General features: G+C 44.9%; 2 protein-coding genes across 5 annotated transcripts; both read right to left on the reverse strand.

Annotated features, from left to right (window-relative positions):
• Positions 1–20,880: 20,880 nt before the first annotated feature.
• On the reverse strand, positions 20,881–21,756 carry Mif (macrophage migration inhibitory factor). The gene is made up of 3 exons (XM_069994777.1): positions 21,540–21,756; positions 21,170–21,342; positions 20,881–21,066 (listed from the first exon to the last, which is right to left on the reverse strand). The coding sequence occupies exons 1-3, from the start codon at positions 21,645–21,647 to the stop codon at positions 21,000–21,002; spliced, it is 348 nt and encodes a 115-aa protein (XP_069850878.1). The 5' UTR covers positions 21,648–21,756; the 3' UTR covers positions 20,881–20,999.
• Positions 21,757–34,190: 12,434 nt separating this feature from the next.
• On the reverse strand, positions 34,191–55,422 carry Slc2a11 (solute carrier family 2 member 11). Of its 4 annotated transcripts, XM_069994449.1 has the most exons (13): positions 55,179–55,422; positions 54,797–54,859; positions 50,993–51,091; positions 48,748–48,908; positions 43,657–43,781; positions 41,976–42,105; positions 41,266–41,414; positions 39,027–39,214; positions 38,804–38,914; positions 37,832–37,933; positions 37,679–37,754; positions 37,329–37,456; positions 34,191–37,113 (listed from the first exon to the last, which is right to left on the reverse strand). In XM_069994449.1, the coding sequence occupies exons 1-13, from the start codon at positions 55,197–55,199 to the stop codon at positions 36,913–36,915; spliced, it is 1,554 nt and encodes a 517-aa protein (XP_069850550.1). In that variant the 5' UTR covers positions 55,200–55,422; the 3' UTR covers positions 34,191–36,912. The 4 variants fall into 4 exon arrangements, with proteins under 4 accessions (XP_069850550.1, XP_069850551.1, XP_069850553.1 ...); XM_069994450.1 differs by lacking the exon at positions 54,797–54,859; XM_069994452.1 differs by lacking the exons at positions 50,993–51,091; positions 54,797–54,859; positions 55,179–55,422 and adding an exon at positions 47,153–47,200 and having other exon boundaries at positions 43,657–43,777; positions 48,748–48,903.
• Positions 55,423–60,948: the final 5,526 nt, after the last annotated feature.

Consider the following 60,948-nt stretch of genomic DNA (forward strand, 5'->3'; position numbering starts at 1 on the left):
CCACTGGCTACACTGGACATTGATGAAAATGAACCATGCAACTGGTGGGTAGAGATGAGAGGGAGGGAATGGGAGAAAAATGAGGTAACAGATGATACTATGCAGAAGGACGGAAATGTACTTATTACCTGATGTATGTAAAGGTAACCCCGCTGTAATCACCTCTAAAACACCAATAAAGTAATTTAAAAAAAGAAAGATCCCTAAACTGGGCACTGGTGGCTCACATCAGCTACTCAGGAGGCTGAGATCTAAGACTCATCGTTCAAAGTCAGCTTGGGCAGGAAAGTCCATGAGACTCTTATTTCCAATTAACTACCAGAAAACTGGAAGTGGTGCTGTGGCCAAAGAGGTAGAGCACTTGCTCAGAGTTCAAGCCCCATAACAACAACAAAAAAAGGATCCCTAGAGCAAAACTTCAGGATTATAGAGATAAATCTCTTGAATGCTTCCCCATGAGACATTTGCAAACCTATTCATTGTATCAATGTTGGCAACTCCCCCCCAAAATCTACTCAGGAGGCTGAGATCTGAGGATCAAGGTTCAAAGCCATCCTGGACAGGAAAGTGTGAGACTTCTAGCTCCCATTAACCATCAAAAACAAAAAAAAAAAAACAATAACAAAACAAAAACAGAAGTAAACCTTTGGCTAGAATGCCAGTCTTAAATGAAAAGCCAAGGGAAAACTCCAGGCCCTGCATTTAAGCCTACTACCAGGTGTGCATACACACACACACACACACACACACACACACACACACACACACACCAAGCAAATAATGGGCTGGGAATGTGTAGTGTTAGAGTGGTAGCATGCATGCTAATGCATGAAGCCCTGGGTTCGGTTCCTCAGCACTGTATAAACAGAAAAAGCCAGAAGTAGTACCGTGGTTCAAGTGGGAGAGTGTTAGCCTTGAGCAAAAAAAGCTCAAGGACAGTGCCCAGGCCCAGAATTCAGTTCCCAGGATTGGCAAAAAAGAAAAAAGAAATTTTAAAAAACAGGCTTTTTTCTTGTGGGCCTTCCAAAATGGCTTAACAACTGCAAAGAGGCGACCTGGATGTGGAAAGTCACATGCATTTAACCCTCTTTGAAATTCCTGGTTTTAACTTTGATGATTTGGCTCTATAAAAATATAGGGGTCATTTTCTTTTATTTTATTCAGTTCCATTCTTGTGACCATTTTTTTTCTTTCCTTCCTTCTTTCTTTTCTTCCTTTCTTTCTCTTTTACCAGTCCTGGGGCTTGAATTCAATGCCTAAGGGCTCAGGAGCTCTTTTGCACAAGGCTAGCACTCTACTAATTGAGTCACAAGCTCCACTTCCAGCTTTTTTGGTGGTTAATTGAAGAGTCTTATGGACTTTCCTGCGTGGGCTGGCTTTGAACTGTGATTCTCATATCTCAGCCTCCTAAATAGGATTACAGGTATGAGCTATCTGCTCCTTGTCATTTTCTAAATCTGTAACACAGAGTGGGCCCTTAATCAAGTGTTGGTCCTGGTATTGGCTCTTAGGGGTTTGGGCTGGCCCTGGTAACAATTCCGAACACATCAATATCTTGTACATCAATAGCCTGTTCAATATGCTATTACCCAATGCAGAGTGAGTTTGAATTAAGCATCTGCATAGAAGCATCTGAGAGCCATGGAAGCACAAATCGTCAAGAATTGTAAACCCACATTGTCTTTCTTTTACCATTTATTTATTTATTTAATCATTTAATTTTTGGGTTTGAATTTAGTACCTCACACTTGCTGGGCAGGCATTCTGCTACTTGAGCCAGTACCCTAGTCTTATGTATTCAGATTCCCAAGTTTTTTCCTCAGCAGATCCTGAAGTGCAGATGCCCGAGGGCCTCATTTCTATTTGGCCCAAATGGGAGATGCATCAGTGTTACACATTCCTCTTCAGTGTGTAACAGTCTGTACAGTGTATTGTTCTTTTACAGTATACACTGAATACATAACGCTAGCAAAAGGTCATATTGTCTATATTAAATGTACAAAGGGGTCCCATTGTAATATTCCATACATACATATAAATTACTTTGGTGAAATTCATCCCCCAACTTAGGCCTCTTGCCTGGGCCCTTGGCTTAATAGCATTTTAGCAGTCTTCACCCCCAGGATGGAAACCTCTACAGGTGAAATCCTGCAGAGCCTGGGCCCCAACCCACTCAGGCCCCGCCCCTGCAGGCCCCGCCCTCATTTCCTGTGGCTGGAGGTTGGTCCGGTAGGCGGGGTTTGCTGTGGATCCGCTGACTCTGGGACTTCGCCATCCCGGCCCGGGTCTTGTGGCCGCCCACCTGGCTGCGCGCAAAGCATGCTGGGGGCAGTCTAGCGCACCCGTTGCTTTGGCAACTAGTAGTGTGAGGAATCCGCGCGTGCTGGTCGGTTAGGGGGGTGGTGGCCGGCTGCCATTGCGCACCTTGCTCCATCATTGCCAGGCTGCTTCTTGGGGCTTGAGAAAACGACGGGGAAGGGGAGAGGATGGGACAGCCGATTGTTTAGGAGCGATTGTTTTGAGGCAAAGGCAGAAAGCTAGAGAAGGAAACTCCAGAGGGCTCACTCCTTACCTCCCCGGGTGTTAAGCGGGGAGCTGGAGTCAGGGGGTGACCAGTGGCCAGTGCCAAGTGTTAGGAACAGCAGGATCCCAGAAAATGGTCAAGAAGGATGGACTCAAAAAAGTGGAGGAGGGCGGGTGGAAAGGAAGAGATAGAAACGAAGAGAGGGAGCCTCCCAGCAAAGCTGTGTCTGCAGTCCCGTTCTCCAACCCAGTATAGATCATAATGAACTCTAATGTTGGAAAGGTTCTTTTTTTTTTTTTTTTTTTTTCATGATCAAGATGGGGTGGGGAAGGAAAGGACCGAAAAATAAGGACAGGACGAGAGTAGGAAAAGAAACAAAAGCTGCTCAGATCCAAATCAGGCCTGGCCCTGGAGCAGGGAGGATCTGGAAAGGTTTGCTTACTCTTGTGGTTGGAAGTTTGAGCAGAACTTTTCTGGTACCTGAAGCTCCCTCTTAACCACGCTGAAAATTACCCCTGCCTGTGGGTTGAGGAAGGGAAGGAGACAGATGGCCAGTGGAAGATGGGGACCCAGACTAGAGCTAGACAGTGATTTTAAGAGAAGTCTGGGTCCTTCACTAAGATATACCTCAGTCGCATTTTAGGGCTTCTGGGGGTGGTACACAGAAAGTAAGACCTGAGGGCTTTATATAGGATCTTACCCTTTAATCCTTGCTAACAGGAAATCTATTGGATCTACTAACAGGGATCTACTTCTTGGATTTGAGACACACACCCCTGACATCTTTATGTTCACGCTTTATTCATCCTTCACCAGAGCACTTCAGGGTTTAAGCCCATGTTTCTGTGGTTTGCTCTCTACAGAACCTGCCATGACATTAGGTGAATGCTCCTGTCAGGAACACCCCGATGGGAAGCTCCCAACATTTCCTAAGTCTACTTCATTATCTGTAAAATCTGAATTCTTTCCCTTCCCCGGTTGGTAGGAGAAGACCTATTGAGATATTGAAAGTGTCTTGGTCCCTAAATTCAAAGAAAAGGCCAGTCCATGTGGCTTTGGGAACAAAGTAGGGGGGAGTGAAGGGACTAGGGACAGCTTGTGGCCACAGCCTCCTGCTGCCACATTTTCCTCACTCTCCAATGGAAGAATGTTGTTGGCTTGATGGACTTACCAATCTGTTTACCCTTTTTCTCCCTGCCCTTGCCTTATATCCAGGATCTGGATTTGGAAGTTGGGTCTGTCACTTACTAGCTGAGTGATCTTGGGCAAGTCATTTTAGCTCTTCTCTGCATAAGGAGAGTTGAAAATGTCTGAACGAAGACATTTTTCCAGGGGGAAGGACCCACTGTGGGGGGGATGGGGAAGGAAATTGGGGAATCTGAGGCAGTTATTTTGTCACCAACTGGAATGGCCTTGGAACAAAGCATGGCAGTTGTTTGGATCTCATCCCTCATGTCCATGCTGTGTCATCTTCAACACTGTCATCCTTTCAGCTTTAGCATTGGCCTTGGCCTCAGTTTCCTCATGTGTGACTTGAGGATGAATGATTTCCATAGGCATCGTTGAGTACAGGAAACAAGCTATTAGTTAGGTCATGTTAATAGTTTAAGTGCATTAAGTGGAGTGTTCATGTGGAAAGCACCATGTGGGCATGGTGCAAGAACAGAGCCATAGAGATAATTGGAAACTCCACCAGTAGCTAATAATGAGGCTTACTAATAACCCCTGGAGGGGGCACTGAATCTTGAATAAAGAGTTGGTTAAAAAACAAGGCTGAGTAGAAAACCAGAGTATTGTCATCAATAAGAAATTTTTATTTAGATCTAGAAACCCTAAATATTAAAAAGCTGAGACCAAAAACTCTACAAAAAAATTGTGACATTTAAATAAACTGCCAAACATACATTCACTTTTAAAATAGTGGTATTTTTGAGCTGTAGACTCTCCGATTACTTTTTGCTGTGCCAGTTGTTTTGTTGTATTTCCTATAGAGAATAGAAAACTAATTTGGTCTTTTCCTTGGCAGTAGGCAAGTCCCTGAAGCCTTTTTATGCAACAAGAAAACTACAATAACTTTAAGCAAGTAACTTCAAAGCACATAAATGATTCACTAAATCTATACAAAATCATCCCCTAGTTTTAGCCAGAGTACCCACAGCCAGACCAACAGGAGATAAGTAACACAGGAATTTGCAATGGAAAGAGACAGTAGGCCTCAACTTATAAAACTTTCTTAACATCTGCAACTTTCCCAGAAGCCCATGGGAAAAGCCTTGCTAGAAGCCCTTCCCAAGGTACACATGGACCTGAAGTAAAAATGGACCCTAGACTCCATTTATCTTTGCTGTAAATCCACTAATGCTTTGGATTATTGTGACTGTACAAGGCATTGGAGTAGCCACAGCAGAGTTCAAGGGAAGGTAGCAAAAGCTTCTGAACAATCCCAGTGAGCTAATTTACTCTTAAATTTTGGTTTACTTACTATTGACTCATAAACTCTCTCCTGACCTACTCTACCTTAATTCCCAACACACACACTAAGTAAGCAGAAAGGTTCTAGGATTTGTATCCAAAGAAACCTCCTATGAACAAGAACACCTTGGCCCTGAGCAATGTTCTTTCCTGCTAGGCATGACCAGCCTTTATGTACATGCAGTGTTAAGCTGAACTTTAAACCACATGCATGGTTTTTAAGGGGCAAAGGATGGGAACCAGAAAAAGAAATTTGGATTCTAGGCATACCTTGGGAACCCCATGTGAACTCTGAGGGGCCCTTTGTCTGCTCACCCCTGTGCTGTCTCTGCAATATAGGACTGTTTAAGGGAGCTGTTGAAAACTTGTACTTAAGATATCTAAGAGTGTTAAAAATCTGTCAGCAGAAAAATAAAAATGGAAGATTAAAAAAAAAAAAAAAGAATTGGAAGAAAAGAGAAGCAGGAGGAGAGGGCTTAGCTCCTGGGCCTGCTGCTGTGCTGGAGACTGGGCCTGTCCTTCAGTTTTTATACACGTGGCCTTTTGAGAGGCCTTATACTTTATCTCTCTAGGCCTCAGCTTCTGCTTTAAAGCAAGGCTGCTAATTCCTACCTCACAGAGGTTTTGTGAAGATAACACCAGGTAAATGTCTGGGGACATGGCTTGGGAAACTGGGAAAGGCCACTTAGTCTGGACCTTAGTTGACCCTTTTGGCCCCAGGGCAAACAGTCAGCAGAGAAAGTGGCAGGGGGTCTTAGAGACTGGACCACGCTGGGAGGAGCAAAGTCTCTGATTGGGCAGCGGGCTACAAAGCCAAAGTTTAATCTCTAGGTCCACAGACAGCCTGTGAGGAGGAAACCCTGTGGATGGTACTAACTCTTCTGTTCTTCACTGCCCTCCATTGCCGTCACTATCAGAACACATTCTATCTCATTGTAGAGTGAGCCTGTCAGAGTGGTTTCCTGATGATAGTTCAGGATTTGTATCCAGAAGAGAAAATAGGTGTCAGGGATTCTAGGGATGGGCCTACAGAAGTCAGGAGAGAGTAGAATAGCTGATTGCAGCACGAAGGATAAGGAGAGTGGAGCCACGTGGGCACAGCAGCATTCCAGGCAAGTCACATGGCCTCATGGTTCCCCAGACAACTGTTGAATAGCAGCTTTGTAGGAATTCACCAGGGACTAAGTTGATGGAAAGAGACCTTTGCAAACTGGCCCCCTTTTCTGTTTTCATCTGTAAGTGGAGAAAGGGTACCACTAGGCAAATCACAAGGCCAGGTGGCCCAGATCCCTAAGAGACAAAGGAGTTAAGTTGAACCTACACACTTCTTCCAAACTTGAGTCAGCCATATTATGCTGATTGGTTGAACAGAGTTAAAGGGTATTGGAGAAGATGGCAAGTGAAAAGGTTCCTGGGGGAAGGATTAACTATTCCTCAGGCACTAAGCTATCCATACTATTCCTACTATTCCTCTCTACACTATCCCTCATTTGGGAACCCCGTGGGCAGTTTAGCTGTCTCCTCATCATTTAAATCTCAAGATCACAAACTCCCAACTAAGAATTCTCTCCCCACTTGGTATTCCATCCTAAATTAGGTCTAACTTCAAGGTCCAAATTTGGTTTAGAGTTCCACAAATATATAAATTGACAAAAAATACCCAAAAAACATAGAAAAATATCTTCCCTCATAAGTTCCTAGAACAAAATTCAAGTAAAAAAAATCCATTGCCCCTTTAGGTTAAAGTATGAAAAGAAAACTCACTAAGTTATTTCTCCATTTTTATTAGCGTATATTAATTGTACAAAATAGTGGGTTTCACTGTGGCATTTTCATACATGTACTTTGCTCATGTTCATCCCCTCCCTTCTCCTGCTGGTCCCCTTCTTCCCAAATGTTTCCCTTCTAAATTTCATATCTTAAGAAGAAATATAGATTCTACATGTGAAAAATGAAAGTTTTAATATTGAAAGAATTAGAACCCCAAGGTATTCAAAAAGATCCAGGAGATCTGGCAAAGGCAAGTGTTAACTTCTTCTCCAAGGCTTTGTGTTTGCATATGCAAAGGGATGGATAGGTCAACCCTGTCTAACATGTCATCATTTTAATGAGCCAAGTCCCATGCTTCACTTTTAGAAGATCTAGAATCACTTCGATGAGCTAGATGAAATGCTCTTATCCCAGCGATGGGCCACGTGGAAATCCCTTGAATAACCTGAAGCTGCTGGATGTTCCCCTATCCAGCTCCGAGCCCCATGTTGACACCTTATTCTGCTACCTCAAATTGCCCCCACAAGAATGCCTGACAGCTCAGCTAATGATGGAGAGTGGACAGTGAAAAGAATCATAACTCATACTTCCCCCCACATCATGTTGGCCCACTGGAAGGTTAATATTAGTCCTTCAGCCATGTAAGGTAAGAAGAGGCCAGGACAACTCCCACTGTATTCCTTCTCCTGTCTGAGTGCCCTGTACCACTCCTGCCATCTCACAGATAGGACCTATTTGTGTAACCTCCTAATAAGTTTGGAATCTCATACTTTCCATTTCCCTCTGCACACCCAGTGCACCAGATTTCTTCAATCTTAAGAAATTCTTCAGCCCACAATGTACATTGGCTTGCTAGAGCCTCCAGTCTACTAGATCCCCAAGTGTTGGCCAGGAAGCAGGAACTCTAGCTTGGGTGGTTTGCCTGATTGGTTGGTCTCATCTTGGGATGTTCCCGGCTCCTGGTAGCATTGTTTCTGTAACATAATTCTTAGTAGTTGAGGAAATGTCTCCACTGGGGCTTCCTCATACTGCTTTGGCTCCAGCAGTGTTTCCAGAATGACTGGTCTGACCCTAGTGTTTGTGCTGGCTCTGGGCATTGGTCCAGTACCTTTTCTTTTTCTCAAGGAGAGCTAGCTATAGCCATGTTTTTGTTTCCAGTGTCTTCTTCACCTTCTTGTTTGTTGGCCCAAATGTTGGCTTTTTCTGACAGATTTCTCTAGATTTTGTTTCAGGGTTGTCTGAAGGTGATCAAAAGTAAACTCATCCAATTCTGTTTATACTCATAAGCCACACCCTATACCCCCCACCACCCAAAGAAGCAGCCATTGGCCACTCCCAGCTACTAGCTCCTGTTTCCTGCCATACTCAGTTGTCCTAAAGAAAGGTTCCTTTGGCCCCTTTTACTGAGACACAATGAATACATTTTTAAAATAGGCCAGGTAGGGTCCCTGTAACTGCTGTTCTAAAAACACACTCCAAGTGTTCCTAGCATTTGGTGTTGCTCTTCCATCTTTGGATTTGCTCGAATTTCTCCATAGTCTCAAGAGCCACTCAGGCTTATGGGATGGTTTCTGATTTTTCACTGTCGAGTGGCCACCAGTTCAAGAGTGTTCTGGGTCACCTGGCTTGCTATGGGATGACCTTACTTCTTCCCCAAAACCTTTGTCTCTTCTCACATTAAGGAGCTTTCCAATCTCTTGAGTTGGCCTATCTGGACTACCTGATGATCCATTCCAAGGCCTGGCCTACCACCTGCCACCTCATTTTTCTCTTAAGGACACCTCTTCAATGGCTAGATTCTTTTCCTCATTTCCCACTACTTCTCTCTTGAGAGTAAGATTCTCAGAATAGTTTTCCAAACCATTCCAGTTCCTTTTGGATCTCCTGGTTCATGTGGTTCCTGGGACAAGCCCTAGATGGTCCCTGCTAACATGATGTTGTGCATTGATATCATTGAGTTGTTCTCTATTTCAACTCAAGAAAATAGCATATTCTCTGAAGAGCCCCGATTCCTTTTAGCGATGCTGTCCAGTGAAAAACTATTGCCCTTCTGCTGGCACAACCATGGCTTTTAATCTCTTGGCTCCACAGTCAGAATTTAGGAAACTCACATACCTACAGCAGAACTGCTCCATAGGCAGGAAATCAACTTGGAGGGTCAAACTGAGAATGTTCTTTGAGGGATCTGGAGAGATCTCCACAGCCCCTGTTCTAGGAAAAAGCTTTGGGGACAGTTCATCCATTCATCTCCCTTTAGTAGGACAAGATTCAGCGGCCTCATCATTTACTCTAGCCTCTTGTCTTTGCCCTTGAAAGTGCTGATGTCAGGCTTGGTTGAGAACATGGAAAGGCAGCAAGCCTGGCTTGCCCATCTTCTCCTGGCCTGTAACCTTCTCTTTTATCCTCTGTGCTGTCCCTTTGGGGTCAAGGCTCATGTTCCCATTGCTCATTAAATCTTAGCATTCAGGAATTACTTAAAAGCCTTAACTATTAAAGAAGCTGGCTCTGAGCTTGTACCTTGAGGTCAGCCTCCCATATGGATTCTGCTTACACTAGCACAATGAAACCTTCTTCTGGAGCCACTAGTTAAAAGTCAACCCACAGCACCAAAAAAAAACACTGTGAAGAGCTGCCACAGCAGGACCAGCATGGTCTCCATGAGGTTCCCATGTACTTACATGACATCCCCCAAACCTCAGACTTCCCCTGCACTACTCATCTGGGCTCAATGCTCAATACCAGGGAATAATATATTGAAGGGGAAGCACCCCTTTTTCAATTTCAATTTTGGGTCTCTTTACAAAGTTGTAGGGTCATGGCACATGTCAGCAGACAGAAAGCACACCACAAAGAAGTCCAGCAAGGCCAAACCAGGTTTGGCTGCAGAGAGATCTTTGAGGGGCTTCTTAGTCCCAGAAGCAACACTGTGGCAGGAACTGCACACATCTGGGGGTAGCCTGATAAAGGGCAGGGAAGTAAGGACAGCATTTGCAAGCCAGGAAAAGTCTTAGAGGAATGAGGGAGGTAGGCAATAACTTGAAATGGGCTGCTTATGATGACATTCCCCCTTTGCTTTGTTGGTGCATGCCTTTTTTTACTGTGAAATGCAAGACACACAAAAGTGCATACAATTTAACAAATATAAAACAAACACTTGAAGGAGTAGAGGAGGAAGAAGAGAAGGAGGAGGAGGGGAGGGGGAGGAGGAGAAGAAGGAGGAGAAGGAGAATAAGGAGTGGGAGGAGGAGGAGGAAAAGGAAGAAAGAAGAGAAGAAAGAGGAGGAAGAGGAGGGAGGAGGGGGAGAAGGAGGAAGAGGAGAAGGAGAAGAAGAAGAAAGGAGAAGACAGTACAGTTTACTGTGAGCTCCCAGATGCCAGTCTCCATCAAAGCCTTTTCCTTTTCCAGTGGCAATGCTGTCCTGATCATGAAGGGGATCATTTCCTGGCTTTTGGCAGCTTTATCACCTATGCATAGATGTCAATATTATAGTTTGGAATTGCCTGTTTTAGAAATTTAAATGAGTGGGCTCATATTACCTATCTATGTCTTGGGGCTTAGGTATTATGCTTGTAACATTTACCATTGTGATATCTGTTCCAGTAGTTTATTCCTTTCACTATTAGGTTGTGGACCATGAACATACCATAATTTATCTGTCCATCCTGTTCTTGTCAAATATTTGGATTGTTTCCTGAAACAAGTTCTTCTAGGATTAGGGTAGTGGGCATTCATCATAGCTGATATAATGGGTGGTTATGGTATATTTTGTGGTAGTTTTCATTAAAGGTTCCTGATTTCTACTGAGGTTGAACACTTTTCCGTGTGAATATTGTTTTGTAAAGTGACTTCTAAAGCCTTTTGCTCATTTTTTATTGGAGTTTCTTTGCTAGTCAGCTTTCTGTTGCTGTGACAAAATACCTAAGATAATCAACTTATAATGAGGAAAGGTTCATTTTGACTCACAGTTTCAGAGGTTTCAGCCCATGGTTACTCGGTTCCATTGTTTTGAGCCTGTGCCAAGGTAGGACGTATTGTGGAAGAGAAGGGGAAAAAAGGAGGAAGGAAAAGCGTTTGCATTATATCTGTCAAGGGCATGCTCCTTCCATTAAGCTCCACTGCCTAAATTTTTGGTCTACCCCTTCTCAACTGCCACAGGCTAGAAAACAAGACTTTGGCACCCAGCTTTTGGGGGACATTTAAGATCCAAACCATAACAGTTACTTATTAGCGACTTGTTGGAACTTATATGTTCTGGATGTGGTCTGTTTGTCAATGAGTTACAAAAACTGTAACAGGTCTTTTTATTCTTATGGAGTCTTAGAAAAGGGCAAATGTGTCAACTATTGTTGATATCTAAGAAATCATCATGATGGTATTCTCCTATATGATCTTTCTAACAGCTTTTTTTTCTTTATAGCTTTAATCCATGTAGAAATAATTTTGTGTGGGTATGACATAGGAATCCAGTTCAATTTCTCTTCCCCATGGTAGCCACTGCCAGTCCCCTTACTTGAGTGATGATTTCTTTTCACATAAATTTCAACATTGTCCAAATCATTTATTGTACACACACACACACACACACACACACACACACACACACACACACACACACACACATCAAGATCTCTTTCTGGGCCTTTCTTTCTATTAGTCTTTTTCCACCCATGTGCCAATTCTACTTTGCCTCAGTTGTGTGGCTTTATAATACATCTTGACATTGAAAAGTTCTCAGCGCTTGGTCATTGGAACCTCATATAATTGTAAGAACTAGATGGTCCCATTTCCATGAAAAAATGTTTTGGGATTTTGATTGGGACTGTGTTGAATCCTAAACTAGACTGAAGAGAAATATCATCACAATGTTGCCTCTTACTCATGGGTATAATTGCTCTCCTCATTATTCAGTTCTTCAATGACCTTCAGAGTGTCAGTGTCCTCTGTAGAGTTTTATACATCTTGGATTTATTTCTAGGTACAGGGAAGTCCAGTTTCCATTATTGATTTCCTTATCCATATATTCTCGATATATGCATGAAGTTATAGTCTATATGGTTTCTGTAAGTTCATATTTTACTCTGAGAAATGTCTACTTCTGCATCAATACTCTATGCAAGTATTTACATGTACTTTGTCTTGCTTCTGGTTCTTCTACATATGTTTAAACGTGTAACACTGTTGGAAGCTCACAGCCATTATGTCCTCTTTTGGCCTTCCTTATCTACTTATGTTCACTAGCATTCTTAACATCAATACAGAGATGATTGTACTCAAAATTTTGATGTTGGCAATGGATGGATTCTAAAAGGTACCTGTTCTTCTCATTTCCTTGGTTGTGGTTTGTGTTCTGATTGTTAGAAATTCACTAAAGAATCACCTCCACCATATCACGATGGATTCACCCTTTCCTGGAAACTTCAAATTTGCTAGGCAGCTGCTCTATCTCTTGAGCCACTGCTGCAGCCTAGCCCTAAGCCAATCTTAGCACACAGTTCTCATTCATGTTTTGCCATTAGAAGGAGAGTCCTGTAGCTGGGTGAGGACCAAAGGCTTAGTCACTCATCAAAACATCAGTGCTTTGTTTCTTCTTGAGAAAACAAAGGCAGGAGAGCAGGTCAGGGTCAGTGGAGGATCTCTATCTGTAAACAGTCTAAAAGGAGAGGATAGAGGGAACTGCTTCTACCTCTTGTCTGGCTGCTTCCATTTGCTTTTTCTCTTCAGTCTGGAACTCATAACCCTATGCTTGAGAACAATATCTCCTGGGCATAACCTGAGTCCCATCAACCCCACACTATAGCAAATTCATTCACATTCTTCTCCAAAGCTGTGTGTCCACTAGAAGTCTGTTTGAGTCACTGTATTCAATGGGTCTGCCTCTTGGTGGGAATCAATCATAATAGAATGCCAATAATAGAATGCCAATAATATTTCACAGTGAAATAGTCCGAGAGTCATATCCAAATCCACAACTCCTGAAGGTAGGGCAGAAAATGCATATTTAGCAGGGGGAAAAATCATAATCAGGGAGAGATGATCTTGTGCATGCCCAAAATGACATGTTTCTTCATACTTCCCATGTTGTGGAAATGAGGTTTTAGCTCTTTTCTGGGGGGAGATTTGAAAGCACAGTTCACCCTTCAGACTCTGATGCATGCTCCTTCCTGTAACTTGTGGAACATCATTCTGGAAAACAACTGTTAGGAGGTTTGTTAGAACATTAGCCTTACTATGGGCCTCAGGGTACTGAATGGGAGAGTCTATTTGTATCTCGCCTTTCAGGCTGTTCATCTGCTAACACTTTCTGCCCTGTTCCCTCCAGATCCAATGTTGGAGTTAATCTGCATTTTCAGTAGAAGAAGGAGAGTAGTTGAAAGGAATAAAACCCCAAGGCTCATTTCACTTCTCTGAACAAGAAGGAAATGAGCTGATTGTAAAATCAAACATATCTTCTCAACTAAAAGAAATTTTTTTTAAAAAAGGAGTCATTATCGATAGAATGAAGGATTCTGCTGGACAAATACTAGACGGCTCCAACAGAATTCAATGCAAGTCTATTCAGGCTGGAGTCTGACTTTGCATTGTTTTTTAATTTTTAATATTTTATTTTTGGATGGCCTGGCTTACCATCCAGAAGGCTGAAGACCTCTAGATGTTTATAGCAGGTTTGAAGATCATCTGGGGCTATGAAAGAGCAGCTGTAGATGGCAGCTCCTCTGGTGGCTGAAATGGTTGGAATGTGTCCCAGCGCTTTTTTTTTTTCTTGCCAATGGCATTTAATGTGTCGAGGAACAGATTCATCCACATGAAAGGAGAAATATGTGATGTCCCTGTGCCTTTGTCGGTTCACTGGTGAACACAGTTGACCAAGTCCTTCTAGGAAAATGGGACCAGACAGTGGACATTTGGCAGGCATGAAGTAGGCCAAATGTGAAACTGAGGGGAGCAGAAAGCAGTGGGAGGGAGAGCCCTAGTTGGGATGAGGATGAGGCCTGAAAAAGAAGGCTCCCAAAAAGGGGTATCGGGAATACTCACCCAGCTTCTCAAGTCTTCTGTGGCACCAAGAGGAAGGAACAGTCCTGCAAACAACCTCCTCCACCTATTACAAGACTGTGATTAAGGAATAAAGTCAAGAGCTCAAAAGTAGACCCAAGTACAAGAGGAAGATTAATTTGAGATAAAAGTGGTACTTTCTCTGTGCATGATTTAACACATGCTAAGGGATGTAGGTAGCATCTGTCTATACTAAATAACAGAATCATATTTTCAAGAGGAATACCAGGAGCACAAGTGTAAATGTATAAGCAAAATCAGCTAAATACTAGAGCAAATGATAGAGGAGACTTTGGTCATTGTAGGGTGGGAAAGGCCTACATGACACAAATCATGATGACTGCTTTGAATGTCATGTCCGGATCATATGAAAAAGTCCTTCACTTCATAGGAGGAAGGCAAATGAAAGACCTTTTGGCTTGAGAGAAAAGCATTTCCCATCAGACAGTTAAATGACAAAAATGGGATTTGGAGCATCTTCTATGTCTTGTCTAGTGGGGTGGTGCCATAGACCTCTACCTCTGAGAGGGGAATCTAGTCCTATTTTGAGCAAACAGTTCTACCTCTGGAAATTTTCTTCAGTAGAACTCAACAGAGTAAAGAACAGAAGGCAGAAAACAGCTGAAATACCCTGGAGTTGGTTAAATGAAAAGGCCTGGGGTTGGTTAAATGAAATCATGGCCTATCCTATGTGAGAATATTAGAAAATCTTCAGATACCAAGTAAGCAAAAAGAACAAAGTGCGAGACATACATAGAATATGCTGCTATTTGTTGGCAGGAGGTATGATCTATGACTAGGGAAGCATGTTATAAATACTGCTTGTGTTTGCATGAAATATCTTTAGAGGGATTGGAGGGGAGTCACCCTGTGGAGGGAGATGGTACCAGAGAGACTTCTCTCTGAGGCCCCTTGGCCAGTTTTGAATTTAAGCCACACAAATACATCACCTATTAATATAGAAGGATTAAATATGCAACAGTAGGTCACTGGGAGTTACAGGGATAAGACTTCCTTGGTAGCTTTCCCATTTGGAATCTGGCTGTTGTAGGGGGCTAGATGGTAAGTGCAGGCTCCATGGTCATTAAATGATGGAGACTCAGACTCCAGGACTGAAGGGACAGGCCTCAAACACAGAGGCAAAGTGTGCTTGGCTCTACAAGGAGGAGCAAGCTAAGCAAATGGTAGGTGGGTTTGTGTTATACCCCATCTTGGTTCTAGAATTCACACATAGCAGTTTGCAGGGCTGGGACTTGGCTTTGCTATTTTGAAATGGGAACAGAGGGCATAGGGGCTGATACTTAGCTTCCCACCGGGGTAAGGAGTTAAAGAAGATTCCGGTGATACAGAAATTGGAAAACACACGAGCAATAGGGGCCAATTAACCTCTCCCAGACGGCTAGAAAACTGTTTAGATCAAGAGGGTCAGCCCTGATCTATTTATATCTACTGCTTTAAAGGCAATAGGGTAGCTGGGTCACCAGAACTGCCAGCTCCTGAATGATGGACACTTCAGCATGGGTGGATACATTTGAATCACATCACCACAGGGAACCTTTGCATCCTCCAGCCTCCCCTCTCCCCAACCTCCCCAACCTCCCAGTACCTTCCATGTGGAGCCATCTAAGAAGATACCACACTCTATCTCATCTCTGGGCTGACACATGAAGGCTGGCATAGCAGGAAAAACAGCTCTTCAAAGGAGTGAGAGATTTCACAATTTATCAAGACCTGAGTACAGGCACAGGCCACCTGCTTTCTCCCCACGGTCCCACAGTGTTCCTGGAATAATTATACCTCTGAGGCTGTATGATGTTCCATCATGCCTCTGTCATTGAGTGAATATGTAGGAAGGACATATGGTGAATCCCTTCATTTCACAGATGGGGAAAACTGAGGCTCAGAGGAGCAAACAGAGCAGAGACTTGACTCTGATCGCACTGAGACCAGATTTCCAGAGAAATGGTGTGGTGATTGAGGAGAGTTTCGGCACTGAGGAGCAGAGGTCTCTGCAATGAAGGTGTGCCTGGTTGGTAAGGGGATGTACTAGGAGGTATTTCAGGGAGGCCTAGGGGAGAGTCTACACTGATGGACTCTCCAGAATGACAAGTCTAGAAGCTCACGAGGCCAGCAGCCCACAGATTATAGAACTGAATGCAGCCCCTCTGGAGGTCCAGGGGCTGCTGGAGACACAGGAAGAGAAATAACAGAGACTGGGCAGATTAGAGGGATTTGTAAGTTTCCTCTTGCACCAGAAGGGCATGCATGGGGGTGACCCTGGGTAACTTCATGGGATGGCTATGGACAGGTAGGAAAGAGACAGTCCACGCAGAAGGAACAGCGCCTGCAGAGCCAGGCACAAAACCTGTTACAGTTAGCTATCTGTGTATGGCCAACAGTGGCTGTAAGGATAGTCTGGAACATTTTGTAGGCCAGGGGTCTTCATCAGATGACATGGCAACACCAGAGTGATAATAGGACATTGGCATTACTTGCCCCATCCCCACCTGTCCAACCTTGAGGTTTGGGGTAATCATTGAAAATGACCATCTGCTGACATTTGGAAGACTAACTCATAGGCCTTGGGCAGTCACAGGCATTCAAAGAAGGACAGTTATTCAGAAGGCAGTGGAATTCATGCTTTGGAGAAAGTAGGGTAGGACAAATAGTGACTTGGATAGAAGAGAGGATGACTTTCAGGTGACATGGAGGAGTGGTAATGGGCAGGGCCAAAGAATATAGGTCTCTGATCCTTCTTTTCCTTGCATTCCAAGAAGCCACCATCGAAAGATCTCATCACCAGCCTACAGGGTTTCAAACTTTCACCAGTTTGTGGATAGTAGCTCTCCTGACTCGAGCCCCCTCTAGCCCTTCTACTTCTACACACCACATGTCCAGCCTGCCTCCTCTGCCTCCCAGAGACACCAACTTTATCTAGGGATAGCCTCCATCGCTCATGTGAGGCCCTGAAGTGAGGGTCCTAACTGGGGAAATGGAACAAGGGTACAGCTGTGCCCAGGAGCTATGCAGTCAACTTGGTAGCAGACCCAGGGCACCCCAGGGCTCAGTGTCTTCATCTGTGAAATGAGCGAGTTGGACTAGAACACTAGGTAGAGACCTGGGCCTGTTTGCTCTCTGTGGTGCAGGTTCTGAGAGTAAAAATAGGACAGAAAGGAAAAGTTTTGCCTTGAGTCCCATGAAGCCAGGTTGGGGCCATGTAGGGCAGAGCAGGGTTCTGAGCTTGGAACTGGGGACTTGGACAAAGCTGTCTCAGACTTGAGAGGGTGGGGCTAGGAGAGCTGAAAGGATGTGACAAAGGCCAAGGCTGAAGGACAGCCTGCTCCACAGCAGGTGCTCAGATCCAATGTGGTCCCAGCCCCCATCCGTGCTGAAATGAGTGGGACTTCAGCTGCAGCAGGTGCCACGCACAGAGACAGAATAGGGTTCTTTGCCCTTTTATTTCTGAGGACAGAGCCTGAGAGTTGCTGGAGAGACTTAGTGGGGCTGTGGTAAGCTAAGGAGTGTCTTGTTTGGTGGAACCTTTATGGAAGGAATCTACCACACAGCAGCAAGAGACCTTATCCTTCCAGATTCCCTTGAGCTTTGATTCTCCTTCCTGTTCCTAAACATCACCCTAAACATCCTCACTACTCTTCTAGTCCAAGACTGAGCTGGGTTGAGGGTGAGATGTCTTGGGAGCTGAGCAGCAACAGATTTATAAACTATCAAGGGAGGGCACCAATGCAAGATGGAAAGGAAGAAAAGGAAGGGAAGGTATGGAACCACATTGGAAAAATTCCTGTGGGCACTGGGCTGGGTGGTTCTGAAGTTGCCCATGACTTGTCATACTTGGTCTAGATACCTAAAATGTCCTGTCAGGTGTTCACCAGTGCCAGATAAGTAATCTGCAAAGTCACCAGGCATAGTTTAGGTTTTTGGCAATCGTTCCCAGGAAGGAGCCTGTGTTGCCTACTCAGGGCCCTAGGCCTTTCCGGCAGCTTCTCTGTACCCACGAGGCATCCCTGTAACTACTTGATGACTCAAGAAAAGGTCTGTTTCTCACTTCCAGTCAGAATTAAAAGAGGCTTCTGGGCCCATGCAGCACCCGTCCTGCACTTCTTCCAAAAGGTCAATATTAAGACTTGCTTTGACTTACTTAGTGAGGGCAAATTCTGCCCAAAGGCAACAGCCAGGCCTCTATAATGTAGGTACTGAAGAAGCCCAGTAGTCCTACCAGTCCCATACTCCCTAAAAAAGGAGCCTGAGTTTGAGGGATCCTTACTACACTGGACCTAGACAGTGATTTTGTTGACAATTCATTTTCCTAGCAGGGTGAACCAGACCCCTGAAAAATTTTCAGAGCCACTTAACTATAAAATGTGACTACTATCAGCCTGGTGTACTATCAGGGAACTGTTATGATGAGGATTTAGCTCACTGAAAACAGAATGGATAAAGTATGACATAAATATAAATGGAGTATTATCCAGCCATAAAGAATCAAATTGTAGCTGGGCACTGGTGGCTCACGCCTGTAATCCTAGCTATGCAGGAGGCTGAGATCTGAGGATTGTGGTTCAGAGCCAGCCTTGGCAGGAATGTCTGTGAGACTATCTCCAATAAACCACCAGAAAACAGGAAGTGGCGCTGTGGCTCTAGTGGTACAGCGCTAGCCTTGAGCTGAAGAGCTGAGGGTCAGCACCCAGGCCCAGAGTTCAAAACCCACGACCTACTAAAAAAAAATCAAATTGTGTCATATGCAGGAGAATGGATGGAAGAATATGTTAAGTAAAATAATCAAGACATAGGAAGACAAATATATTTTTCTCATATTTAAAAATAAACATGAAAGTAGGAAGCACAGTGAAAAAGAGAAATAGGATAAATATGACTGAAGTATGTAGTACACAGGCATGAAAATATCATAGTGAGCCTCATTTTAGGCATTCATTTTTTTAAAAGTTAAAGAAACTGAAACATACTTCAGAACATATGTGCATACTGGGAACTGAACCCAGGGCCTTGACTATTCCAGGCAAACATGATCTCTACCTTTTTTTTTTTTTGGTTGTAGGGCTTAAACTTGGGAGACCTGGGTGCTGTCCCTGAGTTTTTTGCTAAAGGACAGCACTTTACTACTTTGAGCCACAGCACCACTTGCGGTTTTCTGGAGATGAGTCTCAGACTTTCCTGCCCAGGCTGGCTTTGAACTACAATCTTCAGATCAGTCTCCTGAGTAGCTAGGATTACAGACATTAGTCACCAGCACCAGCTTTCTCTGTTGGTTTTTAATTACAGCGTGAGCCACCAATGATTGGCCTTTTTTTGTGTGCATCTGTATCTGGGGCTTGAATTCAAGTCTTGGTCACTGTCCCTGAGCTTTTGTGTTCAAGGATTGTGTTCAACCTCTTGAACCACAGCTCCACTTCTGGCTTTTTGTGGCTAATTAGACATAAGCGTATCAGACTTTCTGTCCAGGCTGTCTAGGCCAAAATCCTCAGATCTCAGCCTCCTGAATAGCTAGGATTACAGAAATTAGTCACTAGCACCCAGCTTTTCCCTTAAGTTTTTTTTTAAGACAAAAAATATTTGTTGTCAGGCTGGCTTCAAACTCCCGTGTCTTCCTTACAATTTTTTTTTTTAAATTGTGAGAATACCATACAGAGGAGTTACAATTACATAGGCAAGATAACGAAGGAGTAAATTTCTTTTTTTGGGTCCGGTCATGAGGCCTGAACTCTGGGCCTGGGCGCTGTCCCTCAGCTCTTCAGCTCAAGGCTAGCACTCGACCACTTGAGCCACAGCGCCACTTCCAGCTTTTTTCTTTTTGCTTATGTGGTGCTGAGGAATTGAACCCAGGGCCTCAGGCATGCAAGGTAAGCGCTCTACCACTGAGCCACCTTCCCAGCCCCCAAACAAGTACATTTCTTATCAAGCATTATTGGCTCCTCTTTGTTTCCCCTTCCCATATTCCCCCATCCCCCACCACCTGATCCTCCCCCTTACAATTTTTTTTTTTCCTGCCTATCAAGGGGCCTGAACTCCGCCTAGGAGCTGTCCTCAGCTCTTCAGCTCAAGGCTAGCGCCACTTCTGGCTTTTCTGCTTATGTGGTACTGAGGAATTGAACCCAGGGCCTCATGCATGCAAGGCAAGCACTCTACCACTGAGCCACCTTCTTAGCCCCTTCCTTACAATTTTTTAAAGTTTTCTTGGCTTGTGTGCCAGTCTTGTGGCTCGCACTCAGGGCCTGGGAGCTGTCACTGAGCTGCTTTTGCTCAAGGTTAACATTTTACCATTTGAACGAAAGCTCCACTGCTGGTACTTTCTGGTGGTTTATTGGAGTTAAAAGTCTAACAGACTTTCCTGTCCCAGATAACTAAACAGTGATCCCCAGATCTCAGCCTGAATAGGTAGGATTTCAAGTGTAGACCACTGGTGCCAGCCTTAAACTGCTCTTTTGGAATCAAAAGTTTCTTACGTTATCTAGATTGCTATTTTGGTTATTTTTTTTCTCGTTGCTATGTAGTCCAACAGTATTTGCTTACTGTTACATACAAAAAAGTGATAAATTACTATTTTCATATTGCTCTATCAATGAAAGAAACTGAAGCATTGCCCTAAAAAAGATTCAAGAAAACGATCTCTCTCTCTCTTTATGCTATCCTTAGCCCATCTGGAACATGGAGAAAAAGCGAGTTCACAACTGGCTAATGGATCTACTCTCTAAGCCAAACAGTTTGATCCCAGTTCTTTCTTCTACCCACCTCAGAGCAATGAAGGGAACTGCCCTACAACAGACAACACGACTCTGGATACCTGCCAAGAGCACTGAACCTGTCCCTGAGGGCAGAGCCAAAAACGGGGTGACTCAGATTCGTGTGATTCCAGGGTCTGTGGCTCCAGGCAGTAGACCAACCTCTCCAGGCCCAACACTGGGCGTCACCCAACCCTACCAGACCTGACACCCCTTCCAGGCCCGAGCTCCGCGGGGGTGTGTGGGGGGGGGGTGTCAATGTCCCCGGCAGGCACCAATTCCTCCGCAAATCAAGGAAGCCAATACAGTTGTGGTCTCTAAACCATTTATTTCTCCTCACCCGGAAGGAGGAGGGTGGTGAGCACTTTACACTGAGAGCTGCAGGGGCCGGGGTGAGGCTGTGCTAGCGAAATCATGCTGGTGCTTCTCAGGCAAAGGTGGCCCCATTCCAGCCCACGTTGGCCGCGTTCATGTCGTAGTAGTTGATGTAGATCCTAAGAGAGATGGGAGATGGGCTCAGTCAACAACCTCACCATCTCCGGGGAGCGGCTCGCGGGCCGGTCCGCGTTCCCACCCGCGGCCGCTTCCCCAACGCACCTGTCCGGGCTGATGCGCAGACGCTCGGCCAGCAGTCCGCAAAGCAGCTTGCTGTAAGTGCGGTTCTGCGCGCCGCCGATCTTGCCGATGCTGTGCAAACTGCAGAGCGCGCAGGGCTCGCTGGAGCCGCCGAAGGCCATGAGCTGGTCCGGTACCACGTGCACGGCGATGTACTGCGGGGTGGGGGGGGGCAGGGGCGGAGGGTCTGAGCAGCCGGCCGGCCGGGCTCGGCTGCGCCCCAGGCATCTATTTTCCGCACTTGAGCCACCATCCTGTGCCCCCCACCACCCCCATCCCCACCCCCAGCCCAGCAGCCCCGGCTGACCATCTCTCCGCGAACGCACCCTGGCCAAGCACCCTCCCCGCAAACCTGCGCCGGCTTGCCCGTGGCCTGCGCCAGCTGCTGGGTGAGCTCGGAGAGGAGCCCGTCCGGCACCGAGGCGCGGGGCACGTTGGTGCTCACGACGAACATCGGCATGATGGCGGGAAGGGCAGCGGAACGGCGGTGCGAGCACTAGAAGACGCTCCCCACGCCGAAACCCGGGTACATGAGCTACGTGACCCAGGCCCCGCACCGCCCCGAATGCGGCCCCGCCTCCCGTGACGCTGCCGCCGGCGGAGGTCCCGCCCCAGGCCCGGGGGCCCCGCCCCTCGCGCGCCGTCACCGCCGGCCGAAGCTCCTCCCCCCGTGCGCCTGCCTTGGCCGGCACGTACGCGCTGCGTGCGTCTTTCAGGTCTGTGCTCCACGTGGCGCCAGCAAGTGTACTGGTCCCCTTCTTGTCTTTGTTGGCCCTTTTTCTTGGGCGCGGATGGTTGACTCTTTCTCTTTCTGTGCCTGGAATGAGGATGGCGGTTAATGGGGCAGATGGACCTTGCCCTCTGGGAGCTCGGCCATTCAGCCACACTCACTGAGACCTTTTGTGTTCCTAGTCTTCAAGGGCTAACGTTCTCCGCTTGCAGGCTCCGTGTGAGGGGGAGTGGGGGGGCGGGGAGGGGGAACCAAGAAGAGGGGCAGGGAAGAGGGTGTGAAGCAGAGATACTGAGCTTTGCTCCTCCAACCCTCAGTATATTTGGGGTTTGTTATCCCACGCCCCTGCACCTCTGGGCAGCAAACTCTAGAAGGAAGTCAGATCCAGCAGGGATGCCCTCTCAGAGAGCCCTTGCCTTCCATATCCTTCCTTCACTAATGGTAAGCTCTAGCCTCCAGTAAACTGAGTACCAGCGGAATGGCTGGCTGGCTGCTGTTAGAACCAGGTTAAATTGAACAAGTAGAGTATTAATTAGACCCAGGAAAAATGAGATTTAACTGGGTAATCTGAGAAGCCCCAGGTTACCTGAGGAACCTAAGTGCAGACCCTAGGAATAGAACAAACTAAGGCCTGGCCTTTACTGAAATTTGCAAAGTAAGTAGAATAAAAGGGCCAAACTTGAAAAGCAGGATCTCCCTGTAGAGAAAAACTCCAGGATAGTCATTAAATGGAAAAATCCCAAAAGCCGGGCGCCGTGGCTCATGCTTGTAATCCTAGTTACTCAGGAGGCTGAGATCTGAGGATCACGGTTCAAAGCCAGCTCAGGCAAGAAAGGCCAGGAGACTCTTATCTCCAATAAACTATTAGAAAACCGGAAGTGGCGCTGTGGCTCATGCTTCTTTGATCGGAAGATTTAGGATAAGGACAGTGACGTATGGCCTTGGTTATTGGAATGACTGGAATTATGATTGCCATTTTGTAATCACTAACTGCTAGCTCTGCTTCTGCAACTTGCTTCCTCTTTGCCGATGGGAAAACTACCACTGGCCACCTGTGAGTGCCCCCTCCACCCAATCTTGCCTTTAAATACCATAAACTATTTGACTTTATTGTTGTTCTTCACTGTCTTGGTATAGTGAGAGGAAGCCTCTGTGGCAGCAAAGACTCCTAGCCTAATTGACCTAATGTTGGGATGTCTTGTTGGGCAATTGAAGTACTGCCATGAAGACAGTGATGACATAGCAGGAAGAGAAGCAAGTGGCAACCAGATTAGGATTCTGGCTATTCAGGGTAGAGGTAGAAGGAATCTTCAATGTCTGTCATCATAGGGCAGAGGGGCAGGGCTATGTGGCACCTCTAATCTGAGTGGAATCAGGATTCTGCATATGCTGGAGATCTGTCGCTCAAGACCACGGATGGAGCATGCTGCATTTGGTGAAGTGTTTGGAATTTTCCAGGAAGGTCCTGTCTTTGGGTCTCTGACAAGCACAGTTCAATTTTGATGACATAGCCAACACTGGCCTTGGTGATAGCCTTGTGGTATAGCAAAGATACATGACTGAGACTCAGATGCCACCAGATCACCAGCCAGTCTCCAATCAGAAGACCCGTTTATGCAAATAGAGTGTAAGTGTTGATTTCCTTCATCTGGGCCCTGGCATCCAAGACTTCTTAACTGCAGGTGTTCTGATGATGTTCCATATGATGTCTACAGCTGGAGTTGCTCCTTTGAGCTTCAGCAGCTCACAGTGGGCACATCAGTGTCATCTGCTCCCTATGTCAAACCTAAGTGCATGACTTTCCTCCTAAGGCTGATTGCCTGCCAGTGGAATGTACTTCCCTCCACTTTCCCTTTGTCTTCTCTTTTTCCCACCTTCCATTCTCTGCCACTGAGTCAAAATGCTCTGATAATCAGTTGTCCTTTCTCCTGTACAGTTGTGATTCCCCTGTGGTGGGCCACTCCTTGTGAAAGGGGTCTCTTTCTTGACCCCAAAACAACTGATTTGTCTCTGACCTGCTTTGCCCATTGTAATGTGCGCAGTGAGCTTGAGTAATTCCAGGCAGATGATTGCAGAGCCAGCAGCTGGTTGGCCTATTCTCTGTAATAGTTGGTACAAGTGACAAAATGGAGCCTCACCAGCAGGTATCATGCTGCCCCTATAAAGGTGCCTCTTAAAATTTCAGGTGGTTACCAGAGCATAGAGTGTCTTTCCTTAGCTACTTGTCATTTTCCCTTGCCCTCCTCAGCTCTTTCCAGTAGCAGTCATCTTCAACTTTCCAGAAGGGCATCTGAGCAGATGTTCCAATTCCTCAGACTTAGCTAACCACTCTGAGCCTGTTTCCACACCTGTAATTTGGACATGACAATAGTGTCATGGAGTTGGTTTGAGGGCCAAGTGGCTAAAGTGGTCCCCTGGATACTAGAGGCAATACTGTCACATGTGCTGACCTAGTCCTTGCTAGCTTCCCCTTACCTTCCATGCCTGGGCTCCTGCATCTGGCTCTGTGGGTTGGTCCTGAGATGCAGTTGGCTCATACTTTCCCTCATCAGACTCTGACTCATCCTACAGACCTTGGTACCTTAGGAAAGTCCCAGTTCCATGTGACCCCAGCACCTGTCCTGTTCTCCAAGTCTGTTCCCCAAGTCTGTTCCCATACTTCTGTTTGTGAGTTAAAGCTTCATGTTCAGGTGGCAAGTGAAGACAGATCCATGGAATGTTGCTGTATGCCTATGCCCTGACCCAGTTACCTCCATTGTAGGTAGACGACCACCAAAGATGTCTACATCCTAATTCTGGAACCTGTGAATATGTTACCTTACATGGCAAAAGGCATTTCACACATGTAATTTGGGATATCGACCTTAATATAGAGATTATCATGGAGTATCTGGGTGGGTCCGAGATAATCACTTGAGCTCTTAAAAGCAGAGAACATTCTCCAACTAGAGTCAGGAAGGTATGGTAGAAGAAGCCAGAGAGATTCAAAATAGGACTAAATGAGCTCTTATTTGCTTTGAAGATGGAGATGGGGACATGTAAGGAACCAAGGGGACAGTGGAAGGAGGTATATTTCAATGGCAGGCAAGTGAGAGAGAGGAAAAACCATGTTTAGACACAGGGGGCAGGAGACAGTAACTTGGCAGCTACTGAGATGAAGTCAGAGACCTCAGTCATACAACTGTAAGGAGCTGAAATCTATAGACAATGTGAACTTGGAAGAAGATTCCTCCATAGCTGACTTTCAGACACCTTGACTTCAGCCTTGTGAAACTTTAAGCAGAAGACCCATCCATATTGTACTGGACTCTTTAACACATGCAGATGGTGAGATAATAAATGTGTGTTGTTATGAGCAGCTAAAACTATGGTGAGTGGTTATGATTTGAAGAAAACATTTTTAGAACTCAACAATTATGTGCCTGTAATGGTCAAATGTATCAGGATGCCCTTTCATACTCACTGACAGCAGCATCCATGTTCTGTTTGATTGAAACCTTGACTTTTTCCTAAGTCTCTATGGCCATAGAGTTTGGCTGTGGTGAGTCCAGTGTCCTGGGTTTATGGACAAGTGTCTGTTTTGTCAATAGAAACGTCATCATGCTCCCTTCTTCCTATTCCCTGCTTAGAATTAGACACAACCCTTGAATGTATAGTAGGTGTCAGGCCAGCAGGAGCTTCAAAAATGCAGGCCAAGGAAGGAGGAATAGAAACCTAAAGGGCCCCAGAGCTTGACCCAGGCCTTTCAGTTGCCTTTTAGTTACATGAGAATAGCAAGCCCTTCTCTTCGCATGGTACAGTCTTCTGGGACTTCTGTCAGGTGCAGACTCATTGCAATTCCTGGCTGGTAGAGAGATCCACAGGTAAGGGATGATGGGCAGAGAAAATGAAAGGGGAACAAAAAAACATAAGCTGGATAAGGAGGAATTGCCCATGAGTGCCTTGGCAGATCCTGTGGGTGGATAGCTGGCCCTTTGGTTGACCATCTCCATGGGCTGTCAACCACAATAGGGAGTCAAGGAGGAATAGACACAGCTGGGAAGCCACCTGCTCTTCCCCTTACCATCTCTCCTAAAAGCTAGCTGGAGACCTATCTGGCTTCTCTGAAGTGCTCCCACCTTTCCAAAGGCATTCAAGACCTCCCCCCCACCCCCCGTGCCATGTTCCTTGACAGGACTATACCAGGTACTCCACAGGGAAAAATCAGCTGCCCCATCTTGATTTACTCGTCTTGTGCCCATTCTCAAGACATCATATATAAGAAAAGTCACAGAAAAGCTATTTGAAAAAACATCCCCATCACTCTTTAGTCATAGTGGAACAAGGCTTGCTATCCTCTCTGTCCCCTCCTGCCCTACACCATCTAGCTGAACTTGAAGATACAGGACTTTTAAAATGTCTGCCAGGAGACACACTGCAAAGGAAGGGCCTAGGCTGGGTGAGTAAGGAATGCTATCATTTGGATGTGTCTCCTCAAGCCCATGTTTTAAAAGTTTGGTTGACAGAGCATGACACTATTGAGAGGCAGTGCAACCTTTAGGAAAAAAAGCCCGGCAGAAGGAAGTTAAGTCATTAAGGGGAGGAGGGGCGTGCCCTTGAAAGGCTCTGGCCCCTCCTTTTCCCTCTTTCTTTGCCTCTTTGCCTCCCTGCAGTTTCCCAGTCATGCTTTTACCAGTTATTCTGCCTTTCCACAGGCCCAAAATTAACAGATCCACATAAACAACCATGGACTGAAGCCTCTGAAATGTGACCAAAAATAAACCTGTCTTATAAGTTGTCTATCTTAGGTATTTTGCCACAGTAGTGGGAAGCTGATTAACACAGGGAGCCAGTATTCACTGCCAGCTTATCCCATAAGGCACTGGGACATTGGCCAGAACAAAGTAATTGGGCTTAGTTGCTCAAACCTTAGAGCCTCAGTTTCTTCATCTAAAAAAGACATGGTAAGTCCTTCCCCATCTATGTGTCTGGAGATTAAACGACAGGATGACAAATACCAGTTCCTGGTATCAGTAGGTATCCAGAAAATGTTGAAATTGTTGCGTGGTAGCCAAGTATTCCAGATCAGATCATAAACTCACAGGATAGAAACTCTATGGGCATTGGGGTAGAATTGGAGACTGTGCATTCCTTTTCCCCATTTACACTCTCATCCCAGCAGCAGAGCCAAGACGTGTGTGTGTGTGTGTGTGTGTGTGTGTGTGTGTGTGTGTGTGTGTGTGTGTGTGTGTGTGTGTGTGTGTGTGTGTGTGTGTGCGCTAGTCCAGGGGCTTGATCTCAGAGCTTAGGCTCTGTACCTGAGGATTTTGCTCAAGGCTGGCACTTTACTACTGGAGCCACAGCTCCACTTCCAACCTTTTTGGTGGTTGTTTTGAGATAAGAGTCTCATGGACTTTTCTGCTGGAGTTGGCTTTAAATCACAATCTTCAGAGCTCAGCCTCCTGATAGCTAGGATTACAGGTGTGAGCCAGCCAGGCGCTGGCATAGTCTTCACTCTCCCACCTCATGTTCTGCCCCTAGGACTCTTTGCTTGAAGGTCAGATAGCTTCTGGGCTTGCTTCTAGTTATTTCCCATTGTCCACATCAGGCATATTTTATCTCCACTCAGAGCACCTGTGGTGTTCATAAGACTTACTGTATCACCTCCAATTGGATATGACTATGCATTTCAATACTTCCTTACCCCTAGGCCTCCTAGGAGCACTTTCATGGTCTGCCTCCAAAGACAACTCTGAGTGTGTGGCTCTCGGTGCCTGTGTGAGCCCATAGGCTTGAGCAGGTGACAAACTGACATCTGCCCCAGAAATGCAGCCTCCCTGCTAAGGCCTCTGGAACAGTGCCCTGGTTCTCTTGCAATATTCTATCTCAATACAAGCACTAATTTCACATGATCCTCACTGGGACTAAAAGAGCCAATGTCTTGTCAAGTATATAGCACAGCCCTGATACACATGTTAGCTGTCAACATTTTGTTTGTGAGAGTGTTGTACTTTTTGCATGGTGAAGATTACTACCTTTCTTGAAACTCTGTATAGCCTGAGGAGAGGGCCTGGGGAAGCTTTGAGAAGTAAGGGAAAGACAATCTTATCAGCAAATAGTGCTGGTACTACTGGTTATGCAGTGTGTGTGTGTGTGTGTGTGTGTGTGTGTGTGTGTGTGTGTGTGTGTGTGTCCTGGTATTGGGGCTTGAACTTAGGACTTTGTGAGATCCTTTAGCTTTTTTGGTCAAGGCTTGAGTTCTACCACCTGAGTCACACTACTCTTCTGGCTTTTTGCTGGTTAATTCGAGATAACAGTCTCTCAGATTTGTATGCCTGGTCTGGCTTTGAAAATGGATTTTCAGATTTCAGACTCCTGAGTTGTTAGAATTATAGGCATGAACTCCCAGCTCCCAGCATAATTATCTATTGAAAATGAAAATGAGAGACTTTAATACTTATGTCACATTGTACACAAAAGTTTTTAAGCCTGGCACTGGTGGCTCATGCCTATAATCCTAGCTACTCAAGAGGCTGAGCTCTAAGGATTATGGTTCAAAGCCAGCCCAGGCAGGAAAGGCCGTGAGACTCTTAACTCCAATAAAGCACTCAGAAAACTGGAAGTGGTGCTGTGGCTCAAGTGTAGAGCTGAGGGACAGCACCCAGGCCTAGAGTTCAAGCCCCATGACCAACAAAAAAAAAAGTTTTGAAATTAATCATTAACATAAATGTAAAATTGAAAACTCAAATATTTAGAAGTAAATCTTTAGACTATTAGAATAAAAAATGTCTTGGAGCATAAAAACATGAACCATAAAAACACAAAATTGATAAACTGAATTTTATAAAAGTAAAATTTTCTTCTCATAAGCACTTAAGAAAATTTTATTTATTTATTTATTTTTTTTTTTTTTTTTGGGTCCGGTCATGGGGCCTGAACTCTGGGCCTGGGCGCTGTCCCTCAGCTCTTCAGCTCAAGGCTAGCGCTCTACCACTTGAGCCACAGCACCACTTCCGGCTTTTTTCTTTTTGCTTATGTGGTGCTGAGGAATTGAACCCAGGGCCTCGGGCATGCAAGGCAAGCGCTCTACCACTGAGCCACCTTCCCAGCCCTTAAGAAAATTTTAAAAGGCAAACTAAAACTGAAGGAACATACTTGTAAAATACCTGTACCAATAAAGTACTGGGACCCAAACTATATTTAAAATACTACTACAATTTTAAAATAGTAAGACAAGCCAATGAAAATAGAAGCAATGTATATATAAATGGCCTTATTGAGTGCATAAAAATATGTTCAACTCTATTAGTCCTCAAGAAAATACTGTTATACAGGAATTTGATCATGAGATACAAGAAGCCACATTTTGAGAAGCTGATTTGGGAATCTTTATTAGAAAGCTGGTGAGTGGGGGTAGGCTCATGTCCCAAAGACTTGCAGCCTCGAATGCAGTTAATATTGTTAGGAAACTGAGTCATAAAGGTTTTAAAGAAAACAATGTCAACAGACCAGATCAACTCTAAGGGAGAGTTGAAGAGAGACACCCAAGGTGTCCTGAGGATAGTCAGGAGATATGAGGCATGGTGTAATGGCAGCAGGGGTGGAAAAGCTTACATAGGGTCATGGTTAGGGGGCAGGGTCCCAGGGAAAGAGTTTTGTGAGTTTATGGTATGGGTCTGGCAGGTCTGGGAACCTATTAAGTCCCCTGCCCCATCTAGGAATTCAGGTGCCTATCACCTGTGGGTTTAGGAAAGTGTAATTTCACCCCTAGAGTTTTCAGAAAGTCCTGTTCATCTATTAAAATGCCAAGATGGCAGTGAGGACAAGATGGCATTACTTAGACCCAGTATCCATATTTCAAGACCACAATTAAAAAAAAATCACACTCACTAGAATGGCTAAATTGAAAGGACCTAGTGTTGATAAGTATTTGGAATATCCAAAACTTTCTTCAAATATCCCAAACTGGGTGCTCCTGCTTTACCCAGATAAGAAGAACGGGAATACAAGATGTCATTCTGGTTATTCCTCCAGTTATTCTTGGCCCTTGGTGGATGTTTACAGGAGCTGCAGTGAATTTCAGTAAGCAGAAAAAATTGGCCTTGAACTTTTGACAGCAAGAACAGTGACCTAGGGTTCTGGGCCTTGGAGGTTAACTGGAGATAACTCTTACAGACTTGTCTGCTCAGCCTAGCTTCAGAACTTAATCCTCACATCTCAGCATCCTAAAGTACTAGGATTATATACATAAGGTACTGGCACTCAGTGCTTTTTTTTTTCTTTTTTCCAACACATTGAGAGATAATTGCTAAGTTAGGTAATTTCTAGTGCCCAAACTGGTTAAAATTTTTTTATTTATTGTGCTTATCTCAGTGTCTTTTTCAAATTTACTGGCTTTTGAAACTAGAAAATATTGGTTCATTTTCATGTTCTAGTGTTTTATGCTGGTACTGGGTTTCTCACCACTTGGATAATCGTCTGGTTATCCATGGAATAATACTATAGATCTAGTTGATTGTGGTTGACCAGATGTTGTTGATGTTACAGGTTTGTGCAACCATGGTTGGGGGATCCACTGCATCTCTACGACTGCTAAAAGTATCCCCAACCATTCCTGAAGCCTCTCTGTTGGTACTTCTCTTCTTCATGTTAACAGCTCATCCACTTTGCTAATTGAAAGAAGCCAAGACCATTCAAAGATAGTCTTTTTTTTTTCTTTTTGCTTATGTGGAGCTGAGGAATCGAACCCAGGGCCTCAGGCATGCAAGGCAAGCGCTCAACCACTGAGCCATCTTCCCAGCCCCTCAAAGATAGTCTTAATTGAGATTTAATGTTGGAACTCCAGGAGGCAGCACAGGAAAGGCCTCCTACCTGTTCGCAAAATGAGTTTTGAAAAGCCTGAATACAGAGCCAGAAAAGGATTGTGACAAAAGTATCTGCACCAATCATAGCAGTCCCCTTATGCAAATGAAGGTTTGTGTTTGCACCAATTATTGCACAATGTCACCTATAGGTCTTTTGCTAGGTCATCAGGTAAAGAAGTAGATGCTGTAGTGACAAAAATACAGTGCAAGCTATTGGCTGGGGCTAGTGCCTTCAGGAACTAGAGTCATGCTTTGACTGCTGATATGAAAGCAGTCTGGCTGCTTGGCTGACAGACCTTCACTCAAGGCACCCTTGGCCCCACAAAAGAGTCTAGCAGCTGTCAATCAGGGAGTTAAATTTCCCCTGTCCCCCAACACATTTTAGCACAAAGGAAAATAAACTTTGAAAGAAGTGCTTACAAAGGCTTTCTGTACTTGTACTTTAATAGTGCTCTAAAAAGTTTCCAGTGTCCCAAGAGGCATGTTTCACTACCATCTGTTTCACTAGTGTGAATGCAAAAAGCTACTGTATTTTAACTTATACAGGTAAATGTGTGTTTATTATTAAGCCCAATGATACTATTTACCTGAAAAGCTAGAGATTGAATGTTTTATCTGTCCCCCTCCCAATCCATATGTTGAAATCTAATTCCCATTAATGATACCATGATAAAATCATTCTTTATCAGACTCAGATAAACATAGAGCAAAGGAGTCATGAGGTGGGGAGTACTTATGCTTATCTGAGATAAAAATACTTTCTCAAAGATTGTGTGTGTGTGTGCACGTGTGTGTGCGTGTGTACGGGTGTGCCCAAACTGGAGCTTGAATTTAGGATATCAAATTCTTCTTGCTTGGTTTTCGTTCATGGCTGGTGCTGTACCACTTGAGTCAGGCCTCTAGTTGTGGCTTAAGTCATTAACTGTAAGGTAAGTCTCAGGCACTTGTCTTCCCAGACTAACTTCAAACCTTAAAACTCAATCATCCAAGGTTAGCTTCGTGAATTACTAAGATTATAGATGAGACACTGGCACCCAGATCTTTTTTATTTTTTATTTATTTTTTGCCAGTAGTGAGGCTTGAACTCAGTGGCCTGGGCTCTGTCCCTGAGCCTCTACAGAGATGCCACAGCACCACTTCTGGATTTTTCTGTGTATGTGGTACTGAGGAATTGAACCCAGGGCTTCAGGTATGCTAGGCAAGCAGGCTACCACCAAGCCAGATTCCCAGCCCATTTTTTCTTTAATTTTTTAAAATTTTTAAATTTTTAAAATTTTTTAAATTTAAAAAATTTTTTAAATCAACATATTGAAAGATATTGACCAAAATTAGGTAAATGCTAGTGCCCTAATTGGTTAAAATGATCTTCTGTCTTACTGTGTTTATCTCAGTGTCTATTTCTAATTGACTGTTTTTGAAACGCCTTGGAAATGAAACTCTCCATTTTCATGTTCATTCAACTTTTGTCATTTAAAGGTTTCTTATAGTGGCCTCTCATTAGTTTTGGTTAGTTCACATAATGAGGTTCTAATTCTTAATTCTTCTTGACAGAATTTCCTCTAGGATTTTCTAAAGATCTGCTGTGGTTTGAGTAAATATTCTCTTAAGGTCATGTGTTAAAGGCTGAGTCCCTAGAACATAGTGCTTTGGGGAGCAGGTAAACCTTTAAGACATAGGGCCCATTGGGAGGAAGTTAGATTTTTGGCTGTCCTATTGAAGGGGATATTGAGTCCCTTGGCCCTTATGTCATCTTCTTATTTCTTGGCTGCAGTGATATGAGCAACTACTCCACCAGCTTTTCTCCTATTATTATGTCCTGCCACCCACAGACAAAAGACAATGGGGCCACACCACCATACTCTGAAATCTTAAGTTGATTTATCTCAGGTATTTTTTGTCATAAAGCAACTAGATTTCTTTTTCATTTTGTATACACACAATTCTTTGTACTCCTAACATATAGGTACAGATTTCTGTAGCATCATGTGTCTTTTAACATTCCTTAAGTCTGTAATTTTAGACAAGATACCCTGGACAAAACACTTTCCTTTCTCTTTTAAAAATGTCTCACTGCCCAGACTTGATAATACTCCTACTTTATTATGACACAAGTATTCCCACTACAGTCCTCTGTTTTTTCAAGGAAATATCATTATTCTTTGGAGATCTCTGATTATTATTGGCTTGCTTGACACTCAACATGATGGTATTTGGAGACAAGGCCTCTGGAATATAAGTTTATGAAGGCTCTGCCTTCATGAATAGGATTAATGACCTACGAGATGCTTCCTCATCCTTTCTATCATGTGAAGTTATAGAGAGAAGAGGATTAAATATGAACTAGGAAGTAGTTCCTCAACCGATGTCAAATCTGCCAACACCTTGACCCAAGAAGTCCCAGAATTTAGAACTGTGAGAAATTTTTGCTGTTTATAAGCCATCCAATCTATGGTACTGTGTTGCAGCAGCCCAAACACAAAAGAAATGAAAACCCATGTCTATATACAACAATTTATGTAGCAGTTTTATTCATGATGGCCAAGGAGTAGAAGCAACCTGACTATCCACCAACAGGTAAAGAGATATATCCACATAGGGGTATATCCATATAGGGGGAAACTACTTAGCAACAGAAAGGAACACATACTAATACATGCAATAGTGCACATATATCTCAAACATTTTGAACAAAACTAGACACAAATTTACATACAGAATAAGGAATTATGGCTGGGAAGGTGGCTCAGTGGTAGAGTGCTTCCCTTGCATACCTGAGGCCCTGGATTCGATTCCTCAGTACCACATAAGCAAAAAAAGCTGGAAGTGGTGCTGTAGCTCAAGTGGTAGAGCGCTGGCTTTGAGCTGAAGAGCTGAGGGACAGCGCCCAGGCCCAGAGTTCAAGCCCCACGGCCGACAAAAAAAAAAAAAAAAAAAAAAAGAAATGTACTCGTTCATGGATTGGGATCTTCACTAGCCTTACAACAGACCAAAGGGTCTCATATCTAAAATATACCTGGAACTCAAAAAATTAAATCCCCCAACAACAAATCTTCAAAGAAACAACTACCCAATAAATAAGTGGGCTAAAGACTTAAAGAGAAACTTCTCTGAAGAGGAAAGAGGATGGCCAATAGACACATGAAGAAATGGTCAACCTCCCTAGCCATAAAAGAAACGCAAATCAAAACAACATTGAGCTACCACCTCACCCCAGTTAGAATGGCTATAATCAAGAACTCTAATAACAACAGATGCTGGAGGGGATGTGGACAGAAGGGAACCTTACTACATTGTTGGTGGGAGTATAAACTTGTTCAAGCACTTTGGAAAGTAGTATGGAGGTTCCTCAAAAGACTCCACATAGAGCTCCCCTATGACCCAGCAATACCACTTTTAGGCATTTACCCAAATGATCAGAAACAAGGCCACATTAAAGCTACCAGCACGACTATGTTTATTGAGCATTCTTAACCATAGCTAAGATAGGGAACCAACCCAGATGCCCCTCAGTAGATGAATGGATCAAGAAAATGTGGTATATATACACAATGGAATTCTATGCCTCCATCAGAAAGAATGACATTGCCCCATTTGTTAGGAAATGAAAAGATTTGGAAAAAATTATATTAAGTGAAGTAAGCCAGGCCCAAAGAAACATAGGTCCCATGGTTTCCCTTATCTGCAATAACTAGTATATGTCTGAGTCAAGCAGAAAAGGTCAGATAAGTTGATGTTAGGGAAATGAACCCTAAGATGTATTCAAATGTTTTTTTCTTTCAGGTGATTGTTTCTAACACATTTATAAGATTATTTCTTTGTTGCTTTGTATGTCCCTCCCCTATGGTATAACCCCTGCTTTCACTGTATTTGAGGTTGGTATAATTTGTGGAGGGAAAGGGAAAAAAACAAATCATTTAAAAAGGGATACAGGTGGATCCATTGCAACAATGAGATGTACAAGTCATTATGTGGAAAAACAAACTTTACAACTTTGGTGGGGGGGAGGAGGATTGGGTAGGGGGGCAAGGGGAGGATGGGAAGGGATGGGAAGGGGAAACAAAGGAGGAGGGTACAATGCTTGATAAGAAATGTACTCATACCCTGAACAACAAGAACCAATATACAAGGACACATGCACCTCCATGTGTTTATTGCAGCACTGTTCACAATAGCTAGGATATAGAAACAACCCAGATGCCCCACCACAGATGAATGGATCCAAAAATTGTGGTATCTATACACAATGGAATATTATGCAGCCATTAGAAATGACAAAATAATGGCATTTGCAGGGAAATGGATGGAGCTAGAAGAAATCATGTTGAGCGAGGTAAGCCAAGAGCAAAGAGACAAACGGTACATGGTCTCCCTGATAAGTCGATGTTAAATCCAAAATGTTAGGTGTTACGACAAAATTAACAGGACTTAAGAAACAAAGAAGGAGCTGGGAAGGTGGCTCAGTGGTAGAGTGCTTGCCTACCATGCATGAGGCCCTAGGTTCAATTCCTCAGCACCACATAAGCAAAAAAGAAAAAAAAAAGCCCGAAGTGGCACTGTGGCTCAAGTGGTAGAGCGCTAGCCTTGAGCTGAAGAGCTGAGGGACAGCGCCCAGGCCCAGAGTTCAGGCCCCATGACCGGATCCAAAAAATTAAAAAATTAAAAAGAAACCAAGAACTTCCACTCATCTGGTCGAACCACTACTAAATATCCCCATGCTGCTGATCACATGTATGGTGTATATGATAGACAATTTGCTCCAGGAAAGTTAGAATGAACTTGTGACTTTAAATGAGCATCATTATTCCACAATACTGTGAAATTTGGGAAATTATGTAATCACTTAATCACAATTAAAAAAACACACACACACCAGAAAACTTAAGTGGCGCGATGGCTCAAGTGGTAGAGCATGAGCCTTGAGCTGAATTGTTCAGGGACAGCTCCCAGGCCTAGAGCTCAAGCCCCACAACTGACCAAAAAAAAAAAAAAAAAAAAAGAGAGCGAGAGAGATCTTTCATGCAATTGTTTCTAACATATTTATAAGATTATGTCTTTAGGGCTGGGAAGGTGGCTCAGTGGTAGAGCGCTTGCCTTGCATGCTCGAGGCCCTGGGTTCGATTCCTCAGCACCACATAAGCAAAAAGAAAAAAGCTGGAAGTGGTGGTGCTGTGGCTCAAGTGGTAGAGCACTAGCCTTGAGCTGAAGAGCTGAGGGACAGTGCCCAGGCCCAGAGTTCAGGCTCCATGACTGGACCCCCCCCCAAAAAAAAAACAAACAACAACAAAACAGATTGTCTTTGTTGCCTTGTATGTCCCTCCCCCATGGTACAACCCCTGCTTTCACTATATATGATGTTGGTATATGTGGAGGGGAAGGGAAAAACCAAATTGTTAAAACAGGGATACAGGAGGACCCATTGCAACAATGAGATATACAAGTCGTTATGTCGAAAAACGAACTTTACAACTTTGGGGGGGGATGGGGGAGGGGGAGGCTACGAAGGGATGGGAAGGGGAAACAAAGCAGGAGGCTACAATGCTTGATAAGAAATGTGCTCATTATATTATCCATGTAATTGTAACCCTTCTGTACAGTATTTTCACAATAAAAATATATTTTAAAAAAGACAAAGGAAATAGAAAAAAAAAAGAAATGTACTCATTATCTTGCCCATGTAATTGTAACCCCTCTGTACAGTATTTTCACAATTAAAAAAAAAAGATGCATCTAGAAGAAAAAAAGAAAGAAATGTACTCATTATCTTGCCCATGAAATTTTAACTCCTCTGTATGGTATTCTCACAATAAAAAAAAATTTAACAATTTAAAAAAGAGTCTCATGGACTTTCCTGCCCAGGCTGGCTTTGAACAGAGATTCTCAGCTCTCAGCCTCCTAAGTAGCTAGGATTACAGGCATGAGCCACTGGCACCTGGCTATGATTATTTTCTATTGGTTTTCTGTCAATTATTTGTAAATGGGGACACCACGCGGTCCTACATCATGTCTCCCTATCTCCCACCAATTGCCAAGCACCCAGTACCACATCTGGACACAATGAGTGCCCAATAAACACTTGCTAAAGGTGGGAGAAAATGAATGCAGGTAACAAAGGAAAGGGCAACCGGTTTGGGCTCCTGGCCACAGCTTTGCAGTTAGACCTTCGTGGACTGGATGACCTCTGGACCAGTCCACCTGGGGCGTCCAGTCTGGCGGGGCAAGTTGAGCCTTTGCAATTCCTTAGAGATCTCTAGGAAGGTTTTGCCTTTGGTCTCAGGGAGGAACAAGCCTGTGTAGATGGCCCCACAGATACAGACACAGACGAAAGGAACATAGACTAAGTGGGACAAGCCTTCCTGTGGGTTAAAAGAGAAACCAAGAGCTGGTGTGACTCCCCCCTAGAGTCCTTGGTGTCCCAAGGCCCAAGACAGGTTGATTGAGAGAAGGGACTTGTCCCCTTGGTTACCTAAGGTTCCCTCCCTCCCAACCTCCCTGGAGGGAAGCCTCCCTTGAGACCTCACACTGACCATACATGAAGCAGGGCCCCCATTTCAGGAAGAGGAGGACCTACCATGATGAATGGGAAAGCTAGCCCAATCAGGAAGAGCATGGTCCACATGAGCGCCCCACAGATCGTATAGGCAGCAGGTCTGGCCTTCTGGTCAAACAGCTCTGTGGCCAGGATTCCTGTCACTCCAGCTATAAGGAGGAGGGACAAGGGTTGCCAATTAGGGCTCTTGGCCTTACTTCTTCACCTGGCCCAAGTTAGGTCACCTGGGGCCCTTGAGTACCCTCCTCCAACTACTGCTTCCCAGAAGCCTCAGGTGGGCTCCAGGGTCCCCAGATAACCTCATATTCACATCCACCCATCATTCATCCTGATATCCATCATTCCTTCAGCCAGGCCCTGGGTTTACTCACCAGGACCAATGCCAAAACTGAGGATGAAGGCAAAGATGCAGGACATAGCCAGGTAGGGCATCCAGGGGAAGAAACTCTACACAGAACAGATGGGATAGGATTGAGGTTGAAACAGGCCTGGCTCAGCTATTCCCTCCCCTGACCCCCAGGTACCTGCAGGCACAGGGCAGCTGTGAAGATACTCCCCCAGCAGGTCATCAGGCAGTAGCCCGTCATCAGCAGCACCCGCCGTCCCACCCTCTCGATCACCACACACTGCAAGAGAAAGAAGCCGCTCGGGAATGACCCACACACCAGGCCATGGGTTGGGGTCAGTCAGTGGAGAAGGGGCCTCCATGAGGAAGCTGGGGACCTAGGGATAATTTGTTGCTTCAAGAGGTAACAATTTGGTTAACTTCTCAAATGACCTTGGTCAATCAGTTACTCAATTTCATGTAGTTATCTCACTTCAAAATGGTAATGTGAGTATCCCCACCCCACAAAGAACAACTCAGTGGGTGCTTAACAGACGTTCAACAAATGACTCATATATATAGTTGGTGGTGGTGGTCATAGGGCTTGAACTTTGGGCCAGGGTGCTGTCCCTCAGCTCTTCAGCTCAAGGCTAGAGCTCTACCATTTGAACCACAGTGCCACTTTTGGCTATTTCTGTTAATGTGGTGCTGAGGAATCGAACCCAGGGCCTCATGCATGTGAGGTAAGCACTCTACTACTGAGCCACCTTCCAAGCCCCGACTCATATTTCTTTCTTTTTTCTTTTTTTTGTCAGTTGTGGGGCTTGAACTTTGGGCCTGGGTGCTGTCCCTCAGCTCTTCAGCTCAAGGCAAGCGCCCTACCACTTGAGCTACAACGCCACTTCCAGTTTTCTAGTGGTTTATTGGAGATAAGAGTCTCACGGACTTTCCTGCCCGGGCTGGCTGTGAACCATGATCCTCAGATCTCAGCCTCCTGAGTAGCTAGGATGACAGGCGTGAGCCACCGGTGTCCGGCCTGACTCATATTTTTAACAGCATGCACAAGGGTGGAAAATGGCCTACTACAAAGGACTGCAATCCTAGGGGTATCCCCAACCTGAAGGTCCCTTTCCAGCAGGGCTGGCAGAGTGGGGCCCAGATTCCTACTCACACTAATAAAAGCTGTGAGCAGCTCGCAGCTCCCAGTCCCGATGATGGTGTACTGGATCTTCTCCTCTGGTACTCCTGCCTCCCGGAACACAGAGGAGGCGTAGGCATATACCTGAGATTGGACCCAATGATGTACCAGTTCTGAGACACTGGTCTCTTCAATCATCCATGGCTCCCAGCTACTTCAGCCCAACAAGCCCAGGGTGTAAGGGCAAGGGTCTCACCGAATCGTTCCCACAAAGCTCCATAGCACTGCCCAGCACCACGAGGCTGGTCACCTGCCTCCGAAGGGTGCGATCCTGTAAAAGTTCCCATGGGCTCTGTGCATGATGGCCCTGGCAAGCGGCACGCTCCTTCTCCAGCTCCTCCAGCTCCCCTGTCACATCTCCTGTGCCCCGCAGCCGTTTCAGGGCTGAGATGGAGGAAAGGGGTGCTCCTCTTTAATTCTTCAAATAAATCCCTCCCTCCCTCCCTCTCTCTCTCTCTCTCTCTCTCTCTCTCTCTCTCTCTCTCTCTCTCTCTCTCTCTCTCTCTCTCTCCACATAGAAATTTCACATTTTTTTTTGTGCCAGTCCTGGGGCTTGAATTCAGGGCCCGGGCATTGTCCCTGAGCTGCTTTTGCTCAAGGCTAGCACTCTACCACTTGAGCCACAGTGCCACTAATAGCCTTTTCTGTTTATGTGGTACTGAGGAATGGAACCCAGGACTTCATGCATGCTAGGCAAGTACTCTACCACTAAGCCACATTCTTAGCCCACATCATTTTTTTTAGATAGTTCTATTAAAGCTAAATTTTTTTTTTGTATTCTGTGTCCCCAACTTTCTACAGACAGGAAGCAGGCTGTGAAATTTGCTTGATCACCAAAAGCATTTTCTAATACTCTTTTCAATAGGTGTTAAGGAAGATCTTAGAAAACCATAGCACAGAGGCCCCTCCCAGGGGGCAAAGCCCAGGCTTGCTTGGAACATTCCTTAGTTCCAAGTCAAGGGGATCTGGTAATGTGTTCCTAGGGACAGTATAGAATTGTTATAGATCAATGACTTGTCTCTATCTTTTCCTTTTTTGAAATCACACCATTAATTCTCATTACCTTATCTCACTTTCATTATTCTATGCTAAGTTCAGGAAGGGGAAAGACCTGGATCTAGTATGGATCTACTATGTACAGACTTGATGTGATATCAGGATTTCAAGACTGATGTCATGTCTGGAAACACAGTTTTCACAGGTAGAGACATCCATAACATAATGGTGAAGAAGACATTCTTTAACATAACCTAATAGTGAAGAAGACACTCCTCAGCTCTGGCCCTCAACCCTTCCTCAGTCTACACCTCCTGCCATGGGAGATGTACCAATATTTTCCAACCTCTTGGCTTTGGGTTTGTCAGCACGGTTCCCTTTGGTCAGTTGGACATGAGGTTTAGAAAAAGGTTTAGAAAATCCTTGTGCCTCTGAGTTTGCTTTCTTAGGTGTCTCTCGTCACTATACTAACATTCCTAAGTTAATCCATTGGAACTGTGAGCAAGAGGATTCATGGGTAGAACTGAACTGTTATACAGTCTAGACCAGTCTTGATTAGCCATAATTCCTGACACATGAGCCAGCTCAGCTGAGAGCAGAATTGTGCAAGCAGACCAATCAATGAGTAAAATATGTGGTAAATGATTGCTATTTTAAGCCAGAGACTTTTTTTTCTAATTGTTCTTTGGTTATCCTCATTGTAGCCATGTTAACTGGTAAGACAATCATCACCCACTTGGCACTGAGCACGAGAGGCTTACAGTGGTCTTTCACCCTGAGTATACTGGTGGTTCTTTCTCTGTTACCATCCTGGGTTCCCTGGATGAAAGTGGTTAGGCCCATTCATCCTACTACACTAAAATTCAGGACATCTCCTTGATAAAGAGTTTTGAAAGCCACGGTGCCGTTGGCTCAGGCCTGTAAGCCTAGCTACTCAAGAGGCTGAGATCTGAGGATTGTGGTTTGAAGCCAGCCTGGGCAGGAAAGTCTGTGAGACTCTTATCTTCAATTAACCACCAGAAAACCACAAGTGGCGCTGTGACTCAAGTGGTAGAGAGCTCACCTTGAGCTGAAGAGCTGAGGGACAGCGCTCAGGCTCAAAGCTCAAACCCCACAACTGACCAGAAAAAAACAGTTTTTATTTTTATTATTTCTTTATTTCCATTTTTTTGATTGAAAAGGTGATGAGCTGGGTGGCTATTGTTTCCTAGGTAAGACAATAAGTACATTTGTTTTTAATCATTACCCCATCCCTTTTTATCTCCCGCTTATCCCTCCTAATCCCCTAAAAAAGGGGTTTGAAGGTATGTTATGCACTGATGGTGAAGTTGAAGCATAAAGAGAAAGACAGCTTTTCTCTAATAAAACCCAAGAAATGAACCTATTCTAGTGAGATGCTTCCCTGGATCATGGGTGGTCTGGGATCCAGCAAGACTTACCTGCCAGACAGGCATCAGTGTCTCCACAGTCAATGAGGAGGTACCGTGGGCTCTCAGGGAGCAGGGGTAAAGTGGTGAGCTGCAATACCCCAGGTACCAGGCAACTGGCTAGCAGCCAAGGCCAGACCTGTAGGCTGCCCAGGAACTCTCTGGGGAGTCAGAAAACAACATGGAGATTATCTGTGACAGATAATCTCTGTCACAGCTCTGCTCACCTTCTCCCTTCTCCCTTACTTGTCCGCTAACCTACTTGCAGGGTATTGCATTGCCAGTTACCTCTGCCTACTAACTGTGAATGTGGACATCTTCTAATGTCTCTTCCACCCAACTTAGGAACCAATGGAGGACAATGCCCTTGCCTCACCGCAAACCTAGCAACTCTTCTCCCAAAAGTCTAGGTTCTGCCCTCTTCCCTCCCCCTGTCCCACCCCACCTGGGATAACTATTACATACTCCCCTTTCAAAGTCAAAATCTTCCCTGTCAAGACCCACTCTCTGGTCCCTGCTCTAGAGAGGATGAAGTGTGGTTGACCAACGTCCTTTTCTTATGTGTGTGTATCAGAAATGTGGATATGTTCAGAGCTTCACTGCCTTTTGTGCAAAGAAGCACAAGGATTCACCAAGTCTTGGTAGGTAGGGGAGAAATTTGAGTGAAGAATGGTTTTTATTGGTTTATCTGAAACCACTCACTGCAAAGAAGAAGAGCTTACCTGAGTCCAACCACCTGCCCCATCACGATGCCCAGGGCTGTGAAGATGGCTGAGGTCATGGCCACTGCTCCTCGAAGCTCCTTGGGTGCACTTTCCCCCAGGTACATGGGCTGAATATTCATGCTCACACCTGAACACATGCATAGCAAGGACTTCTCAGCTACCAGGAGGGAGGCACACATGCTCATTGTCTTTCCAGACTCACTCAGCATTGCCCAGAGCTTTACAACACTTGGTGTTAAGGCCATTCATTATGCCTTCTAGGATCGAAGTCTATCCCCAGATCAGCTTCTACCCTGCTCCCTTATCCCAGCCCCACAGGCTCATGGGATCTTCCTAGGTGTGAATGTTTCTACAATACTTTTAACATTGAATATCCCCAGAAGTCCATGTGCTATTGAGAGATGCTGTGGATTTTTTTTTTTTTTTGCCAGTCCTAGAGTTTAAGCCCTGAACCTGGGCACTGGTCTTTGAGTTTCTTTTGCTCAGAGATAAGCACCACTTTTGGTTCTTTCTGAATAGTTTATTGAAGATCAACATCTCATGGACTTTCCGTGAGATAGGCTGGCTTCAAACCACAGTTCTCAGATCTCAGCCTCTTTAGTAACTAGGATTACAGGAGTGAGTCACCAGTGCCTCACTAGTGGGCTGTTCTTGATGACTCATTTCCAATGGATAGAAGGTAGACAAGCTACTGGTGTACGAAGCCTACAAACTAAGGGTATAAAAAGACAGACCTCCTCCTTGCTCTGTTTCTTTCCCTCACCTTCTCCTTCTCTATTTTAGAGAAAGCTAGCTGCCATAAAGCCCCATGGAAACCCAACTGAGAAACCTGAGGCTTAATAGTATGCTAGGAGCTCTTGGAAGAAATTCTCTCTCAGATGATGGCAGCCATACCTGCATAGTGTGAGCACACCCTCATAATAGACCTCAAGCCAGAGCCACCTGATTAACATATTCTTGGGTCCTTGTGAAATGTAGGTTGTTTTAAGGCTCCGAATGGGAGGGTTGTATTAACATAGGCAATTAATGTAGACTGTGGAAACAGCAAGGACTCAAGACATTACTTGATAATTTATAAAAATATTCACATAAAAATATTCACCTCACAAAATGAACCTCAGAAACAGGGAGCCCCTAACATATTCCTTTATACATTGGCTGCCAGGAAATTCATGCTTAGAGTGTTGCTCAAACATACGACTTGCTGTTAGTCTGGGGAGTTTTCCCTTCATTTGTGTGTGTACACACTGGGGCTTGAACGCAGGACGATAGCACTGTGCCTTTAACTTATTTACTCAAGGCTGGCACTTTAACCACTTGAGCTACAGCTTTACTTCCAGCTTTTTGGTGGTTAGTTGAAAACAAGAATCTCACGCTTTCCTGCCTGCCTGGTTTCAAACAATCCTCAGATCTCAGTATCCTCAGTAGCTAGGGGGATTACAAGCATAAGTCTCTGGTACCTGGCTTCCCTCATTCTTGCATTTTTTCATCTTTCTGTCTCTTCTGTAAATGTCTATAGTTATATGAATCTTTTAAGATATGCCATATTTAATTGCTTTATAAAACAGATGGGCATGAGTGAATGTGTTAATGAATAAAGAGTGGGGGAGGGGAGAAGGAAGCAGGGAAAGAAAGGGACGTAACAACGAAATTGGAACAGAGAGGCATGATGAAGTACCTGCATTGACTCCCATGAGCAGTCTTCCCAGCATGATCATCTCACAGGAGCGTGCTTTGCGGCTGAAGCCGAACATGATGGCCGCAGCCACCACAAAGCTGTTATTCACTAAGAGGGACTTCTTCCTTAGGGGAAGTGAACACAGATAAGAAAGGATGAGGAGCCACATCCTCCCGGCATAGTGGTGTGTGTGTGTGTGTGTGTGTGTGTGTGTGTGTGTGTGTGTGTGTGTGTGTGTGTGTGTGTGTGTGTGTGTGTGTGTGTGTGTGTGTGTGTGTGTGTGTGTGTGTGTGTGTGTGTGTGTGTGTGTGTGTGTGTGTGCGCTCTCGCGCGCACGCACATGCAGAAGCATACATGTAGGGGCACCCATGCAGGAGTGCACATGTATGCTTCAACTGTTTTTCAAAATGACCACTAGGTGGTACACCTACACCCACTTGTATATCTTGGTATATACTCCCATTCTTCTCCCCAGAATACCCACAAATTACTTTCTGCCTGCATACTAGCATGAAATTAAAGGATTTTTTTTCTTTGCTTGCTTTTATCTTCAAATGAACCATTGTTCATATACCAAACTTGTCTGGAAAATGAAACTAACATATAATTTCTCAAACTCAAAACCTACAGAATGTAGACACATGGGAAGCCAAGTGCAGTTCCCTCATTATATACAGACACTTGTCAGAACCATCAAGAAGGCTAAGTGCTCCAATGTCTTAGCCAATGGACAAGGAGGGGACATGAGATATGTTGCCTGCACTACCATGGTGAAATACCAGCTCTGGATAGTTCAGAAGTGCTCTAATCAGGTCACCAAATAGAGCTTTTTGTATTGACAGAAAAACAAACTGTTCTGCCCAAAGTCATCAGGACACCAGCAAAGGGATACAAGCAAAACTTAGGTCTCCCAAGGCAGTCACCCATGGCTTATGCCTGTAATCCTAGCTTCTCAGGAGGCCAAGATCTGAGGATTGTGGCTCAAAGTCAGCCTGGGCAGGAAAGTTCATGAACCCCTTTTCTCTGATTAATCACCAAAAAGCCAGAAGTAGATTTGGCTCAAGAGGTAGAGTGTTAGTCTTGAACAAAAAAGCGCACACACACACACACACACACACACACACACACACACACACACACACACACACAGAATCCAGTCTCAGGTATTGTAGAGTGTTAGTCTTGAACAAAAAAGCACACACACACACACACACACACACACACACACACACACACACACACAGAATCCAGTTTCAGGTATTATACTATACTGGGCATAGTAACCTGGCACATTTATCAGGGAATTCGAAAAAATGGCTGCTCTGAATGGAATGCAAGAGATATTCACTAATAGGTTCAAGCCAAGTTCAAAGAAGTAGGCCTCTTGACTCAGATCTAAGAGATTATTATGATTTGAATGTGAACTGTCTCCTGCAAGCCTATGTGTTAAGTCCTTGATATCCAACTAGAAGCACAAATTTGGAAAGTTGTAGGAACTTTAGGAGTGGAGCCTAGCTTGAGAAAGTGGAAGCATGCATTTGGGGGCTATATCCTGAGAACATTTTCTCCCTTTCTCTCTACTTCTCTCCTTTTCTGGCCCTGGCCACTAACATGTGAGTTCTCTCTGTTCTACCACATTCTTCTCACCATGATGGACTAAAACCTTGGAAATCATGAGCCAAATAAATCCTTAAGTTGCTTGTGTCAGGTGTTTTGCCACTGTGGGGAATAAACAGCAGATCATGGACATTTAGGTGGCCTTGTACTTGTAATGAGCTGGGTATGACTTGACACTCCTCTGCTGGGATTGAGTGTGCCTGGCTGAACACCAGCCCTGAATAGAAACTGAAGTTTCCCATGAGTAGATTACTTAATCAGTAAGGTTCAAAAAGAGATTGAATACAGATTTTTTTTTTTTGTCAGTTGTGAGGCCTGAACTCTGGGCCTGGGCACTGTTCCTCAGCTCTTCAGCTCAAGGCTTGTGCTCTACCATTTGAGCCACAGCACCACTTCCAGCTTTTTCTGCTTATGTGATGCTGAGGAATTGAACTCAGGGCCTCATGCATGCAAGGCAAGCACTCTACAACTGAGCTACCTTCCCAGCCCCTGAATACAGAGTTTTATACATATGTACATATGTGAGTGCACATGCATGCGTGCATTTGCATATGTGTGTGTGTGTGTGTGTGTGTGTGTGTGTGTGTGTGTTTTCACATGCTGGTACTGGGGCTTGAACGCAAGTCCTCATGCTCTCACTTAACTTTTTTGCTCAAGACCACTTGAGCCACAACTCCAATTCTGGCTTTTTGTAGGTTAATTGGAGACAAGAGTTTCTCATCTGCCTTGGCTGGCTTCAAACTTCAGTCCTCAGATCTCAGCCTACTGAATAGCTAGAATTACAGGTATGAGTCACTAGCACCTGGCTATAGACAGAATTTTGCGCATGGAATTTTGTCCATTTTCAAAGGGTTTAGTTAGACCAAATCTTAGACAAAGTAAGATTTGAAGACTAGTTCCAAAGAAGTTGATGGATCACTCAGAATTGGCCCAGAACCTGAAAATAGATATATCTACTATGTTTCTGCTTACTGGAGCCCCCTGATCACTGCAAAAAATCCTCTTCATTGACAAGATGACCTTCTCTGTGGACAGGTCATGGTATTCAGCTATCTTTCTTAGCCAAGCAAGTTTGCTCAATTGGTTTATAAAGAAGCCAAAATAAGCCAGAAGCCAGTGGCTCACTCTTGTAATCGTAACTACTCCTGAATCTGAGATCTGAGGATTTCCATTTGAAGCCAGCTCAGGTAGAAAAATCTGTGAGATTCTTCTCTCCAATTAATCAGTTGCTAGGATACAGACATGATATTGGAGACAGAAAAGATATTGGAGACTGAATGTAGCTAAAGCCGAGTATGCTGAAGTCATCTTCCTCCCTAGGAACCCTGTCTATAGAAAACCCTGTCTATAGTATGCTAGGAAGGTGGCTCAGTGGTAGAGCGCTTGCCTTGCATGCATGAGGCCCTGGGTTCGATTCCTCAGCCCCACATAAGCAAAAAGAACAAAGCCGGAAGTGGCGCTGTGGCTCAAGTGGTAGAGCGCTAGCCTTGAGCTGAAGAGCTGAGGGACAGCGCCCAGGCCCAGAATTCAGGCCCCCCGACCCGACTATAAAAAAGAAAAGAAAAGAAAATTCAGAGCTTTCTTGGTTCGTGTCCTTCTCAGGGCTTTAAGAACTTCCCTGAGTACATTATCCAAAAGGAAATGTTCTCTTTGCCTGACTTATGTAACTGTAACCCATCTGTTTTTATCATTTTCAAATAAAAATAAAAATACAAGCCAGGTGCTGGTGACTCACGGCTGTAATCCTAGCTACTCAGGCTGAGATCTGAGGATCATGGTTCAAAGCCAGCCCAGGCAGGAAAGTCCATGAGATTCATATCTCCAATAAACCATTAGGAAACCATAAGTGGTGCTGTGGCTCAAGGGGTAGAGCACTCACCTTGAGCTGAAGAGCACAGGGATAGTACCCAAGCCCAGAGTTCAAGCCCTAGGACCAAAAAAAAAAAAAGAACTTCTTTAAATTGTGTGCCTAATATCCTTTCCATTATTATGATTTTTTTTTTTTTTGTCAGTCATGGGGCTTGAATTCAGGGGCCAGGGCACTGTCCCTGAGCTCTTTTGTTCAAGGGTAGTGCTCTACCACTTTGACTCACAGTGCCACTTCCAGTTTTCTGGTGGTTAATTGGAGATAAGAATCTCACAGACTGTCCTGCCCAGGCTGGCTTTGAATGGCAAACCTCAGATCTCAACCTCCTGAGTAGCTAGGATTACAGGCATGAGCCAATAGTGTCGGGCATCGTTATGATTTTTATGTTAGAAAGAGTTTCTGTTGTTTTCAACCCAAGACCCACATCAGATTCATGGAGAAAAAGTGAGACCCAGAAAGAGAAAACTTGATTAAGGTCAAATATCACTGGTGGGCAGACATAGACCTAAAAAGCAGAAGTTCTATATCATTACAGACCTCTTTCTTCTACCAAATGTTCTTGAAAATATGACTCTTGGTAGATGAGTGGATCCCAAAACTAGGGGTGAGTCAATAGGACATATTCCCTTTACAAAATGGAATTTTACACAGCCATTAGAAAGAATAAAATAATGTCATTTACAGGGAAATGATTGGAATTAACCAAATCAAGTGAGGTAAGCCAAGATCAGAGAGACAAATGGCGCATGTTCTTTCTGACATGCAGAAGTTAGATCTAAAATGCACTGGGGATATGACAAATCAAACAGTATTCCACATGTTCTTAGGAAAGAATCACAGGACTGAGAAGGTGGCTCAGTGGTAGAGCGCTTGCCTTGCATGCCTGAGGCCCTGGGTTCGATTCCTCAGCACCACATAAGCAAAAAAGAAAAAAGCTGGAAGTGGTGCTGTGGCTCAAGTGGTAGAGTGCAAGCCTTGAGCTGAAGAGCTGAGGGACAGCACCCAGGCACAGAGTTCAGGCCCCATGACTGGACCCAAAAAAAAAAAAAAAAGAAAGAAAGAAAGAAAGAATCACAAAGATGAAATGCCTAAGCACCTCTTCATATTTATATGAAATAATATATATATTTAAATGAGCTACAAGATATGGAAAAAAGACTAGTTTTTAGTTTTTGATGTATCTGTCTTCTTTACCTTATATATGGTGTATTCACATGTATATCTTCAGGGTGGAGGGCACAGAACGCAAGGGAAAAAAGGGTGAAAACATGCACCATGGAGCTCACTGGACATTGATGAAAATGAACTATGCAACTCATAGTGGAGACAGGAGGGAGGGACTGGGAGAGAGCAAGGGAAAAGATGGCACTGCATAAAAGGAAATTTACTCATTACTTGACTCATATAATTGTAATCCTTCTGTACATCACCACTATAATAAAAAGTGAATTTTAAAAAATTAAAATAGGACTAGGGGTGAGTCAATAGGACAGCTGAGGAATTGATATGGACCTGAAGTTTGCTGGGTACCTCCTTCTATATTCCTTAGCTTGCAGACTGAATGCCCACATCAAAGGGCATTCAGGGGGCACACAGAGAGTGCTTACCTTCCTAGCCTGATGGCCATGAGTCCTGCAAGCAGTGCTCCAAAGAGGCCCCCCAGCGGGTATAGAGACACGATCAGAGACCATACAAGTAGAATCAGGTGGTCAGGCTGTGGTTTGCCACTTCTTGCTTGCCAGGTTTCATTGATGAATTCCTGAATGTACTATGGATAGAGAGGCCAGTTAACTCTCCTGGGGATGGGAAAGGGGAATAGTGTTGTGTAAGAGGAATGGTACTGAACAAGATAGGCCTTCTTCTCACAGATGGGGAAGTGTGGTAAGACTGCGACACCCCTAAATCTGTACTGCTATTATGGACTGAAGTTCTCAGAAGTACAAAGCTGTAGTAAAGATCCTTCAGACTACTTAACATTGGCTAACTACAACATCCTTATTATGGAGGGACGGAATTTTCTAGGCCAATTGCCCAAATTATCTTAGGCTATCCTTAGCCTCTTTGAAGGGTCATTTATTGTCGTCGCTACATCTGATCTAACATCCTTTTGGTTGCCATAAAACAATTGGGATGCATCAGTAATCCTGATATATTTCAAGCCTCTACTAATTTGAAAGGTAAGAATGCCATAAAGATAACATTTACAGCCAATAGGTTTTCTTGATTTGCCATAGCTCGCCTATCTGATGACCCCTCATATTCTTTTCTGTGACTATAAAAATTTGTGTAACCTTTTTTTTTTATTGTAAAACACGTCATTAGTACTCATTATTATGCTCATTGTGAAAGACTGGGGATTAGGCTCTGAGAGGTAAATGACTTGCCCATGGCCTTAGGGACAGGGCCAGGCTCCATGGAGTTCCACCTTTCAGAGCTACTATTTCAGTTCCATGAATGAAAAGAAATAGTTTGGAAAGACTTTGCACAGGAAAGCCCTTAAAGAAGAATTGCCAGTTTTGGGCCTTCCAAAAGAATGTTACTAGTGGACAAAGTTCAATGTTGGACTAGCTCTCTTCTGTCTTAACCAGCTCAGGGTGAATCTGGTGATGATTGCCCTTTTGCCCAATGAGTGGAGAAAAGGCTGGATTAGAAGCAAAAGAGCCATAGCTCTGTTCTGGGGCCTGATTCCTATAGTTCTTTCCACTTATACTGTATGGAGCCCCTCATGGTTCCTAGCAATGTGGTCAAACAGCCTTCTAATGTAAGCAATTTAGAGGTGAACTTCTTTCACTGGGACTGAAAGATTCATCTTTCCCACAGAAACTAGGTAAACATGGAATGGGCCAGCCCAGTGTCAGGTACCGAGAACTCAAAAAAATGATTCAGACACAGAGCAGGAAAAATGACATAGGAACAAAATGGCCAATACTTCCTCTCACTGGAAAAAGGATTGGAAAAACAACTGTGTTTCTCTGTGTTTTAGGGGATGAAATCTAAGTTGTTTTGTTTTCTAGGTTAAAAAGATGAAGGCAGGGAGGTGGGGGTGGGGGAAGATGGGAAGGGATGAAAGGGGAAACAAAGGAGGAGGCAACAATGCTTGATAAGAAATGTATTCATTATCTTGTCCATGTAATTGTAACCCCTCTGTACGATATTTTCACAAGAAAAAAAAAAGATGAAGGCTGAGACAGAGGGAGAATCTGGTCCCAAAAATGTCTTAGACTTCAGGTGGATGAGTCTGTTTTTATTCCTTTGGGCATCAAGGAGAAACACAGAATGTTTCTGGGCAAGAGAATGCCTTAGCAAAACTGAAGTATCAAAAAAGAAAAAAGGCTGGCTGAGTGTTGGTGTCTTATGCCTGTAAATCAAGACACAGATTTGAGGATCTTGGTTCCAAGCCCCAGCCCAGGAAGACAAATCTTGAAATTCTTATCTCCAATTAACCAGGGCAGTGGGCAGCTGTGAGTGGAGGTGTGGCTCAAGTAGTAGAGTGCCAGGCTTGATTGTGTAGATTACATAGGAATCTCCCTTGAGTGGAAAAAAATTAAGAACACAAGGCCCTGAGTTCAAGCCCTAGTACCAACACACATGTGCATGAGCACTCATGCCTACACCCCATTCTCAAAGGATCAAGCATGACTCTCTATGACTTAGTGGAAGGTGGAGTCATATAAGATCAGGGATGCAGCAGGACACAGGATGCAGAGCTCTGTGGAAGCATCCAGAGTCTTGTAGAGCATGCCAGTGGGAGCACTACTAAGTATATACTGAGCTGAAGCCCCACAGTGGGAAGCTCCCGACACCCCTCCAGGACCCACTCAGATAGTGAGAGTGGGCACAGAAGGTACATACCAAGGTTGGGGCATTGATGATGGAGAGATTGTAGCCAAACTGAAAAGTTCCACCGATGCCAGCTGCACAGATGGTCAGGAGCAGCACCCTGCTCTGAATCTGAGGAGACAGATGAGGACTCAAGGTGACCAATAACACCCTCCACCTCCTTCTCTGGGCAAGATCTACCAATCATAGTATCACAACAGTGTCTGTACCAGGCAACAGTGTCTCCACTTTATACACAAGTCACCAAGATCACATAGTAGGCAGACAGCAAGGGAATGAAAACCTTCTGCTCTGAATCAGGACGGTCTCTATCCTAGCCTTCCCCTTCCCCTGCCACCATTTTCCTGAAACAGAGAAATTCCCAACCCTCTTCACTGGGCTGCACATGGGTGTGTCTGTTGTAGTTCAGGAGAACAATCTTCTGAGCTGGAAATCCAGTGGAGTTAAGTTCTGATTCTGGTAGCACAGGAGCCCCCAAGTCCCAGCGACTTTTGCCATGGAAACATTCTTGGCCAACATTTCTGAGCTGAGCTTCCTCTCACCTCTCCTCCCACCAGCCTGGTCTGCAATGAGGCTAAGGAAAGGGACAACATGCTCCTGGGTGCCAGAGGCTCATGCCTGTAATCTTAGATACTCAGGAAGCTAAGAAATGAGCATAGTACTTTGAAGTCACCCTAGGCAGGCAAGTCTGTGAGACCCTTATGACCAATAAACTACAAAAAGCTAGATGTGGAGAGGTGAGTCAAGTGGTAGTGGCAGCCTTAAGCAAAAAAGCTAGGAAAGAGTAAGAGACCCTTAGTTCAAGTTCCAGTACTAGCAAAGAAAGAAAGAGGACAGAAAGAAAGGAAGGAAAGAAAGATAGAAAAAAAGGAGAGGAAAGGAAAGGTGTTAGTGAATAAGCTTCCTTTCCATTGCTAGTACACCCCTTCCCTCTCCACAGCTTAGCATGCTCCCTTCCTAGGCAACACTAGGCCCATGTAGTAAAGGCAGTAAATAATCAGCCTCCAACCCCCTTTACCTTGGGATGGCACTTCTCTGGGGCAGCTACCACCACATAAGGCAACAAGAGCCCCTTTGAGTGACCTTCAGGTCTGGGCAGCTGCAGGACCCCTTCTCTACTATTTGGACAGCAGCCATAAATCCTACTCTGCCATGATGAAGCCCCTGGGCCTCACGTCCACGCCTGGATCTCCGCCTCTTAGCCCCTCCTAAACCTGCTAGGTTAAATAGGTCACCTCAAACAATAGCCTGTGCTTCTTTTCACTTCTCCCTTGTGAGAAGGGGTCTTGCTAGCACCTTTCCTGGCAATAAACCTTTCTTTGTTCTCTGTAACTAGCGGTCTGTGTGGTCTTCTGGCAAAATCTAATAATCTATCAAAAGGGGAAAGGAAAGGAAAGGAAAGGGAAAAGAAAGGAAAGAAAGGAGAAAGGAAAGGAAAGGAAAAAGGAAAGGAAAGGGGAAAGGAGAAAGGAAAGGAAGGAAAGGAGAAAGGAAAGGAAAGGGAAAGTAATGGAAAGGGAAAGGAAAGGAAGGAAAGGAAAAAGGAAAGAGAAGAGAGGGGCATCTCTTACTTCTCCATGTGCAGACACTTGGAGGGCATGTTGAGCAGTGAACAGACAGCCACAGATGGTGGGGGTACCTGGCACCCTGGGGCAGTTCTGCTCTGACTCCCCCATACTGTCAGAATCACATCCTTGCCTGGACTTGGAGATAATAATGCCTATCTCTGGGCAGACTATGAAGGATTTTTGCTACAATAAAAGACAGCTTTGCATGCTAGGACAAATCCCCTTAGAGATGGGGAGAAGAATTCCCAAGGCACTCAATCAAGAGTACTCATAGATCTGATATTCTATCCCATTTAGTTGCTTCTTCTTAATGTTTTTATTGTTATTATAAAGGTGATGCACAGAGGGGTTACAGTTACATAAGTCAGGTAAAGAGTAGTTTCTTTTTGGACAATGTCACACCTTCTCTTGCTCTCTCTCAGTTTTTCCCTCTCATCCCTATAGTTTTTTTCAAGGATTCACAATATTAAATTACAATATGACATGTTCAGAGCTGGAAGCTCTGAACCTCGTGTACATTAGGAGTTCTTGCTTTAATGTGTGTTTGTCCGCAAGTGTGCACACGCACACACACAGAGCTATGCTCATCATGGTGGGTTTCTGTTTTATTGTACAGGTGGTGTGATAGGCCATATTGCAGCTCCAACGGTGCCCCATGGAGATGAGAGTTCCCCTAAGACAGCAGAAGTACGGAAAGCCCACATGGCAGGAGATACCAACAGGTCTCCAAGGCTGCAGGAAATTATTTAGTTCAATGAGAGTTTGCATGCAGATCACCTAGAACTATACCCAATGAAGGTAAGTATTCATGCCAGCCCTGAGTTCAAGCCCCAGTATGACACAAAAACTAATAAGTAGGTAGATAGCTAAGCAGTCAAATATTTGCTATGATGGTGATAATTCAGTGTACAAATATTACTGCCCCCTATGATAGGTAATACATCTACTGCTCTTGGTGTCTGGCTTTCACAGTGAGCAAGGGACAAAACCTGTGACCTTAGGGTACTTTCTCCTTTCTTTCAATTGACAGAACACAGGCTATGGCAAAATGAGCAAGCTGATGTTAGGAAGACATAAAACGGGAAAGGGGGAGAGGGAGTTTGGACAGAGTAATGTTTTAAATTGGGTGACCAGGAAATAGGAAGATGATATTTGCATAAAGACTTGAAGGAGGTTTAAGAATGTGCCATACATCTGTCTGATGGAAGCCAGTCTGATTGGAGGGAGCCCACAGATGTGGGCAGCATGAGTATTCTGTTTGCTTGAGTGAGACAGGATCCAAGTCTGAGCTGGAAAAGGAGCAGTGAGGGTAAGATGCTGTCACAAGGAGTGAGCAGTAAGGAACAGAGTGCTCAGACAGCTGCTGTTTGGGACTTGTGTATCCTCCTAGAGGACCTAAGGGGCCTGTGAGAAACACGGGGTGATGCTGGACTGGGATGTCCCTGGTTGGGCAACCTTATTGGCGCACAGGCCATTGCTGGGCAGGAATATTTGCTTACAATTTTCTGAGCCATGGTACATACAAACACAGGTAGTTGTGTAGCTAGGTGCAGGTGGCTCTCAGGAGACTTGAGATCTGAGGACCATGGTTTGAAACCAGCTTTGGCAGGAGAGTCTGAGACTCATCTCCAATTTATCAGCCCGAAGTGGAGCTGTGAGTCAGGTGGTAGAGCGTCAGCCTTCAGTGAAAAGCTAAGGTAAGGGATTGAACCCAGGCCTGGAGTTCAAGCCTACAGTACCCTCTTCCCCCCCTACACGATAGTTTTGCACATTGGACACCATTGTTAAGATTCAAGCATGGCTGCAACCCGTATAGTTTACGCGGGCCCACAATTTGTCATCGGAAGGCCTGGGCCGTATAAACTTTGAATTCTAGAACTTTCCAACAGGCAGGAGGGCCTCTTTCCTGGGAGAGAGACCTGCAGGGCCGTGCTATATCGCACCGCCTCTTAGCTTCCTCTGGCCAACAACAGACAAGGTGAAGGAAAGCAACCCAAGTGGGTGAGAGCACCTAGTAACGCGCAGCACAGGCAGAGCGGGCATTGGGGAGGTGCACACAGTAGAAGCAGTGACCAGCACGCAAGCGCAGTGGTTACGGAGGCGGTCTGGAAGCGCAGAGGGCTAGCGCGACGCTTGGGGGGGGGGGGGGGGTTGGCGACCCAGGCGCAAGCGCATAGAAAAGCTAGACAGCCGGCCTAGCCCGAGGCGCATGCGCAATCGCAACGCGAGCCATTTTCCCCTGGGTCACCTGAGTCCTGGGCCTTACTGGTAACTCATCTTCCATGCCGCCGCCGTGTCCGCAGAGCTGAGGCTGAAAAGCCACTCACTGCTCACTCCTGCCGGCTGAGCTCAGAGCACGTCTCTGCAGACCGGAGGGAGCTCCCGGGTGGGTGAGGTTAACCCCACTGAGAGGCCCCGCACGCCACGCGTGGGCGCGCCCCGGAGGCCCAGCCGGACCTTCCGACCCCCGGGATCCCAGAACGGGTCTCGGCGGGCTCCTGCCCTGCGCCAGCCCGGACCCCACCGGGCGCCCCTGCCCCTCGCGCCCGCAGAGGGCCGAGCCCTGGGTCCCGCGTCCCCATCCTTCCCCCAAAGAGGGGCAGCATTAGGAGGGACTGCAGACAACTCACCAGGCTCTGGAGCGTTCTCATCAGTAGGCCCGGTGACTAGACGGACTGTAATAGGACCCAGTGGCTGCCAGGCAGGCAGGCAGGCAGGCTGGCAGGCAGGCGCGCTCACCAGGGCAGAACCACACAGCGTCGTGGGCGGGGTTACTGTTGTGGTTTGTTGTTGTTGTTGTTGTTTTTAATTCTTCAGGACTAATCAGGCCCCGCGTGAAACCTGGAGACTGGACAAAGGCTAACGTGCCTTTGTGACAGAAGAAACCGAATTGATGGCCACCTTTCAAGTCACCTGATCAAAGAACGATACAGCAGAATAGGCCTGCAAGTCTTTATTGCCTCAGATTTGGTTTCTGTTCGATTTTTTTTTTTTTTTTTTTTTTGCTGTTTAGAACTTTTAGTACTTAATACCAATACCATACTTATTAGCTAATTAATTAATTTTGTGCCAGTCCTGGGGGCGTAAACCCAGGGCCTGGTCACTCTCTCTGAGCTATTTGATTCTCAAGGCTGGCACCCTACCATGTTTACTACAGCTCCACTTTTTTGTTTTTTGGCAATTAATTGGAGATGAGAGTCTCATAGACTTTCCTGTGCATGCTGGCTTTGAACCTCCATTCTCAGAGCTCAGCCTCGAGTAGCTAGGATTACAGGAGTGAGCCACCAGTGCCTAGCATAATTTATTTTTAATTAATTTGTTTTCTTATTTTGGTAGTAGGGAGTGCTAGGTAAATAAAGGCTCTCTCACTCAACAACAGACATAATCCTTCCCCCCAAAAAAACACCATGCATTTTAAAGAAAAACAAACAGCAAACAGAACAATAGCACTTGTCATTTGTCATAAATGGATATTTTATTACATGCCTTTTCTGCATCTTTTTCTTTTTTCCAGTACTGGGACTTGAACTCATAACCTAGCTTTTTGCTCAAGGCTTTCTGCTACCCACTTGATCTACAGCTTTTTGATAGTTAATCAGAAATGAGTCTCCTGTACTTTCCTGCCCAAGCTGTTTTCACATCTGATCTCAGCCTCCTAAGTAGTTAGAGTTACAGGTGTGAGCCACTGATGTACAGCTTTCGTCTGCATTTCTTTTTTTTTTTTTTTTTGTCAGTCGTGGGGCATGAACTTTGGGCCTGGATGCTGTCCCTCAGCTCTTCAGCTCAAGGCTAGCGCTCTACCATTTGAGCTACAGTGCTACTTTCCGGCTTCTTCTGTTTTTGTGGTGCTGAGGAATCGAACCCAGTGCCTCATGCATGCAAGGCAAGCACTCTACCACTGAGCCACCTTCCCAGCCCTTTTCTGCATATCTTAAGATGACTTATGAGTGTTTTAATTAGATTTTGAGATCAATTGTATTAGTAGACTTTCTCACTGTAAATATCCTTAAATTCTTGGGACACATACAGCTTGTCCATGATATTGCTATTGTGGCTATCAATACATTCTTGGGTTTGGCTGTGTATATTTCATTTAGAAAGTTGGTTTTTTTTTTTCTTTCAAGACAGCCATTGCCATTTCTTCCCTTAATAAGGGGGCATGATGGACTAATAAATTGTACTAGGACAACTGATGTGGGCAACTAAACAACTAACTCACTCCATCCACAGAAATTATTCTAGGTCTGCACAAACTTAATGTGATATGCAAACAAATATTTTAGAAAAAAAGATTATTTTTGCAACTTAAGTATAAGAATAAAACATATAGTTTTCCTTTGTAGACTTGGCCTCATTAAAATTAAAAATCTGGGGCTGGAAATGTGGCTTAGTGGTAGTGTGTTTGCTTAGTATTCATGAAGCCCTAGGTACGATTCCTCATTATCACATAAATAGAAAGAGCCAGAAGTGGCACTGTGGCTCAAGTGGTAGAGTGCTAGCCTTGAGCAAAAGAAGCTCAGGGATAGTGCCCAGGCCCTGAATTCAAGCCTTAGGACTGGCAAATAAGTAAATAAAAAGTAAGCTGGACACCGGTGGCTCACGCCTGTAATCCTAGCTATTCAGGAGGCTGAGACCTGAGGATCCTGGTTCAAAGCCAGCCCAGGTAGGAAAGTCTGTTAGACTCTCATCTCCAATAAACTACCAGAATACGCGCTGTGGCTCAAGTGGTAGAGCGCTAGCCTTGAGCTGAAGAACTGAGGGACAGCGCCTAGGCCCAGAGTTCAAGCCCTATGACCAACCAAAAAAAAAAATTAAATTAAAAATCTGTCAAAAGACATAAGAAAAATGAAACAAAAAGCTACTAAGGAACAGAAGTATATGACAAAAAAGGTATTAGTATTTAGAATAAGTATTAGAACACATAAAGAATTCCTATGCTGGACATGTGATTTGAGTGATAAAGTGCCTGCCTCACTTAGTGCAAGCTTGAGTTAAAACCCCAGTGCCACCCAAAGCAGTAAACTTGTAAAACAAAACAAAACAGAAACAACACCTACATGTCAATCAATTCCTGCATAGTGGTAATCACCTGTAATTCTAGCATTCAGGAGGCTAAGACAGGAGTATCACAACTTTGAAGCCAGTCTGGGCTACATAGCCACGGCTAAGTCTCAGAAACAAATAATTCCTAAGTATTAGCAAAAAAAAAAGAAAATGGAGATAGGGAGTTTACAGATGAAACAATATGATGGGAAAAAATAATGAAATATGTTGCTATGGTTTGGATATAGTTTATTGCTCTAAGGTTAGTGTGTTAGAAGCTTGATTCTAAGTGTGGTAGCAGGGAAATAGTAGAATCTTTAAGATATGGTTTCTACCCAGGTAGATGTGGCTCATGCCTGTAATCCTAACTACTCAGGAGGCCGAGACCTGGAGCATCTTGTTTCAAAGCCAGCCTGGGCAGAAAAGTCCTCAAGACTCCATCTCCAATTAATTCCCCAAAAGCCAACTTGGGTTCCCTAAAAAAAAATCCATCACCTTAAAAGCCATACAGGTATAGTATACTGTAGTCTACTTAGAAAGTAGAAATCAGGAGGATCACAGTTCCAAGTTAGGCTGGGTGAAAAGTGAGATCTCATTTCAAACAGTAAGTTGGGTATAATGATATAATGTGCCTGTGATTTCCCTGCTACACAGAAAGCAGGAGGCAGTAGATAGCTCTGGCCAAAAAAAAAAAAAAAAAAAGCTGGCTCACCAGTGGCTCATACCTACTAGCTACTCAAGACGCTAAAATGTGAGAATCTCGGTTTCAAGTCATCCCAGTTAGGAAAGGCCCTGAGACTCGTATCTCCAATTAAATAGCAAAAACCTAGAAATGGAGCTGTGATCCAAGTGGTAGAGTACCAGCCATGAGTGAAAAAGCTAAGAGACAATGCCCAGGTCCTGACTTCAAGTCCCTCCCCACAAAAAGGCTGAGGGTATACTCAAGTAGTAAAGTAAGTAACCCTAGTTTTTGTTTTGATTTTTAATTAAAGGGAAAGAAAATGGAGAAATAAATTATAGTATATTTTATTTATTTATTTGTCAGTCATGGAACTTGAACTCAGGGCCCTGACACTGTCTCTAAGCTTTTGTGCTCAAGGCTAGCACTCTACTACTTTGAGCCACAGTCCCACTTCTGGTTTTTAGGTAGTTGGAAATAAGAGAGAGTCTCATGGCTTTTTCCTGCCTGGGCTGGCTTCGAACCACAATTTTCAGATATTAGCTTCCTGAGTAGCTAGGATTACAGGCTTTAGCCACTTGCACCCAGCTTTATAGTATATTATAGTATGTTGCTAGTATATAATAGAACACCTCCTTCGGGACTAGACAAGAGGAAGTATATCAACATGGGTGGCTTCTTGGATCTCTCTGAAATGCCTCCTGAATGCCTAAGCCCATCTTACCTTTCTAGAGTCAGAGCTTTACTTTAGGCATGACTAGTCCCCAACCAAGAAAAGAAGCTAGTTCTTTTGGTTGGTTTTTTGTTTTGTTTTGTTGGTCATGAGGCCTGAACTCTGGGCCTGGGCGCTGTCCCTCAGCTCTTCAGCTCAAGGCTAATGCTCTACCACTTGAGCCATAGCTCCACTTCTGGCTTTTTCTGCTTATGTAGTGCTGAGGAATCGAACCCAGGGCCTCATGCCTGCAAGGCAAGCACTATACCACTGAGCACCTTCCCAGCCCAAGAAGCTGGTTTTGTCCTGGCAAATATGAACTAGGAGTTTAACTTAGAATGAAGTGCAAGTCATAGCGGTATTTGCAGCAGCCTGGTCTTCACATTTGCCCCTGTGAGACTCCAGGTGCTGATGTCTAGTCCTTTCAACAAGCATAGGTAAGTGCTGTAGGTAAGTGTTTTTGGAAGGTCAAGCATGTGAACTATGACCTGCCTGAAAATGGAAGCTAATTTTCAGATGGCCAAATCTGGCCTGTCCGACCCTCCATCATTGGGGGACAGTGGGATGGCCTCACACCAGCTAACGAGTGTACCAAGACTCCAACTTTTTACTTCCTACATCTGATCCTTGCCCCGTTTCCTAGGTGAGCTGTGAACAGCTGCTAGCCAGCTGCTCACAATCCTTTCTACACTGTAGGGCCCTTTCTCTGCAGATGGGGAAATAGCCCCAGAGTAGGCAGGGACCGGCCCCTAGGGTGTTTTGAGATTTTGTTCCTGGGCTGTGGAAAGAAGCTTACATTAAAAACAGTCCATCCAGAGTCAGGCACTGGTGACTCACACATGTAATCCTGGCTACTCTCAAGAAGCTGAAATCCAGAGGATCCAGTGGAAAAGTCCTCCAGACTCCATCTCCAAAATAACCAGTGAAAAGCTAGGCTGGAGGCATAGCTCAAGTGGTAGATTGCCAGCTAAATTTAAGCAAACCAAGTGAGTGTGAAGCTCTGACTTCAAGCAATTGTACAGGCAAAGAAAAAAAAAAGTGCAGTAAAACTGATTGGCAATAGTGAGACTCACCTGGCCCACATCCCACTGGGAGCCCACCTGCACCTCCTCAGGAGATCACCAGGATCTAGAGGCTCCTGCCTTATGTGAGGGGTGTCCTGGGATGGGGTGAATCTTGGCGATGTCGCCTGGCAGAATCATGGGGACTGACCCCTTTAGGCCATGGGGGGCTCCGCTTGTCTTTGTGACAGCCTACTTGGATTTCTCTGGCACCGCAGAGACTTGCTCTAGTCACCAGGGGGCGACAGAGTCTGAACTCTGCAAGACAGCCTGCTGAGCTCCACATTCTCCAGAAGACAAAAGAGGCCAGAGCTGTGTGCACCAGGTGGAGTGGCATTGCTTAGTGTGTGTGTGTGGGGGGGGGGGTCTTGTTCTCCCTGCCCCTCAGCCTTCAGGAGCCCAAGTCCTTGTCATGAACTGCCCTCCCCTAGCTGCCGAATGTGCCAGGTGATTGTGAGACATGGGCCATAGCTAAAAGTCCTGGCATCCAGTCCTACCCTGCCTCTGCCTGGCCATGTGCCTCCTCTTCTTGCTACATGTAGGGTGAGACAGAATCTGGGCAGCTACCTTACTTATGAAGTCAGGGCTGATCAGGCTGGACCCCAAGACCCATGGACCATCCTCCAAGTTTCAGCTAGTGGGTGAGTGGTGAGTGGTCTTCACAGCAGATTAGGAGGCCGAATGGTTACCTAGCATCTCATCACTTGTGCTAAGCAGCTCCTGCCTCAGTTTCCTCAGCTGATATTGGACTCTTGCTGTGGTATGGAGGAAGTACTACAGAATGGTGTCCCTATGTTCAAGGGTAGTCAGAACTCTGTCCCCCTGCAGCCCTCCCTAACCCTCTTAGTCTGTCTTCTGAGGATCCTAGTAGAGACCAGGAATTCAGGTCACCCTGAATTCAGGTA

This window comes from Dipodomys merriami, unplaced genomic scaffold (genome assembly GCF_024711535.1).
Source record: "Dipodomys merriami isolate MVZ:Mamm:240054 unplaced genomic scaffold, mDipMer1.0.p SCAF_45, whole genome shotgun sequence".
Lineage (NCBI taxonomy): Eukaryota > Metazoa > Chordata > Mammalia > Rodentia > Heteromyidae > Dipodomys > Dipodomys merriami.

Bases quoted from the DNA above. Each gene is read 5' to 3' on its own strand.
- Mif (XM_069994777.1), bottom strand. From the start codon at position 21,647: ATGCCGATGTTCGTCGTGAGCACCAACGTGCCCCGCGCCTCGGTGCCG. The intron at 21,343-21,539 runs GTTTGCGGGGAG...CCCACCCCGCAG, and splicing joins CCACGGGCAAGCCGGCGCAG to TACATCGCCGTGCACGTGGT. The intron at 21,067-21,169 runs GTGCGTTGGGGA...CATCTCTCTTAG, and splicing joins CTGCGCATCAGCCCGGACAG to GATCTACATCAACTACTACG.
- Slc2a11 (XM_069994449.1), bottom strand. From the start codon at position 55,199: ATGAGAACGCTCCAGAGCCTG. The intron at 54,860-55,178 runs GTGAGTTGTCTG...GTGGCTTTTCAG, and splicing joins TGAGAACGCTCCAGAGCCTG to CCTCAGCTCTGCGGACACGG. The intron at 37,114-37,328 runs GTAGGTCCTCCT...TTTAACCCACAG, and splicing joins TAGCTTTCCCATTCATCATG to GAAGGCTTGTCCCACTTAGT.